We start from the raw sequence: 60,948 nt of genomic DNA on the forward strand, positions 1-60,948 counted from the left end.
ACCATTGTCACGCAATGCAATAGCCAACACAAACCCGCTCAGACAAACAGCAAAGAGCTCAACACCACTGAAGGCCACACCAAAGCACACAGACAACTTTTTAGGGATTCTATGACAACCACAATATGACATTAACCTTGTCTTTAAACATGACACTACCATCATCAAGCGATCCAAGACACCAATATTGCCAAAGCACAGACCAGGACCGTAGCAGCAGTATGATAAAATATGCTTTCACTCACCAAAGCTGTGGGCTCACTTGAAGAGAAAGGCAGCACGGCGGTTCTTCCTCTGGGCGAACTTTTCGATTACTTTGGGAACAAAGTCCTGTAGCTCCTGAATCAATGGACAGCATGCGTAAAGTCGCGGCTGTCCCATGGTATATCGAGTGAAGGTTTTTATCCTCTTTAAGGTGGAAAAGTTCCTCTCTGACTCAGATGTCGTCATAGGAGTTGTTATGATGATTTTCAGCAGGCTGGTGGTCTCAGTAAATGCCTCTTCTAGGTTGTTCTCATGGATGGATGTTAACAGAGACAGGGCCGTCTTGCCAGTATGAAGCTCAGCGTGGCGGTACGAGTGATTAGCTCTGACTTCAACTTTTCCTCGTTTTCTATAGGCCACAGTTTCACAGCACAGTCAAACTCAGAGATAGGGAATGACAGAACAAATTGTGGGAAGAGTGAGCTGTCAACCAGCTTTGCAGGGATCAGGTGGCCACTCTGTGAAAACCTCTCTTCCACTTGAGAGATGACGATGTCATATGCCTCCTTCCTCACCGGTGCTGTGTTGGTTACTTGTTGGCCTGGCTCGTCTGTTCCATCATGAGCGATGGCAGCCAATTCATCCGTTTTCTGCCGCAAATCCTGGACAGTGCACTCCCAATAGCAGGTACATCAATGCTCCATTTTTGCAAAGTGTTGAGTGTTGAGTGTTGCACCTGGCGGCCTTGGAATGCGTTTCGGTGTTGCCTCTGCAAGAGCCCGAAACGTTTTGGGACGCCAGAGAAAAAGGTTGCAAAAGCAGTCAAATCTGCAAAAAAACAACTTCATGACACTCATCTTTGCAGAACAAAGTTGCTGTAAGGTCAGGTTCAGCTGATGGGCGTAGCAGTGAACAAACTGGGCATGTGGGTATGTCTCTTTCATTAGCGTCTGTACCTCACGGACGTTCCCACTCATTACAGCCGCACCATCATATGTCTGAGCAATCAGCTTGTCTCCCAGCTTCAGTGGTTCCAGCACACCCTTGATAATATTGGCCGAGTCCAGTTTTATCTCTGACTTCAACAAACTCCAAAAACCTCTATGTCACTCTATTGTCAGGCAACATGTAGCGCAGCACAATCACCATTTGTGATTTACAAGAGACATCAGTTGTTTTGTCTGCCTGTATGGCGATAAATGATCTCGCCCACTTGCTTGGCTTTCTCCTCCCTGTACACTTCATACATACAGTCTAACAATTCGTTTTGTACAGTGCTGGATGTCCCTTTGAATATGGGCTGAGCGCCATCGTGGCCCTGCAGTGCTATTTCACATTTTCCACACAGTTTAATACATGTTATGATCCGACCGAGCACGTACCTGTTTTCCTCCCTGTTTGTTATGCAGCTCGATGGAGCGCTTGTATGCAGTGTCAATTTGGGCTGCGACGTTGACCTTTCCAACTAAGCCCAATTTTACAGCATTGTCCAGATGACTCCCACTGCTCTCATGTTTAACACACCTCTCAGAAAGATGTTTTAAATCTTTGTAACCGGTCTTGGACCAGGTGCCATCTCCACCAAACAGCAGACAGGGAAAACAGAAGAGTACGTTCTTTTCTATGCTAGCCGTTAGCCGCCACTTCTTCTAAAACCACTCAACGTTAAATCCACGGTTACCTTTGCCAGCGGTTTGAGTTATCACGATATCCCGTGGCTGGTGTGGACCCAGAGATTTAATTTAGTTTCTCCTCCAAATTCAGGCTTTAAAACCTGTTCTCGAGTAGATAATCCACTTTGTTCATTTTCATAGAAAGTTCGTTTCACTTAACGTTAGGTAGTTTAGCTGCTGTTAGCTATGAAAGGCTTCTTTGCTGCCTGTAATGTTGGCACCAGCCAATCAACTTTGAAATATGAAATGACGTTGTACACTTGGGGCTAGGGGCTTCGAGCCCCACTTGCCATCAAATGTATGTGGTCTACTGTGAATAATACAACACCCTGAGCATGCGCACTTGGATTTTCCCACGTACAGTACACCCGGCATTGATAGAGACGGGCTAGCCCCATTAATGCTATTTTAGGTCTAACGATCGGTCTTAAACAGCAAGGCAGAGGCAGAAAGATAAACATTAACTAAAATCTTAATCAAATGTATATGCAATTTAGGAAGATGCTATATCCATACATAATACATTTTAGCGAATAATAGGCGAATCTTTAAGAATGAATAACATTTGTCTGCAGTTCTTTCTGGTGACACCAGGTGGGGCTATGCTCGACCTGCCCCTAATGACCAGTCGCTTCTGGGGATATCTCCTCACAAGCTCGTAGAGCTGTTCCTCTACTCGTTTCCATGACAGCCAAACATCAAATGACAACCAAAACTAAAACAAGGCTGCAAAACATATCCATGGCAACGCACGAGCCTTCTACCTACCTATCCAATCACACTTGAGCGACAATATGTGACAGAGTTAGTGATGTTGGAACTTCATTTACACATTTTACTTGATCAAGACTTATTCAAAGAAGAGTTATCTTACTGTAATTTAGGGTCCTTAAATAAAGAGGATGTCAGACGAGAAAAACGTTAATCCGGGTTTATTGCTTTCATGCAAGGTGATACAGCAAGTTACAGTCCACAGAAAGCTAAGGCTTATCACATTGATGTTATGTCTTATAAGCACAAGATTTACATTCTTCCTGCCTAAACAAGGTTTGGCCAACCGGCCTACAGCTGTCATTGGTCAGCCTTATCAGTACAGATTTCAATTGGCCATTCTGCTCGTTCCCATCTTGGGAAGAGACAGGAAATTATAAATGGTGCCCTGCTCTGGTGCAATGAATATTACTCAATCGTCCTTGCCACATCCTAACCTAACACGGATGACACCACCAAAATAGATCCTGACCTTTGGAGTCACGGCCTGTACTGCAGAGGTAAAACCTACAACATTAGCGACATTAGAAAAATTTGTTGGTGCGCAACAGCCCTCGGCAACATCTTTTTTCACAAAAAAGTGTTGCACATGACGTAAAAAGTGTTGAGCGACGGTTCTCTTTCTAACCTCTAACAGTGTCCTCTGTTCCTTTCCCTGACGGGAGAGGATGCACCTTTGGGTGTGGACGCGCTGGCTCATCCGTGGCCAGACGCGCTGCTTTACGCGTATCCCCCGAGCAGCCTCATAATGCCAACTCTAGCCAGTGTGAGGGAGCAGAGGCTGTCTCTCATACTCATTGCGCCTTATTGGCCGGGGAAATTGTGGCTGGCGGCGATCACCCCACTCCTGTCCGGCCAGCCTTGGCCTCTTCCTTTACGCAGGGACCTGGTGTCTCAGGCGAACAGGGAAATTTCCCACCCCAGACCAGGCCAGACCTCCCGGCCCTGTGGGCTTGGCATGTGAAGGGTTAAGTATTCATATGGATGATTTCTCACCTTCTGTGATTAACATTCTCAGTACCAGGGCGCCTCCCACACATGAGTTGTATGACAACAAGTGGCATGTGTTTGTGAGGTGGTGTGCTGAGCAGTCAGTGCCTCCTACCCGCTGCTCTGCTTCCAAAGTCATCTGCTTTCTGCAGTTTTTGTTGGATAAGGGCAGTGCCTTCAGTACTGTTAAGGTATTCCTGGCTGCTATTTCTGCTTGTCACCGGGGTTTTGGGTCCTCCTCAGTGGGTGAGCACCCATGGGTCAGCTGGTTTGTGAGAGGTACGAGGCGTTCTCGCCCCGTGACTAAACCACTGGTCGCCTCCTGGGATCTGTCAGTGGTCTTGGAGGCGCTGTCTATGCAGCCTTTCGAGCCTCTGGGGGTTGTGGAGATTGTGGAGAAAATTCTCTCTTAAGACCGTGCTGCTCCTGGCTTTGTCTTCAGCGAAGCGTGAGTGAGCTAAATGCCTTGTCAGTGCATCCTTCTTGTATGCACTTTGCCTCTTGGTTGTCTAAGGTTTCTTTACAGCCTAACCCTGCCTTTGTGCCCAAAGTCGTTGATGACTCCTGCGTCTCCGCGCTGGAGCTTATGGCTTTCCATCCTCTGCCTTTTTCCTCCGACGAGGATAGGCGTCTCCACTGTCTGTGTCCGGTGCGCGTGTTGCACATTTATCTGGATAGAACCAGAGCGCTGAGGAAGAGCGACCATCTCTTTGTCTCTTGGGCTCCCCCTCGTTCAGGGTTACCCATTTCAAGTCAACATTTATGGCACTGGATTGTGGATGCCATCTCGATGGCTTATGAATGCAGAGGTTTTCGTCCCCTAGGGAGTCTGAGGGCTCATTCTACCAGGGGTGTGGCTACCTCATGGGCACTGTTCAGAGGTCTGTTAGTGGGTAATATCTGTGCTGTGGTGAGCTGGTCTACGCCACACACTTTTGTTAAGTTCTACCCGCTGGATGTGACAGCGCCTTCATTGGCCCACACCACAGTCCTGGTGGTAGGGTTCTCTTAGGACGGCTGAGTTTGACTCGGTGATGCGTCCGTGGTTATATTCTGCAATCCGGTAGTAGTATATATCTATCCCATAGGTGAGACACCGAAACGAATGTTAGAAAGAGAACTATAGGTTACTTTCATAACCCCGGTTCTCTGATAACATGAGTGAGGTGTCTCACCAAATTGCCCTGCTTGCATTCACGGGGCAAGAGCTTTGGCCAAGAAGGATGTTCCCACGCGTCACAAGTGGTTTTATACGGGTGAGGTTTTCCCCGCCCACACGTGACAGGTCTGACTAGGTCAGACGTTTTAAATATGACTTCCAGGTATATCATGGTTGAGACGATATCCCATAGGTGAGACACCTCACTCGTGTTATCAGAGAACCGGGGTTACGTAAGTAACCTATAGTTTTAAGTGTCGCTCGACGAAGCATAAATTTGGATTTAAGACTAAGGACATGACTCAGCGCTCACTAGGTGGTCAAACAGTAAGCCTGGAAGAGATGAAGAAAGCTGAAGCTGCCATAATCCATTACACCCATGCAATCTCAGTTCTTCCCAAAGGAAATGGAGAGGCTTGCAACAAAGGCGCCTAAAGTGAAAAAGGAAAGTGTACTTTACAAACTGGACCCAGTGCTGAAGGATGGGGTAGGGGGTCGGCTGAATAGGGCAGGTGAAGAAAGAAATTGTTCTGTCATAATCCCAAAGGGCTCTCATGTATTCACACTCCTTTTACAGCACGTACACAAGACAGCTGGGCACGGTGGAAGCAACCACATGCTGTCTGAACTTCACATAAGGTACTGGATCATTAATGCTAATTCATCAGCCAGGAAAATACTTTCTAGGTGTGTTGTGTGCAGACGATCCGGGTTGGAGAGCAGAAAATGGACAATTTACCTCAGGAGAGACTTCACTTTACTTTACTTTAACTTTTATTTGGACGGGACAGTGCACATTGATAAGACACCTCAAGCATGAGAACATGATTAAAAGCATAAAAGTGCCGGATTTAGCACAGGGCTAATTTACATCCGTAGTCCCCAAAAATACACACAAGTACACACAGATCAATACACACATAAATACACACATAAATACACAGGTCAATACACACATAAATACACACGGGTCAATACACACATAAAAAACATAAATACACAGAGGTCAACAACATGAGACATATTAACAACAAACATACACACAAGAAATTAAAAAAAAATCAATAATACAAATTAGCATGGCAACTAATAGTGTCCGCATTCTTGATTTGTTATTTGATTGATTTGTTGTTGTTTAGCAGCCATTTTTTTTGTTGGCCTCTAAAGGTACTGATGGTGGGGCTTTCCCTTATTGGGACCGGGAGGCTGTTCCATGTTAAGCAGCCTTTTACAGATAGTGTATTTTGTCCAAATGTGGTTCGCTTACGGTGGATATCACAGTCACCTCTGGTGCCTGACCTGATGTCACGACCCCTGTCCGTCTTTTTATGGATGAGTTCCTTGACCGGAAGGGGAATTGGATTTATAGATAAAACAGGTACTTTTTAAAATTTTCAGATTCTCAAAGTAAAAAAAAAAACGGGTTCTTTTCTAGTACTTTACAGTGGTGATAGGATGGTGCTTTCTTTAATCATAAATCTTGATGGCTCTGTAGTACAGCTGTTCTAGAGGTTTAACAACTGTGGTGCTTGCAAACGCCCAGTTTGTAAAACAGTATTCCAGGTGGGATAATATCAGACAGTGGAGATATGTCTTTGCCGTTTCGGCTGTTAAGAAGGGTCGGATTTGTTTAAAATTTTGTAAGTTGAAGGTAATTGTGTTCCTAACTTTTTTGATGTGCTTCTTGAAGGTGAGTTGCGGGTCCAAGATGACTCCGAGGTACTTAAGGTGTGAGGCAAGTTCCAGCTCCTCTCCTCGATGCTGACATGCCTCCATTCCCCAAAGCTGGAGTGGACTATTTTGGACTAATTGAAATGAAACAAGGAGGGATGCTTTTGAAAAGGTATGGTGTAATGTTCACCTGTTTGACAAGCAGAGCAATACACATTAAAGTAGCCAGGTATTTAGACACCAGCTCCTGTATCAATGCCTTGAGGTGCTTTATTTGCAGACGAGGGCTAGTGAAGTACATCAGATCCGACAATGGCAACAGCTTTGTAGAAGCAAAAAGAGAACTTCAGAGAAGTGTTCTCTGAAGTGGATCAGGATAAAGTCCAAATAACACTCAAGAAAATAGGCAAACAGTGGACCTTTAACCCACCAGGCGTATCCCATCATGGGGGCATATGGGAAAGGATCCATAAGTCAAGTGCTCTGTTCTGTTCTGAAACAGCAAACCATGGACGAGGAGAGTCTCCACACAGTCCTGTGTGAAGTGGAGGCTGTTTTAAACAGTCATCCTCTAACTACCGTTTCAAATGACCCACAGGATTTACAGCCACTAACACCTAATGATCTTTTACTCCTCAAAGCTAAATCCATATTCCCACCTGGAGTGTTTGACAAAAGGAGGACAGCTGGAGGCAGGTGCAATACCTGGCCAACCTCTTCTGGACCCGTATCTCATCTACTCTCCAAATGCTCCCTCCGGCTCAAGACCCAGCGTCTCCCCAGCTCCACCTACACCCTTCCTCAAACCTCCTAAGCCCCATCTCCACCACTCCTTCCCACCACCCTCTCGTTCCTCCCCGGGACCCCATCTCCCCGCACTCCCCTTCCCAGGACCTTCCCAGACGGATCTCCCCCCACGCCTTAGAGCCAGGAACTCACTTCTCGGACTCTCCCTGTCACCTCACCCCTGCCACTAGGGCTCTTCTTCTGCAGCACATACATAACACTCCCCTGTACATTTACACTCGCATCACACTTAAATGGTAAATGGACTGCACTTATATAGCGCTTCACCACCTTAGCGGCACTCAAAGCGCTTTACAATGGCCTCTCATTCACCCATTCACACACACATTCATACACCAATGGCGGTAGCTGTCATGCAAGGTGCTAACCTGCTCATTGGGAGCAATTTGGGGTTAGGTGTCTTGCTCAAGGACACTTCGACATGTGGACAGTTGGAGCTGGGATTCGAACCACTGTCCCTTCGATCACTAAACGACCCGCTCTACCAACTGAGCTACAGCCGCCCCACTTAGCTTTGCACCCAACCACTGCCACACACACGTAGTCTAGCACACACTCCATTCACATTCCTACCAGGCACCCACACACTCCCAATAGTTTTAGCTAACGTTAGGTAGGGTTTATGATTTTTATTAAATCGTTGAACTTGTATCCGGTGTCCTGTCTCTGCTTCTGGGGTCTCTGGCACATTTGGCTAGCAGGTATCGTGGGTCCTAACATCTACCTTGATTGCAAAGCACTAGTACGTACTATGAAGATTAAGACCCAAACCAACGTGATAAAAAGGCCAATTACCAAGGTGTGTCTGATGCTGGAAGGTGAAGAAGGAGATGTGAGAGAGGCCCTCACCTCTAAGATGACACAAGTGTTTGGTATTATACATTATGCTTATTCTGTACTATTAAGATTCATTAAATTATGCTCCTAATGTTCATTTAGTAATTGTTTCATTCACCAAATACAATTAGGGGCCTGTTATGTAGAGGCCATTTCAATGATAATGTATTATATTGATTTACTTTGTATTTCCTCCACAGGTCAGAAGTTCTCTAAACAGGGAGAGGACCAAGCAATGTGGGTGGCTGACTAGGAGCACACCCCTTATGAAACTAAAATATATTGCAATATATTGGAAAATATAATGTAGTATATCAAACAATACATTTTCACATACGTATAGGACACTAGTGGTTATATTTTCAAATATACTGCAATATATGAAAAGCACCAATTCCTTGTTTATTATTCTTATATTATGTACAGTATGTATCATATTATTCTGTATATTTCCTCCATATAATATACATACTATGATTGACAGTGAATATACGAGGGGAATGCACTTTTTTTGCATAAGGGACAGCTTTTGACCTTGTAGTTGCATGGAGTTACATAGCTTCCTTCTTTAGCTATTTCTGTTATGGCTCGCCCGTCCTTGCCTCCACAACCGCACCTCTCTACCTCCATGTGCTCTCGGCGCGCTGTGCGTTATCCTGGGCGCTGCCAAGGGTCCTTTCCATGGCGCTCGAACTCGCCCGGGTTTCCGCCTCCCACCACCGGGACTGGGGCGCGTTCCCGCTCCCCCTTACCTGACTCAGACCCAGAGGTCCCTAGCACCTCAGCGCGCGCACGCCGCGCCTGACGGCGCTGATTGCTGGTGACGAGCAACGGCTCGGCTCTGCGCACCTCTGTCCCAAATCACTCATCACCGCACCTGTTCCCCATCCTGCAATTACCTTCAGCCTCCTACTGTACAAGAACCCGGTCTACACTCCAGCCATCGCCATTTTGCCTGTGATCATTATCACTTACCCACCTTTGTCCTCCTCGTCTCTCCAGAACCGCGGACCTCCTCTGCAGCACCGTGCCAGCCCACACCAACTCCACCTCCAACCCTCTACGGCTCTCGAGTGCAAGGACAATTATTTTATTTATTTAGTGGCAGTGTTTGTGGCACCTATTTTTCCACCCCCGTTGTTTTTGTGGCAAACCTTTTTGTGGCTCCCCTCCTTTGTTCTATTAAACCGCCTGCTGGGCTTAGCCCGTTCTCCTGTCTCCCGAGTTGGTCTATTGGGTCCTAGGCAAACAAACCCTGACAAATTTCAGTTTCTATAGAGTATCTACTTTGTCTTTATTTTTTGAAATTCAGTTTGGACCTCACTTTTTGCAATCAAAAAGCAAGCGTCAGGAGATTCTCCAGTCAACACCAATTGAGACAAACCTACGATAAATGGTCAATTCATTGGGTTTAAGTGGACTAAACCGTTTGGGGGAGAACACACTGTCTCTCCAAATCAACATAATATATATTAAACTAAAATGCAACCTGAATGTGTCTCCTTTATCATGTCGTGTGAGTTAAAGTAGAGAAACAGTTGGTTGAGGTTGACTGGCTACATGAGAAGGATGGATAGAGGCAGAGACGGAGAGAAACACACTGACAACAAGGGTTGAATCAGAGAGGGATGATTAGTGTTGATGGAGGTGGAGGGAGAAAGAGAGAGAGGAGAGAGAGCTTGAATGAGAGGGGGAGTGAGAGGGGGGAGGGAGTGAAGGAAGAGAGGGAGTGAGGGGAGAGAGAGTGGGAAAGTAATGAGGGGAGAGAGGAGAGGGTGAGGGGAGAGAGAGGGGGGAGGGAGTGAGGGGAGAGAGGGGGGTGAAGGGAGAGAGGTGAGTTGGTGATGAGAGGCGAGGGAGTGAGTGGGGTTGGGGGAAGGTAGTTAGGGGGAGGGAGTGAGTGGGGTTGGGGGAAGGTAGTTAGGGGGAGAGAGGGCGTGAGGTGTGGGGGGGCAGGGGGGTATAGTGTGAGGCATAATGGGCAGATCAGTCATAGCAAATCCCATTTCACAGGGCCCAGACAAGTAGGTAGAAAGTCATACTCTAAACAAGCAGCATTAGAAGGGAAAATTATAATGCTGCATGCGGTTTCTCACTGCACACATTTAAACCATAAATATCCTATTCCGGTATCAGCTGGAGTGTGTGGGCAGGTGTTTACAGAGCCACAGGAGCGCCACAGACGCCAGGGCTCTGAGAGGGAGGACATTCATTTGTTCTGCAGATGTATGTGTTTCCGTTTATTTTGGATCCCTATTATCGGTCGCAGAACAGCAGCTAATCTTCCTGGGATCGACCAATGAATAATAATTTCATCCATAGAATGTTTTGTTATGTTTTCCGCCAGAGGATTTCTGAGATCATACATGCTGACCTGTCTAAGCTTGCCAGTCTGTCTTGCACAGTAAACACATAGTGTCAATTAATAAAATTAGTTTGCAGTTGTAACCTTTTGTAACAATGTTAGTGATCATTGTGCAGTTTCTGTGTGAGAAACTGTAAGGTCCCTAAGGGTAAACCAAGTTTATTTATAAAAGGCAATTTAAACTCTCTGATGTACAAGCTTTTTTACTTGATGTGTACAGTATAATAGTGATCTGTATATTGTCTCACAAATGGTCGATGTTGATTTAGCTTTTGGGGTTACTTTAAATCCACCATCTTGGCTATATGCGACCATTTAGAAAATGTAGGATAAGTGGTAAAGACAATCCTTGGTTTAGTGATTCTTATTCTTATTCTTATAGTGATGACTCTTATTCACCATAGAGATGCTGCCTGGGCAAAAGCAAAGAAATCAAATATTCCCTTAGATTGCTCTAAATGAATCAAAAATTTGAAATGTGACTACTATCTTAACACGATAAATGAAAGCCTTTTGGAAACTAGTTAAATCCTCTTCAGGTTCAAACAGTCTTCCTGATCTTTTAAGGGTGAATCAAGATGAAATCAAGGTTAAAACAGATATTGCAGATAGCTTTAATAATCATTTTATTTCTACTGGCTCAATCTTTGACTCTAGTAATGTACGGATGCATGTCGCAGAAGGAGAGCCTGACCCTGCTCCATGTGACCCTGATCAGCTGTTCACCTTTGCCCTCTCACTTTCATAAAGCCCTAATGAGCCTAGATGTGGGGAATTATTGCAGACCCCAGTACCTCTATTTTTAATCTTTGTCTCTGCTCCAATTAAATAGACAGAAATCGGCCATGGTATTCCCCTTGTTAAAGAGCAGAGACCCTTCTGACTCAAATTATCGCTGTATATTTCCAGAATATCAGTAATGACCAAAGTATTTGAATCCCTTGTAAATCAGCAGCTGAACAAGTTTTTAACTGATAGGAATATTCTCAATGAGTCTCAGTCCAGTTTCAGATCAGGCCACATATGCTATTATGAAATCTCTAGACTGTAAAAAACACTGTGCTGCATTGTTTGTTCATCTGTCTTAAGCATTACTGTAAGATAAATATGCTTCTCTATCGCCCTAGTACTGCTGTTTGTGTTGTTTTTTTTATGTATGATGTATCTCATGTACTTAATTGTATGCAGTTGATTTTATGTGTGCAACTATCTGTGTGCCGTCTTGGCCAGGACTCCTTGGAAGAAGAGATTGTGTATCTCAATGGGACATTTCCTGGATAAATAAAGGGTAAATAACTAAATAAAAGAAAGAAAGGTGGATTAATGAATGAAGAGGGGAACTGAATGATAGCAGCCTGTGAGAAGATTAAGCTGCAGGGTCATCTTTTGTTAACATTACTCCTTGTCATGGTGGGAAATGAACCCGCTGATACTGTGCCATTATGTCACAAAGGACCTCAAGCACTACAGAGGCAATACACAGGCTTTTCAAGTACGATTTGCTTCATCTATCAGAACACCCACTCTCCTCTTATACCTCTGTAAGGAAATGAGTGCTGGCTGGACCAAATTATCTGCTTAAAGTAGCTTTTTCAATTATTTCTATTTTCTACTGTTCAACTTCAACTGTTCAACTCCTTTTCTACTTCATACTGTCACTCCTTTACACATTCATCCTGTCATGTAATTCTTCTTTTTCAATAATGGAAAGTATTTTCTCAAGGTCATCCATAAACCCTGGACACGAGTCCTGAGAATTGGTGACCTTCCAGTGTGTGTGTGCATGTATGTGCAGGGCCGGATTGGGACGATAAATCTAACCGGGATTTTAAAAAACCTGGCGGCCCAACAATATTATTATGCATATGCATGTAGGCCTAACTTTACATTAAGTTCTACTCGCAATCAGACAGGCAAGGCGGCATGAAAACATGGTTTACTTTAGCTACTTGCAATAATAACTGCCACAGCGCTCACGAAAAAACACACAGCTGAATGATCCACTTCCAACAACACAACTATCACACATATTTAGCCTACTTTTGCAATAATAATTGCTACGGTGGGCTGCGCACAAAAAACCATATTGAGCTGAATGATCCACTTCCAACAACACAAAACACACACAGCCTACTTTTGCTACTTGCAATAACTGCCACAGCGGGGAGCACACGAAAACCCATATTGAGCTGAATGATCCACTTACAACACAAAACTAAACACACATATATTTAGCCTACTTGGGCAGCGCACGAAAAAAACACCTTAAACTGAATGTTACGCCCCCTGGAGGGCGTGGTGTACCAGTGGAGGTGGAGTGGGCACAAAGTGGAGGAGGAGACCAGTTTAAGGAATAACAAAAATGGGTGTTTATTTAACAAAGCCAAAATAGACCACAGGGAGCAGAGGGAACTAAGAGCGGTGTCAAATAAAAAGAAAACATCCCTACCTAAACCTACCTAGCTTACCTACCTGACCCAAACAAAAAGACTTCCCTATACCTTCCCTACCTAATAGCCAGCTGAGTGAAGACCAGCATGACTATAAAAGGACAAGGGGTTGACACACACTCCTAAACTGGTGTATTAAACAGGGGAGTCACCTACGGGCTGAGAAGTGTAAACCCCGGGGTGGCTAGCCTATTCCTCCCCACTCACCTGGGTCATTAACTGAAACTTTGGCTATGCTACAAACATTGTGCTGAACAAACAAAAAGGCTATACAGTGTATAAAGACAACTAAGAAAATACAATAAACAAAACTAGTATGGCTACAACCGAGGACAACAAAGAGGCAACATAACTAAGGTTAACAAAACATGTAACACAAAGTCAACTGAACATACAAACCAGTAGCACACACAGCAAAGTGGCACAAAGGCAAATGAATGAGTTTGAGTAGGGTTTATATAGTGGGTTGATTGGACGGCCGCAGCTGCAGGGAGTTAGTGACTGATGACCAGGCAACCGGGCCACGCCCACAGCACCTGGATGATTGAAAGGGGAGTGGGAGACAGCAGGGGGAGACAAAACAGACACATACGACACACAAGCCACAGCCAGACCACTGGCTGTAACACTGAATTATACACTTCCAACAACACAAAACTACAATAAGAATGTGTCCTACCTTACGATGTCAGCAGGCATTGCATGAGGTCACTTCTCTCTGCAAGCTTGTCAATGACAGCATCATGGACCAAAGTCATCAAAATGTCCTTTTCTGTGGAAATCAAGATAAAGGCCTCCAGGTGGTCTTGGGACAGTGTGCTCTTCAGTCTACTTTTTATGAACTTCAGGGTGGAAATGCTCTTCTAGCAGGCCACTTGAGTGACGGACAAAGTCAAGATGAATTTGTAGGTGAGACCAATGACGTGGTACGCATCAGTGAATAAGTTGTACTTGAGTAGAGCTTGGTAACAACAGAAGGTGCAGTTTTTGCATGATGTGCAGCTTTTATGGATCAGATCCAGCTCCTTTTCCCCACTCTCTGTCTCAGTTTCAGAGTGTCCTCACAGTGTGTGTGTCTCCTAGAGTGGCCCAGTGAGAGGCTCGACTGGTCAACTCTCCCTGTAGATTCTCAATAGTGGCTCGGCTGACAATTGATATCAATCTCTTGCTTAATTCACCAAGTGATGATGCATCCAGTCCGTTACTCTGTATTTCGGGGAAATGCCTGGGATCGAGACAGGCAAAATCTGAGTAAAGTCGGCATCTGAGTAAAAAAACGGCGATGGATGCTAGCAGTGATTGTGTCAAAGATTACATTGTGTGTGCATCTTTTTACTTTTCTCAATACAATCATTCAAATGTTGGTTCAGGCACATATCATATTTGCTAAGCAGCAGAATTAACTCTAGAAAGATGCCGTGGTCTGCTGTGATGTCCTCAAGTGTATAAGCAGCCTCAGAGTTTCCCCTATAGCTGAGTCCTTGTTTCCCGATCACTTTAACAATTTCAATGACTCTTTCCAACACCTGCCTTCTCTTTTTCACTTGCTCCCGACGAGCTGACATTTGTGTGTCTTTAAGCAAACCGGCTATCCCTGACCACAAGAGGAATGCATCAACCCCCGTGTGCACTGCTTATTTCATGTTCCTCTATTGTTAAATGTTCCTTTCCAATCCTTCATCCCATTCACAAATGTGCTGTCAGTGTCATGCCTGGAGAAGGCCAAACACACAGAGCAATAGAGGGCATGCAGGCCCGTAGCCAGCCTTGTTGTTTTTCAAAAAGTGGACCTTATCGCAGTTTTTAATTTGATCGTCGGGAGGGGGGGTGGCGGTTGTTGGGTGAGTTGTTGACGGGGGGGGGGGGGGGGGGGGGGGGGGGGGGCTAGGCCGTGAAAAGAGAGAAAACGAGCTGCTGTGTGATACCGATTCGGTTACCTGCTCTGGCTGATCTGACACGGCCAACACCGCGGCGCCGGTGTCAGCCTGCTGTGCTGGGCCTGGGGTAACTGGCTGGGGGGCAGTAACTGACGGAGGTAGGCCTACCTCGTTGTTGCTACTTGTTGTCGGCCCAGAAGGCCCTTCCTCTTGCCCTCGATCTGCTAGCATCATGCTAGTCTCTTCATCCTCACCAGTGCTAGTAGCAGCAACAGCAGCTGGATTTGGGGCCGCAGGGCTAACATTAAATAAATCGGTAATTTTTGCGCATTTAGCTTCATTTGATTCTAATGCCTTCTGTCACGACTCAGCCACCGCCCGCTTCGTCTGACACACCTGACGACGAGCAGCCTGGCACGTCCCAGGCCACGCAGCGGGAGCTGCGCTTCCACCAGCCACCACCGCGAGTCAGGAGCGCTCCTGCTGCACAGCTGTCTGGCATCAACAATCAACCCATTGCAGCCAGGATAAGAAGCCGGGCAACCCAACAGCCATTGCCAGATCGTTGACCAGCCAACCTAGTGGATACACGTCTCTAGCTCTCTGCCTCGTGTTTTTGAACCTTGCCTTACCCTTTTTTCCTTCGTCCTGGTTTGACATCCCCACCACTGCCTGAACCAACGCCTGTCTGGATAGCCATTCTCCTGCCTGATCATCGCCTGTCTGACTGCCTTGTTCCTGCCAAGCCCTCACCTGTCTGAGTACCTCTCTCCTGCCTGATCATCGCCTGTCTGACTGCCTCGACCCTAATAGCTTTCATTTTTTTAAGCCGAAGCTTTTCCGCCCCTCCTTTACGGTTTCTTGGATCCATTTTTGTGCGGGAAGGTTGATGACAGCAGTTAGTTACTCTCAAATTGTTATGATTGGTTACCTGGGCTACCGATGGCTTTTTTTGTAAATTAATTTAAAATATCCTATGGGCTGCGTGGGGCTGCCTTGAGGGGCCAGAACACTTACAAATGTCGGCCGGTAGGATTTTGGAAGAGAAAAAAAATATATAATATATATATTTTTTTTCCTCCCCTAATCCTACTGGCCTACCGGCCCACCAGGAAAACTCCCAATGTTCCCGATGGCCAATCCGGCCCTGTGTGTGTGATACAAACTCTCCCAGAGAAGAAGAGCAACCGTTCGGCCTCTGTGCAGGTCCTTTTGAAGAGCTGGTCAGGATTGGCTGGATTATCTCTGCATGATGATGTCGTTCTACAGAATGTTGCAGTCGAAATAATCTTTCTTCTCCTGGGATACTCTGACCCCTATCCTCCCCCACAACTCAGCTGAGCAAGCCACATTCAAAAAGAGAGAGAGAAAGGGAAAGAGAGAGCGAGCGAGAAAGAGAGGGAGTGGGAGAAGGGAGGGAAAGGACAATCCTCTCTCCCCACACAGAGCTACTGTATTGAATGATTTGATTAACATTACAATGCTGGAGACAGTTGAATTGGTTAAACTAACTCCTCAGTGTGAATGCCGCCCACCAGCGCCATCAGAATTGCTAGCTTTTCGGTGCCGTAGCTGGCTAAAGCGGTGTTTATGTACTGTAAGGCTGTCATGCGTGTTGACAAGTCAAAGGACCCGAGATCGAACCCAGCGTGGGCAAGTGAGGATGGAAGCGATACTGACGAGTGACGCAGTGACACCTGTGACATAGGATGTCTGGTTGAGAGCGAACATTTTACTGGTCAATTGGTTTTCTGTATAGTATGTTGCTTTTTTTCATCCATCAAACGTGTCTTCATCATGACATTTCGATGTGCAGAGGGTAATAGTTCTATATATACAGATATCATTTCTCACTAATACAATCATGACATATTCATTATCTCCTGTCTATTTCCTACTCACTATCACTTCACTTCATATTCTCACTTTGAGATTTCCCTTGCATGTATGTGAAGCAACGTTCCCTCACTGGTTCCTGAGTGTGTCACTTGAGTGGGTTGGGTAACAGCGGGAATATAGCTTCCGATGACACAGAATGTGGTGCATGGCATTTTAATGTACACCTGTGTCATACCGTATCATAGACAAACAGAACCTGGCAGAGGGAGGATAGCATTTTAGATTCCATGTCTTCTGTATTCTATTCCCCCTGTCAGAGCTGCCTGCCATACGAGTTGTCAGATGGGGTGTAAACTGATTCAGAAATGAGGATACAGCGTACGGTTCCTGGAGGGGGGACAACTTCCCATTATACCAGCAGGCAGGCAGGGGAGGAGGGAGAGGAATCGCCATGAAAATCCATTCCTCATGATGCTGTGTGATGTAGATTACTGTACAACAGCTGTCACGACCAAAGCTAAAGGTGGTCTTTATGAAAAATAATTGGTCTTTTGAGGTTTTACACTCTACTGGGACATCTACTTCTATTTCACGAGCCTACGGTATGTGAAACCTACAGGTCAGCATTGAAATTATTCATGTTTATTTTTTGTTAGTATTTGCTCTGATTTCTCTCCTGCTGTTCTCCCAGCCTGAAGTTCTCCATCGTAGCAGGTAGTGTGAGTGACTCATCGGCCCTCTGCCTTGATTTATTTGGCCCAGCGTAGCTAGAGATGAATACCAAAAACTGCCAAATACCAAAGCTCGCTCTTGTAGCATTCTAGGGTTAGACCTATGACTTTGACTAGGTATAATTTATCATTATACCGCAGTTATCACAAATATGAAGGAAAATGGATTTAATACATTAAATCAACTCGTATATGGGGCACCACCCTGTTCTATACAGGGAAACAGATCAAACCTGTATCAATAGTCTAATTTATCTATCAATCTCAGTCTGCAGGAGGAGGTCTTGACTCAATCAAGTGACCTAAGATCATGTGATGATGCTCGGATGTGGTCAAAAGTTTATAATATTTATTGAAGTTATACTAATCAATTATCAAAATAATATTATAACACAATTTAATAATAATAATAATAATAATAACTATTTCATATAGCGCCTTTCATGAGACCCAAGGTCGCTTTACAAACATATCAGGAAATCAACAATCGACAAAGAAAGCACAGATAACAAATCAAACAGAACAGTAAAAGGGACATTGAGAATAAACTAATGGAGACTGGGTGTGTGTAGAGTGGGATCAAAAATTGAAGGCAACATTAAAGGAGTAGTAAAGGGGAAATGCATGTTTAGCCCTGTTTTAAGGTTACTTATGATCATATACAATGGCTCAGATCAAAAACGTTGACAAAACTAGCTCTTTTGAGAAAGTCTGATAATTGCTCTACCACCGTTTTTGGCCATACAATGGATGTGGGTGGGCACCTTGAAAAATCTTTCAAAAAAATGTTAAACTCTCGATTTCAAAGACAAGAAACTCACTGAGGTGTTAGTTGGCTTTCTTACATATAATTCGCCATAAAGTAAGATTCTAGTTCATCTGGAAAGGCTTGTTTAAATAGCATAGAACTAGAAACTACATTTCCTGGAGAAAATGTGAGGTGGGCTAGCTGCTGCAGCTGTATGTAACAGCTACTGCTAGAACTTCTACGGACCTGGCAATCTCCATGCACCCACCGGCAAAGACCGTGTGTCTCTAGCCCACTCAATGGCTGAATTGTGGGGTCTGTGGCGTGGACAGTTGCGTGGTGGCGAGACTCCGCCCCCTCAGGTCAGAGCTGGTCAGGGACAGTATACCCCTCTACGGGCCACCTACCCGCCCGCACCGGTGAAGACCATGTGTCTCTAGCCCACTCAGGGGCTGAGTTGTGGGGCCTGTGGCATGGATAGTGGCGTGGTGGTGAGACTCCACCCCCTCATGTCGGAGCCAGTCGGGGACAGTGTACCCCTCTCCGGGCCACCTAACTGACTCCACCGGTGAAGACCGTGTGTCTCTAGCCCACTCGGGCTGAATTGTGGGGCCTGTGGCGTGGATAGTGGCGTGCTGGTTAGGCTCCACCCCTTGGGTCACAGCTAGTCGGGGACAGTACAGTGACCTCCGGGCATTTCCATGCATCCACCATCGAGGACTGTGTGTCTCTAGCCCACTCAGGGGCTAAAAAATGGGTTCTGTGGCGTGAATAGTGGCGTGGTGGTGAGGCTCCGCCCCTTTTGGTCATAGCCAGTCAGGGACGGTGTACTCCTCTCCGTGCCACCCACCGGCCCCCACCAGTGAAGATCATGTGTCTCTATTCCACTTAGGCTGAGTTCTGTGCTACAACATTAGTTATAAAAGGGTGCCTGTACCTTTAAGAGAGCAATCTAACAATAAATACATATATAATTGTATACATTTATATCAAATGTAATGTTTTTATTTACACATTACTGCATGCATTTATTCATTCATTTATTTATTTTTGTGCATATTTATTCATTCATTTATTTATTGGTCATTTGTTGAGTCATTTATTTATTAATGTATTTATTTTTAATTTTGACAGGTTTGGTCCTCCATATGTTTGCATAGACGGGCACCGATTGGTGACTTGATCACCCAGTGACCCCTGCTCCCATCGTAAAACGGGGGAACCAATGTTCCCTTAGGGGTCTGGAATCATCAATTATCCCGGTTATGGTGTCAACATGATATTACATTTCCCTACATGCATAATCAACTGATTCATGATTTTAGCTACAGACTGATACCAAACATGGCTTGGTTGACTTAGCAGCATATAATCAGTTATTTATAACACACAGTAACACTTAGTTACTACTTTAACAACTTTATTCCCAGGGCTTATTCACGTGGTGGCTGCATCACATGGTTGGGATAAAGCAATTTAACTTTATTGAAGAAAGAAGACAAAGAAAGACATTCCTTTGCCTCACTTGTGTGAGTGGTCTGGATTGGAATGTGGCTTGGCCTGGGTTACTGGTCGCGGGGGATGGGGGGAGACAGGATGTGTTCTGAGGGTCTCTTATCAGGATCCCCAACATTCCAACAGGAGATGGTCTCACAATGGGGTCTGTAGAACTGTTTGTCATGTCCCACTCCACTCCATTCTACAGTAGTCTGAATTTTAAAGAGTGAGTTTGAATTAGAAAAAAACAATAAATGTTGATACTGTCCTAAAGGGACGATGCCAATTTCCAGGCACTTACTTGACAATGATTTATTAAAATAGTTTCTCTACTGGGAGAAACAGATAATCTGGCTCAAAGGAGAGGGGCAATGAGTAGGGGAGAGAGAGAGAGAAAGTGTGGAAGAGAGAGCGAGCAAGAGAGAGAGAACATGTGGAAGAGAGAGATTGGATAAAGAGAGAGAGTGTGCGAGGTGGATAGAGAGAGCAAGAGAACTTAAGCACATTAGTAAATGAACAGTCATGATCAATGTTCCATATTAGTCTTCCTCTCTCCTTCAACCGGCACAGCGTCAGCTGTATCATCCAGGTAGTTTTCCCACACAGGGACCTTTATTAAAGACACAACACCATTCATCGCTGAGATCAAAAGCCAAGATGGCTTCAGAAACATTGCAGCTGAAAAATAATTCTGTATACAGTAGGACCCCACTTATCCAAACCCAACGGGACCGAAGGTCGTTCGTATCTCTGAAATGTCCGGATGACTGAAACATATGTTAAAATGCACCAAATTCAATAAGTGGTATACTTGTTTCATATAGACTCATAAAAGACCGATAAATACCCTTAATTACTTGTGAAAATGCATCAAAATTGCAATCAAATAGCCAACTAAACTCATACAGCCTAGCCTATAATAGGCCTACAGTAGCCTAGAATAAAATAAACGAATTTCCTCTTGAGTGCATGCTTTGATCAAATACAGTACGTTATTCTCAAATGAGGCCTACGCTGCATCGATAGGCTACTGTATTCGCAGAACAAAATGGTATAGCCTAAAAGCAACCCAACATTAGAACAATTAGAGCAAATTATAATAAATAAATAAATGAAATGACAGACAAGTTGTCGTGTCTAAGGCTATTACAGCCTAAACAACCGATGTAGGCTAACGTGGCCTAGGCTGTAGGCTATTATTTAACAAATACAGTAGGCCTAGTAGGCTAATCTACATGCTTACAACACGTCTGTGTTCCTGAAGTCCATTAACTGGGAACGAAAAATGACTCGATACTCTGCTTCAGGTTGCTGACGCTTTCTGGGTACCAAGGAATGCAGCTCTCGCAGCAGACTCGTTTGCGTTTTGCACTCGACATTAAAGTAACAAAGAAATTAAATGTGACAGTAGGCTACAGCCTACAGGCAACATGTAGGTCTACATACAGTTCTGTTTTTATTCACAGTAGGATACAGTACGTGTTTATTATGATAGATTGAAATGCAAGTAGGCCTACAGTACTGTAATGAAAATCCCACCAGTAACCAGATAGCAGGCTCAAAAAAAAAAAGAAAAAATGTTTAAGCCTGTTCGGTAGACCGGGAGGTTCGGATCTCTGAAGTTCGGATGAGTGGGGTCCTACTGTACTCTTGTTGTACCGCCGTCGTATTAAGCATCCCACCGAGGTTGAGTCAAACTGCCACTCAACATCCCCATTAAACTTCTGAGGGACGAGACGCCTCTGTGACCTGCACTTGACCCCCGCAACATGGGAGAAGAGCGGTCGGCCTCAGAGGTGCTGCAAGTTGATCGGCCGATTGGCTGTCGTGACCTGAGGTCAATCGACTCCCACCAGTGCTGCATCTCATTGGTTATCTGCAGAGGTCTGAGGTGAGAGATGTCATCATCCACTCTGAGTCAAGCTCTATATGGGTACACGATGCCACCAGTAGCTCCAATTGGCTTCAATTTTCTCTGACATCTTGGAGAAAAAGACCAAACTTCCTTTTCCTGTGTTCACTCACGGCATGGGGAAGATTCTCCCATTGCCTTGCTATGGATTTTACAGTATATCTGCAACCTGTGTCCCTGAAATGCACCACAGGAGAGCAGCTACATGAAAAGCATTCAAGGGCCATATCAAATATTATTTTATGAATTATTCACAGTGAAAAACAACTAGGTGTCTGAGAAAACTGTTCACATGAAGTTGACCTGATCATGGATGCTCATTCACAGTTCGCTCAGGAATTAGTCAGTACTCACAGTAATAAAGGGTTAGTTGTAGTAAATCAATACCCCCTTACAGTAAGGCTATATAAATTATTGCGGTGCTTCCAGGCAAAAGCATCTATATACACTGGTGATTGAATCTACTGGTGCTTGTCACTGTTGCCAAGGAATCCAGCAGTGCAAATTCAGCAGATGTGACACTGTCAGAGAGAGAGAGAGTGGGGGAGAGAGAGAGATAAAAGAGGGAGATAGATCTGCTTATCTGCCCTTTTCATTATCCTTGTGTTTGTAGACAGCTAGGCTCTGGGCTCTGAAGAAAGAACAATGGCCTTATTTAGGATGCCTGCTTGTGCATCTCTTCCCCCTGTGTGCCATGATTAAAGACTCCTTAACTCTGAAAGACTCTCTCCCTCTCTTTCTCTCTCTCTCTCCGCTCAACCCAGTTCCCAATTCCTTTTCGGTGTCCGTCACCTGCAGTTCATGTCCGCTGGGGCCCGGACTGGAAAAAATACATAAAAAATTCAAAGCAGCTAGACGAGTGGGAACATCAAACGCACATAAAGGAATGGCCCCAGCAACGGAACCCAGATTATGTTCCCCGCAACGTGTCGAGGGCTGTCTGGGATAAGACGCTGTAACTGCTATTGATGGCTCAAAGAGAAATTTCTGTCGGCATACTCTAGACTTCACAAAGTCAGCTCAGCTCAAAGTCCGGGTGGATTCTCTGAATGAGCTAACGCTTGGAATGTAGATTACTATAATGCCACTGCCAGTTCCTTGACAGCCCCTGTACTATCTGTGCAGTACCACTCCCAGTCTCTCTCTTACTTTGCCACCCCCCTCCTCTCCTCTTCTCGATCCCACCCCTTCATTCCTCACTCTCTCCATCCATCACTCTCTCCATCCCTCACCCCCCCCCCTCTCCTCTTCCTGTTCAGTAGTTCCCAAAAATATTAAAATATGTTCTGGTGGTTTGTTTGCAAACTTGAGCACCAACAATTCAGATATACAGGTATTGTTTATAGACAGCCCTCAATGTCTGTCTGTCTGTCTGTCTGTCTGTCTGTCTGTCTGTCTGTCTGTCTGTCTGTCTGTCTGTCTGTCTGTCTGTCTGCCTGCCTTCTGTGTGATGTCGTGGCTGGTCTCTTCTATCTCTGGGGGCCCACCGGGCCCACTCAGGCCTGTAGGGAGATCTGAGCAGCAGCCCTGCTGAGCCCTGTGTGCTCGGAAGAGTAGAGGATTAGAGTCTCAGGAGGACTGCCTAGCTGGGACAGACAGTCTGAGGCAGAACAGAGACATTCTTAGTATTCTGTGTTTGTGTGTGTGTGTGTGTGTGTGGTTTTATACCAACCGTATTTTCCTCGTCATATACAGATATACTTGACTCAACACTCAAGTTTTGCACATATAAACATGTGTGCAAATGCCGTAATACCCGCAAATAAATGTGCAAGTTCTATGAACGGTGTGCATGGAGTATTGCGTGCACACACTATCCAATTAGTACTTTTGGACGAAATTAATATTTAATAAGGGGTGTGCCTACGTGCAAAATATGGGAGGAGAAAATGCAAATACATAACAGTAGCACACACTCAGTGACTTATCAAGCCTGAAAGCAAGTTTGTATTTGAAGGCTGCTACGTCACAGCGGGGCGACAAGTGCTGTCCCAATTCATTCAGCCTACGAAGAGTCCTCCGAATGCAGCCCACAAATGCCGCCTACTTTTGACAAATTTGAAGGATACAACCGATGGATCCTTCGCAGCCTGCTTTAGCGGCCTCCCTCCCAGAAGTCTGTCCGTGTCTCTTTCGCGTGGACACGAAATGGTTGCATTATTTTAACAATTAAGACCAAGAAAAAAATTAAAATTAAGTTATGTTGATGATAGATGTGCTGGGGTTGAGCTCCGGCTGATGACATTTGGGAATGTCGGGATAACCCCGACCCAATTTAACCCCTGTGTGTGAGTGAGTTAGATGTGTGTGAGGGAGTTAGATGTGTGTGAGGTGGTTAGATGTGTTTGAGGGAGTTAGATGTGTGTGAGGGAGTTAGATGTGTGTGAGGTGGTTAGATGTGTTTGAGGGGGTTAGATGTGTTTGAGTGAGTTAGATGTGTTTGAGGAGATTAGATGTGTTTGAGGGGGTAAGATGTGTTTGAGGGAGTTAGATGTGTTTGAGGAGATTAGATGTGTGTGAAGTACCCTCCCCCCCCCCCCCCCCCCCCACACACACATCTAAATGTTTTTGAGGGAGTTACCTGCCACACACATCTAAACAGGGCCGTGCTGGCCATCTGTAGGTTCTGGAGAATCACAGAACGGCCGCCGGTGATAACGGCCGCCGGCCTCCAGGTGGCCGCTAGCACCCCCACCCCACCCCCACCCCCCTGTCGACAAACTGAAAACAAAAACAGTGGATGTGAGGTTCCCCAGCACCAGGTGTTGTCTTGCAGTTGCTCTGCTGCAAGTATGAGGTCAAGAGTGCCTCAACAATGGCCTGAAGTGCTCAAACCTGTGCAACCTGTCAAGGAGTGGATGCATTGGATTTCTTGTGGCCTACAAAATCTCACAATCTACTTTTGAGCAGTTTGGAGTTGATTCATCTAATTATAAACATGGATAATAACCACCCATTGACTGTCATTCAGTTGGTAAAATACATGTCCTCATAAAGCCTCAGCAAGCAAGTTGTAAGACAAGTCAAGACAATATCCACCACTTTCAGTATTCTCGTTGGTGTTATTTGATCCCATTCTCACAGTGAGCCTTGGCCTGTGGGCAGGTATTTTGACAAGGACTAGCAGGTTTGACATTTAGGCTATAGTACATTCCGTGATTATTCGTACCCTATACTTTGTGTTTACAAGACAAGGACTTACCTCATCTGTCAATTAAATCATGTCAGGACTCAACAGAAAGCTGTGCTTCTGAAAACAAGTTGTGCGAGTGTAGGAGGCCCGGTGAAGGTCTGGGAAGAACACGGTGTGGTTTTATCAACTGTGCCAATTTGCAACCTTTTGGAGATATCCGTAGCCTTGTGAGACTATTCTGATTTCAATATCTGGGTCAGGCAGAATTATCTTTCATTCTGTGTCCGGAAACTGGTCCTCAAAGTGCCTATTTACATTCCTGTTCAATATGTTTTCCTGAGAAGTTTCTATAGTTTCTAGTGTTCTCTTTAGCATTTACTGACAACTGAAATTGGACTACAGAGCTACAAAGCAAACCCTGCCAATTAACAAGTGTGGTTTATTGTCTCTCAGAACATGATCTCTATGACCCTGTTTAGACTTGGTTTTAAATGCGTTTTGGACGATCATATCACAAGTGGACAGTGGTAAATACAAGTGTAAACGACCACCAAAACGCCTTGTGAAATGTTTCAAACCACTTGCTGAGGTGGTCAGGGACGCATTTGACCTCATATCTAATAGTCTAAACGCTAATGCGTCCTGATGTGAACCCTGACGAAGACGTAACAGGAAAACACATCATCAATGCAGGATAATGTTTCTCATTTTCGCCTTACCCTGCATTCTTTTGCAAGTCGCATATGAATTGTCCTATCAATCAAAACAGTTGGAATAGTCCTACTATGTACATTACTTCTTCAAACATATTTGGTTGCTTTCATGCACACCTTTTAAAATCTGCTCGAAGTCAAACCCACTGATTATTGATTTGTTTACCTGGAACAGCTGTGACACGCAGGCAGAAGTGAGTGAGTTACTATACTGTTTATGAACACAAGTGGTCAGCTGGACACATTTGCAGACACATGATAGACACAGGTATAAAAGTAGTCTGAGTCAACGGATGTAGCTTTTGACAATAAACCTACAACCTACTTCGTTGTCACACTGCCCAATCAGTGGCGAGACTGGCGACGCAAATTAATCTGATTCGGGCCGAGAGATTCTCTCGGCACCAATCAGATTCGATCCAGACTATTTTGCAAGAGCACCGTCACTGCGTCCGGGGCTGACTCCGCCAAAGACGACTGTGATTGGTTTAAAGAAATACTGCATTTTTTCCTATTGCAGAATGATAATATGTCCAGCCAGACCTGTCCCCGGCGCTGGCACAGCATAAACGAAGTGTGGAGATATGTCTGGCTATGCGAGACTAGTGTAAAAGCGATGTCTTGCTGTCCACTTGTGATCTGATTGTCCAAAACACATTTTAAAACCAAGTCTAAACAGGGTCTATGTCCTGTTTTATGCACTGTGTGTATATATAATGTGTGTTGCTTATGTGGCTAGCATTGTTTGGTCAAAATGTATGTTACTTATGTGGTTCTGCATGCTACTAACCCTGTTCTGGCTCCCTTCTCCCAAGTGCCTCTCCCTCTCATTTTCTACCCAGGTCCTATGGATGCCCCTCTGTCTCCTGCAGACCACCCTGGGTCCGGTAGAAATCCCTGTGATTGCTGTAGAGGTCCAGAGCGGCTACTAACCCCGTCTTCCTCCCTCCTCCCTAGTGTCTCTCCCTTTTATACTCTAAACAGGTCCTGTAGACGCCCCCTGTCTCCTGCAGGTCACCCTGTGTCCGGTAGAATTCCCCCTGACTGCTGTAAAGACCCAGTGCAGCTACTAACCCTGCCTTCCTCTCTCCTCCACAGTGTACTATACCCAGGTCCCGCAAAGTCCTCCCCTTCCCCCATGGCTCCCAGAAAGTCCTCCTAAGGCCCCCATGGCTCCTGGAGAGGCTCCGTGCCATCCTCGTGTCCAGCTCCATCCCACTATGTCACCAGCTGTCCCTGTCAATCATACATCATAAATCATTTTTTCTTGGCTCTCTGCTTCTTGTTTCCCTACTTCTGCTTAGCAGCTTCACCTAGTTTACTCTATATTCTCTAGGAGCCTGTCTGCTAAGTGATACACTTAAATATTATTGACTACAGGGATAGCGACTGTGACACATTATGACCTACACACCTATAATAGCTATAATATATAACTATTTATTGATCTACTCTACTAATATTTTCCAGGAGCTTGCTCGATCGTCTCATTGAGAGAGGTAAGGGAAGAATTTTTACAGCTCACCTCTTCGGCACCCGGGAAAACTAGTTTTTTGTTTTGCTGTGGAGAATGTAGGGCTGGGACCTTTGCCCATCCCCTCTCTGCTCTCTGTAAAGCACATTGTGTTGTCTCTGTTTATGAAATGCGCTATACAAATATTTGCTTTGATTTAAATGTGCTTGTCTCTGGAAATCATTCACAAGAATGTCTCAGAAAGAGGAAGACAGAATATTAGAAAATGAGCGTGTACACGTTCCAGCACGCGTGCACACACACACACACACACACACACACATAAACAGTCACAGCGGGAGTGACAAGGCGGTGCTTCCGCATGTACAGTGTCGTTCTAGAATGTGATAGGCTGTCACCCTCCTCAGGTGTAGCCTTACCAGCCTATATAAGCGGGCCAATAACCTCTTATTTTACAGAAGGCTGAAGCACCATCTATTCTTCAGAGCCGCAGCATCACATCACCTGTGGTATGTTCATCACCGAACTGTTGAAGCGTTTGCATTTTTTAGGTCATGATAACATCGCTAGCCTATGCTTTCAGAAGCATTATTGACACATGAACATAACGAAAGCATGGATGGAGAAACTTGTTTTAGTGCGTGACAGGCTAAATTCAAGTAGTAATGTGAGTGAACATGATCATCGGTTCTTCCTCCAGTATACAGCCTACAGAACTTCTCCGATTCCCAATGAGATAGGAGAGAGTAACCGGCTACCCAACACTTTTCATACAGCCTTTGAGTTCAGTCAATCAGCTTCTGTACGTTATGATAGAGTAGGATTGCATTAGGGTGCATTTTATTTTCAGTAGACCGGGAATACAATAAATACTTCATAGCACATCTTGCCGGGAAATCATTGGACAAATGCAAACAGTGGAGTATGAAATTAAGGAAGAGGAGTTAATGTCAATTATGATGTTGTTCATGTTGATAATTAATACTGGTGAATTATTTGCACCTGTTCCGCCTACACCTTAGATTTGTGCTTTTTGATGCTTTGTGCTGTTGGAAACGCACTGCAATTTGACAGTTTGATGATCTTTTCACTCAAATTAATGATTTATGCTCAACATCGCAGTGATGGTGATGATTAATGATGATTAGTAACCTGAAATTAGGAAGACTGCACCCACTTAGTAATTCTGCCCATGTCATATGTATGTATTATTAAAATAGTTAAAGATGCTACATGTAAGCTTTTCGTTGTTTATTCAGATATCTATAGACAACAACCCTGGAAATTAACATGACATTACAATAATTTAGCAGATGCTTACCAAAACTACTTAAGCTACAGTACAACGTTGTGTACTATTATTCACCAGAACTCATAAGGTCAGCCCTTTGTAAACAAGCATCTAAGATCCTAACCTTGTGCTAAATTAAAAGTGCAAGAATAAGTTAAAAGAAAAAAAAATCTGGCGAAACACGGAATTGAAGCTTTGTACAATCTGAGCCATACCCCCACCTTGCTTAAAGTAGTAGTAAAGGGAAAATGCATGTTTAGCCCTGTTTTAAGGTTACTTATGATCATATACAATGGTTCAGATCAAAACGTTGACAAAACTAGCACTTTTGAGAAAGTCTGATAATTGCTCTACCACCGTTTTGGTCATACAATGGATGTGGGTGGGTACCTTGAAAAAGCGTTCAAAAAAACATGTTAAACTCTCGATTTCAAAGACAAGAAGCTTTTTTTAATGATTTTTCAAGGTGCCCACCCAGTCTTCTATCCAATGCAATATCATCGGCAAGGAAATACTACAACGCTGCAACTTTAACCTGGTTAATTTGCTAATATACATGTAGAAAAATGAATAAGCAAAATAGCACCTTTTAATTTCTGCATGCATAATGCATAATAATGGAATTGAATGGTCTCATTTTTGAACAAACATTATATTACAGGGTGGCGGTGGCTCAGGAGGTAGAGCGGTCATCCAATTATCATAAGGTCGGAGGTTCGAATCCCGGCACCTCCTGTCCACATGTAGAAGTGTCCTTGAACCACAAGTTGCTCCCAATGAGCAGGCTAGTAAATAGCATGGAAACTGCTGCCATACAAATGTGTGTGTGAATTGGTGAATGAGAGGCTATTGCTATTATACTGTAAGTGCAGTCCATTTACCTACTGTACCATGTACATCATTTACCAATTAGCCTACAGTATGTTGATGTTGCTGCAATAAATCAACATTGTATTATAGTATTTCACTGTGCACTGGAACACACTGTAAAATGCACTGTAACAGGGCGTCTTTGATGAGAGCTTGCTCTCAAGGGCCCTCCCTGTATAAATAAAAGTTAATTAAAATGAAATAAAGTGATATTTAATACATGTAAAGGGGCTGTATGAAGCAATGTATAGCCTTATAAAATCTGATCATAATAATAGTACTAACAATATAGTACTATGTTACTATCCTAATAATAGTAACAATAATATTTTATACTACTACTACTACTTCTACTACTACTACTACTTATAATAATAATAATAATTTGAATAATAAAAATAGCAATAAAACTTGTTATTAGGGGCCAGGCAGCGTAGCTGCCGGAACCCTATTGTATTTGCCTATATTAATATTATTATTATTATTCTCCATCTTCCACTAAAGTCTAACTTCCCGTGGACAAAAAATCACCAAAATTTGCACATAGCTCCAGTACTATACCCAAAGTCCTCAACCTGCATTGTATGTCAATAAACCTGAAGGTGGCGCTACAGCAACAGTCTAAAGTTTAAAACTTTAAAAAAATCATAACAAATCAGCCATAGGTGCTATCACTGTAAAACCACCATGTCAATGTAGTCCCAAGTGTGACAAAACTTTCATATGCTCTGACCTTGCAGGAATTTTGAAGTCCACTCTGATTTCTTCATAAACTGTAAAACCTATCAAACCTATAGACTCCCACATTTTTTGTTCAATTGACACCAAAATTGATATACTGTATCTTCAGACTGTCTTTACCAAACGATCCTCACAGATTTTTGAAATATGAAAAATTGAGCCCACAGCACATCAAAAAGTTTTACTGTTAACAGTTCTGTATACAGTTCCTATTAATTCTCGCCAAATCAATGTCTGATCATCCTCATAAAAAGTGACAACATTGGCCACATATCCAAGATGTAGTTTGATTTTTTTCAGAATTTTATCTCAGAAATTGAATTTGTAAAAATATGTTTAATTCTGTCCTCTGAAACCAACACTTCATACAGAGAAAACTGCGTTACCCACAATCCAACGCAAGCTCCACGAATCGGAGACATCGCTGTTGGCAACCCTACCCAACCCCCGCCGAGGATTACAATGACTAAATCGATTGATTGGCAACTGACTGAGTATACAGCTGCTGAAGTTAATGTTCAATTATGAAGAAAAGCAAACAAAACCTGTAAAAATTAATAAACATATCTCATCCCACATTTTTCAATCAATTCACACCAAACTTGCTACACTGGATCTTCAGACTGTAATTCACAAACTCATTGACCAGATTGTTGAATTATCAAAATTGAGCTTACAATGCATCAAAATGTTTTACAAATGTTTTACGATACGATACGAATGTACAAAATGAACATTGGAATGTCAACTTTCTTGTTGTCCTCCTATTCTCTCGCTTATTGCTCCTAAACTTGTCGGAAATTGCCTGGCCCCGCCTCATCGCTGCGTAGCAGCTTTAATATTATATTGTTGTTGCTATACATGAAGTGAGACTACTTACTACTTTCTACATGCCATGTATGATCTCTTTCCTTACACAGACCACCACTTGCAGCAACAATGCCTCCTCCTGGTGTGTGTATGAATATCATGCAAGAGCGTCACAAGAAAGATGGTGTTGGGAGCCTTGCCAACCCCCTGAAACTCTCTGATCAAGACTTTAACCAGCTGGAGCAATACTGTGTCGTTAGGAGGGTGAGGTTTGTCGATCAGATGTTTACCCCAGACCATAACTCCATTGGCGAAGGGCTACTGTCCCCCTCTGACATGGCAAGAGTGGAGTGGAAGAGGCCATATGTAAGTTGAAAGTGTCCGGTCTTGTGCACACACTCATAATGTTTCAATAACCTCCTTATTACTTATTCCAACTGAGATGTCCAAATTAGTTCTGGGAATGACGTCACTGCTGAAATAGGCAACCAGCTGTCTTCCTTCTGGCAGCATTGGCACCACAGTAAAAGTGCAAGAATAAGTCTGGATGCTCTTCATACTCATGTACAGTAATTGTAAAAACCCTAAATAGGAGGCATAGTATTTCCAAATGATTCAGTTACGGTAGCAAAACTTTCCCAATAAACTACAAGAAATTGGTCTCATTTTTCACTCCCTCCATGTCAGGATATTGTTCAGAATCCCGCTTTTATCGTTGATGGACTTTCAAGATTTGACTTTGGGCAAGGAATAGTTGGTAGGTGAATGAGACTTATCTTGAAAGACAATATACATTACTATTCCCTTACATTGTACCACTCACATTCCATGTGCTATTTTTAGGAAACTGCTGGTTTCTTGCCTCCATTGGGGCACTGACTTTCCAGAAGCACATCTTTGAACAAGTTGTGCCTCTTAACCAATCATTTGACGGGGATTACTGTGGAATATTCCACTTCAAGGTAAAATCTCATCCAATTATCTTTACAAAACTTCCAAATACAAATGTACTGCATCATGTGCCATTAAGAGCTGTTGATTTATAAATGCATTTTCAATTAATTATATATACTGTACTAAGCAAAGCTATCAATATCTATACAACAATACATAAGCAAAAATATCAATGAAAGAGTTTCTGGATTCTTAATGTACTGCACATTATCTATATGTACTGCACACTCTCAAGATGTCTGTCCTCTCTCTCTACCTTTCAGTTCTGGAGGTTCGGACAGTGGGTGGATGTTACGATCGATGACAAGCTACCAACAATTGACGGCAGGCTTATTTTTGTTCATTCGAACACCCCTAATGAGTTTTGGCCTCCCTTGATAGAGAAAGCCTACGCCAAGTACGTGAGCAAAGAATTTTGGTTATGTAATAAGAAACTATTTTAACTGCTTGATCAGGATGACATGTAAAATAGACAGACTAGCCACCAGTACCTGTGAAGCAACACGATTCTACAAACAGTACAACACATTCAATTTTCATTTACTGTACATGTTTCTCACTGCACTTCATGTAGCAGTAGGTGATCTAGAAGGCTGTAGGCTATTAGGAGTGGTGAGACGGGAGGGAGAGGATTGGTGGGCATAGTCCAAAACACATTGACCTTTGGAGCAAGTGACTGTTCTAGTCCTAGCCTTAAACATTCAGCATGCCTAAACCTAACCTAATCATTTGGTAAACAATATTGATCAATTTCTATAACATATGGTACTTTCTTTTCAATTCATGTGCTAAACCAGCTAAAACATTTTACTGCAACATTTTGTTTTAATTTGGCATTCCACTCCCAGCAGCTGACAAACATGTATATTGACATGCTATGACCCATTTCTTGAATTGTGGTCTGTCACATACCTAATGTGAGGTAGTGTTGGTATAACGTGAGTCCTCCTTCACAGGGTGTGTGGCTCCTATGCAGACATGAATGCAGGGACCACTTCCGAGGCTTTGGTGGATTTCACTGGCGGGGTCCACATTTGTTTCAAGCTTGCAGATGCACCCCCAAACCTGTGGGATCTGATGTCTAGAGCTGCCTTATCCAAATCGCTGATGGGGTGTGGCACACCTCAAGGGGTGAAATAACCTAATGTGGATGCTCATAACACCGCAAATTCTTTCCTACCAAACAGCACAAACTGCAGAAAAACACAGTTTGCCATAAGCTTACACATATCGTATCTAAGCATGCATCGGAAGTTTATTTTGCACAAATACAAAGCAGATTAAAACCTGATCTGTATTAGTGTTCTATTTTTATTTTGTGTTTTTTATGACTTCCATGACTTCCATTACTGTGTCCAATGTAGGAAACAGCAGCCAACACAGTAGCACCCAACGGATTAGTGAGAGGGCATGCATACACTGTTACAGGTGTCACAAAGGTAAAGTATGTTTTGAATGGATAACAATGGCAGCTAGGTTTAAGCCTTAAGGCCCATTCATACTCTTTGCAAGCTACGCTCACGCAAGCTACGCAGGGCTACGCGAGGTGACGTGGACCCGCCTTGCGTAGCAATGTGTCAAGACAAAAATTGTAACTTTACACAAGCACACATAGCGAGTGTTATTTCACGTGAACTGATAGGGGCGCTAAGGAGGATGAAACTGTTTCCACTGTCAAAGACAATGAAAAATGTCTGTGGAAGGTGGAAAAGCTGGAAAGAAAAGAATCAGTTTATGATGTGCAGATGTTCGTGTCATGCACTTGGTTAAAGTCTACTGTGGGAGTATATGTTGACAAACTACTTTTGAGGCTTCAGGCTTCAAGCAGGTTTCAACGAGGCAGGCTGTGATTTATAACTTAGTGGCATCTAGCAGTGAGGTTGCAGATTGCACCCAACTGATTAGATTGATTTTGATATACTCCTCAGATCATGAGCCAAGGAAAACCGGTCCGTCTGGTCCGTCTGTGGAACCCCTGGTGCAAGGGAGAGTGGAAGGGAGACTGGAGTGATAAGTAAGAACTCTTCCTGATCCAAAGCCCTTCTCTTTAGATACCTTACCACCACCACACCCATTTATTAAAGGACAATGCTTGTTTTTGACAACCTAGACCTTATTTACAACATATTATAAGACGTTTGACTCACCGAGATCACTTTGGTGTAGTTCGGAGGCATGTAGAAGAAATGTAAAATCCAGCGCGAGCCAGTATATGCATGTAATGACGGTGGTGGGGGCACCGAGAATGCAGTTTCTAAAAATCTATTTTCTGCCGCGAAACGGTTGTTTTCATCAATCTGTCTTTATGAATCGCTAGTTGTGCTTACATAGAGCGTAGGCCTGTCGTGGTTTTTCACATGCCTCTGTAATATGATCTTTAGAAACATCTTTAGACACGAAATAGCTTCCTCACTTGCTCCAGCACGCATGCGCACAGCGTGCTGGAGCAACGATGGGGGGGAAGCTATTTCGTTTCGAAAGACGTTTCTAAAGATCATATTACAGAGGCATGTGAACAACCACAACAGGCCTACGCGATATGTAAGCACAACTAGCGATTCATAAAGACAGATTGATGAAAACAACCGTTTCGCGGCAGAAAATAGATTTTTAGAAACTGCATTCTCGGTGCCCCCACCACCGCCATTACATGGATATACTGGCTTGCGCTGGATTTTAAATTTCTTCTACATACCTCCGAACTACACCAAAGTGATCTCGGTGAGTCAAACGTCTTATAATATGTCGTAAATAAGTTCCAGGTTGTCAAAAACGAGCATTGTCCTTTAAACAGACCTGAAACACCAGTTTTGAGAATTCGTTGTACATTACACCTTGTATGTGTGACAAATAAACATAATTGAATCTGTAAGTAGTTTTCTTTTTAAAATGAGAGCTCTGCTGTAGAAGTGGTCTTTAACTTAATTCGGAAGTCAAGGGCTTTTATTATAAGAAAAACATAACATAAAATTGAAATGTAAAATAAAAAGTCCCAAACCCACAATAGTAAGAAATATGTTTTAATGTGATGTTGCAATGTGATTCCTTTTTCATACTATTTTGTGCCCTTGCAAGCTCTCTTTACCAGGTGACGTCAATAAGTCTGTGAGGGTTCAGAGCTTGAGGGTTTAGGGGGGACAGGGTTTGGGCCTTAGACTCTATTCTCCTTAAGGCCTACAGTACTCTTCTTTCCAACAGTCTGAATTAACTCAAGGTTTCTATTTTCCTATCAGCTCCCCCCTGTGGCAAACTGTGAGTCCTGACGATCGAACAACATGTCTCACAGTGGATGATGATGGAGAATTCTGGTAAGCAACATTTTAAGTTTACAATATTGAACATATATGCTCACATGAAACATATTTTCTGTCTAACACATGTTTGAAACAGCTTGTGCAGAAAGCCTGTCCATTCAGTAATGTTTGCCATGGGCTCAAATATTGCTGTGGAAGGGAACAGGTGCACTTTGAGGAACTCCTGAACCCGACTAATCCACCCTCTACGATCGAGGAGGAGCCGGAAGATGATGGGGGGTCATCAATTTCCTTGGAGGAGGTCACTGAGGTAGTCAAACAAATCCACAGTGGCAAAGCCCCAGGGACTGATGAGATCCGTCCAGAAATGCTGAAGGCGCTGGGTGTTGAGGGGCTGTCTTGGTTGACACGCCTCTTTAACATTGCGTGGAAGTCTGGGTCAGTGCCAAAGGAGTGGCAGACTGGGGTGGTGGTCCCAATATTATAAAAAGGGGACCAGAGGGTGTGTGCCAATTATAGAGGCATCACATTACTCAACCTCCCAGGGAAAGTGTACTCCAAGGTGCTGGAAAGGAGGGTCCGGCCGATAGTCGAACCTGGAGCAATGCGGATTTCGTCCTGGTCGTGGAACCACCAACCAGCTCTTCACTCTCGCGAGGATCTTGGAGAGGGCTTGGGAGTTTGCCCAACCTGTCTACATGTGTTTTGTGGACTTGGAGAAGGCTTACGACCTCCTTGTGGAGGGTTATGCGGGAGTATGGGGTGAGGTGATCCCTACTTAGGGCCATCCAATCCCTGTACACCCAGAGTGAGAGCTGTGTCCGGGTCCTCGGCAGTAAGTCGTCTTCCTTTCCGGTGGGGGTTGGCCTCCGCCAGGGCTGCGCTTTGTCACCAATCCTGTTTGTGATTTTCTTAGACAGGATATCGAGGCGTAGCCGTGGGGAGGTGGGTTTGCAGTTCGGTGAGCTGGGGATTGCGTCGCTGCTATTTGCAGATGATGTGGTCCTGATGGCATCATCTGCCTGCGATCTCCAGCACTCTCTGGACTCTCTGGATTTCCATGCCATGGAAATAATGCTGAGGTTTTGGGAAGTACATGAAACTATTGAAGACAACTCCATATATATTCTTTCAATTACTGTCTTTGTAGGATGACAATTGACGATTTCTGCAGCAACTTCTCGGATGTGGATATCTGTTGTTTGTGTCCTGACTTCCTGACTGATGGAAATTCTTGTCACTGGAAATCCTCCTTCCATGATGGCAGATGGGTTGCAGGAATCACTGCTGGTGGATGCATGAATTCTCCAGGTACATACAGTAGCCTAATAGATATCATTGATTATATAACATCTGTATTTGACTTAAACTCAGTAATTAATTTGGTGGTATTGGTAAGTATCCAATGATGTCCTTGCACTGCAGTAAATTTTTTGCAGTGGAATTTTGTGTTTCCTGACATTGATTCAGCCATTTTGTCTTGCCATGCAGACAGTTTCTGGACAAACCCTCAATATCGGGTCAACATTGAAGGGTTGGATGAGGATTGTGCTGAAGAACAGGGGGACAACATGCTGGTGTCTCTGATGCAAAAGCCCGACAAGAGAAACAGACGCTTGGTTAAAAATCTCTACATTGGATTCTCCATTTTCAAGGTGTGTGTGAGATTTATCTCTCTGATCATGGTGGATAAGGTGACACGCTCTTACTATAGAGGCTTATCATGTCAAATCAAAATCAAATCAAACTTTATTTGTATAGCACATTTCATACACAGAGGCAACACAATGCGCTTTACAGAGAGCAATGGGGGATGGACATAGATCCTTTCCCATCATTTCCAGAGGGAAGCAAAACAACAGTTCACCCAGGATCCGAAAAAGTGAGCTGTAAAAATTATATCCTCACCTCCCTCAACAAGACGATTGAGCAAGCTCCTGGAAAATGTTTGTCTATTGGCTAAGAACATATACAGAGCACTAAACATGGTCTAAATACTTAATAGGAGAGCCATGCCTATCAGTAAAGTAGATAAATAGTTACAGAGATGTTGCCTACATGGTAGGCCATTATGTGTTAGCTATCCCTGTTTACCATAATGGAATATTTTAGTGTATCAATTAGCAGACAGGCTCCTAGATAATATAGAGTAAACTAGGTGAAGCCGCTGATGAAATGGTTGAAATGTCTTTAGGTTAATCTGATCCTGTCTAAATCTGTTTCTAATTATGTGTGGCTCCTGTGTGGCTGTCAGGGTTCCTGGAAGGGAAGGTTGAAGCACGGGACAGCTTTTGATTGTCGCTCAAATCCCGTGTTGGAGAGATTCATTTTTGGATACATCTGAATGAAGGGACACTGAACTGTGTGGTATTTGGCACATTGGGTGCCGTCTTTTATTGAAACAAAATACAACGCAGAAGACAACGAAAGTCAACACCATTAAGCAGAAGTAGGGAAACAAAAAGCAGAGAGCCAAGAAAAAAAGGGGGGGTGGGGGTGACTTGATAGGGACAGCTGGTGACACAGTGGGATGGAGCTGGACACAAGGATGGCAAGGAGTCTCTCCAGGAGCCATGGGGGCCTTAGGAGGACTTTCTGGGAGCCATGGGGGAAGGGGAGGACTTTGCGGGACCTGGGTATAGTACACTGTGTAGGAGAGAGGAAGGCAGGGTTAGTAGCTGCACTGGGTCTTTACAGCAGTCAGGGGGAATTCCACCGGACACAGGGTGACCTGCAGGAGACAGAGGGGCATCCATAGGACCTGGGTAGAACATGAGAGGGAGAGGCACTTGGGAGAAGGGAGCCAGAACAGGGTTAGTAGGATGCAGAGCCACTGAATAAGCACACAATTTCACCAGACAATGCCAGTCGCTAGGAAACACACATCTAGACATACACACAGTTCATAAAAGGATAAACACCAAGGATGTACACAGAGGATTCACTAGCAGGCTGGAGTCTGCATCTCCGTGTCTCTAGGGCCTGGCTAATGATTGTAGGCGAGATTGAATAGGTAAGGTTTAAGATCTCACTTAAAAATGTCCAGTTTCAGCCCTTCTTAGGTTCTCTGGCAAGGTGTTCCAGAGGTTGGGGGCATAGAAACTGAAAGCTGCCTCTCTGTGTCTCTTGGTCCTGGTTTTTGGAACTGTTAGGAGTTCAGTACCTGAGGACCTGAGTGGTCTACTGGGTATGCACCTGACAAGCATGTCTGAAATGTATTCAGGTGTGCGACTGTGGAGAGATTTAAAGACTAGTAAAATATTTTTTAAGTATATTCTAAAACTGACAGGTAACAAGTGTAGTGATTTTAAGACTGGTGTGATGTATGCCCTTGGTCTAGTCTTAGTAAGGACTTGCACTGCAGCATTCTGTATCATTCGTAGTTTAGAAACAGCTTTCTTTGGTAGGCCAGACAGTAGAGCATTGCAGTAGTCCAGCCTGCTTGGTGAAAGCATGCGTTCGTTTTTCAGTCTCAGCCTTAGAGAGAAACGGTTGTACCTTGGCAATGTTTCTTAAGTGGTAAAAATATGACTTAGTACTAGTAAAATTAAGAGAAATTAGTAAATTAAGATCTGAGTCAAGTATGACACCTAGATGTGACATCAAAAAGCATGTGCAGACATGACCACCGCTGGAAGACGAGCAAATGTGTGTGCAGAGGAGCAGAATCACTTGGTGACCGGAGTAGGGAAATGCCCTTCTGTCATAAACAGCCAGGCGCCTGCTTGCGTGAGAATTGACACTTCCACATCCAGTCTGAACCCGTTTTTGGAATTTTTGGTGTTCTGTCACTGAATATGGTGTTCTGTCAACTTCATAGAAAATTCTCTGCGGTGAAAGAAAGAAAAAAAAGTTAGAATTTGTTCCAAGTTGGGCTCCAAATTGGGCTAATTTGCCTGGACTATTATCGGTCCAGCCATATACTAGGTTTTAACCTGGTCTTGTTTATTTCCTTCCAGGTGCCTGAACAAGTAAGTAACATTTATATGATCAATTGTTTTGCTTCACATGATTTGACTGATATCACTTACACAACATTGCGGGACTTTAAAATGTCTACAGTATGTCTAAATTATGTGCATACTTATAAAAATTACTTTCACAGTACAAGCGGCAGAGAGGAAAGTTCCCAGCCACCTTCTTTACAACCAATGCACCTGTGGGTCAGACCAAGAACTACATGAATGCTCGTGAGGTTATGGGGCTCTTCAAACTCGAGCCTGGTGAATATCTGATTGTGCCAGCCACCTTCAATCCAAATGAGACAGCTTCCTTCATCTTGACCATCATCTCCATGGCAGAGACCCACATTCAGTAAGCACATTCCTTTCTTACCAATTAAGCCTCTATACTTTTAACTTTATACAGGTACGTCAATTAAGAAAAATTTCTAATTTGCAATGACAAACCCGGGCAATAAAAGGGGCCGCGACCCCCAAAATAATGCTGGCAGAGAGATTTCAACAACCTGACGAGCACAAACGCTCACGCACACACCAATATAGGCCCTACTACATGTAGCATACAGCCCCCCTTCAAATCTATTAACAGCCTTATATCTGCACATTAAACAGCACAGTTGCTTATGTACCCTATAGAAAATGAAATATTGTGCTGTTATTTTGAAAAATTGAAAGTCTATTGTCCAATCAGAATTGAGTATTTCAGAGAGCCGTGTAATAAAATACAATAATAATGATAATAATAATAATAATAATAATAATAATATACAATCGATTTGGTCTATCTTTTTCAAATACTGGAAAAGTTATTGATCTAAGGCAGCCCCCAGCTGGTATAGATCGCATACTGACAATTATCAGCCGTACTACAGTAGCTAGCAAGCAAGGGAATTAGCTGGGTAGCTAGCTGTCTAGCAATAGAAAATTAAGTTAAAAATGTAACCCGGCGCACATGTGCAGAACGGATCGGGTAGCCAGTACGGGCCGGCGGGCCTCTCCTCCTCCTCTCTCTCTGGCTCCTCCTCCTCCTCTCGCTCTCTCTGGCTCATCCTCCTCTCTCCTCCTCCTCTCTCTCTGGCTCCTCCTCCTCTCTCTCAATTAAATTCAATGGGCTTTATTGGCATGAAAGAACAAATGTTCATATTGCCAAAGCAACAGTGGAATTACAGAAATATACATATACATTAAAGTCTTATACATAAAAAGCTAAATAAATATAATTAACTCAAGAAAAAAAGGAAAGAAAAAGTACTTCCTCCCACAAAAGCTCCAGTACATCCAGAACAGTGCTGCCAGGATCCTGATGGGAGTGTGGAAATACCATATCACCCCTATCCTGGCATCTTTGCACTGGCTACAAATCAACAACTCAAATCAACAACTCGCCCGACAAGAAAATTAAAGGGGAAGGGGATAAATCTCACTCCAAGTTTTTGGTCAAAATTGGCAGCCCTGTATATTGAGTACTTTTTAGTATATTGTGGGTTGTCTATTGAGATAACAGATAATGGAAATTACGAGGAACAATCTAAACTTATGGAACATGTTATCAGAACACACAAACACCCACTACAGCATCCGTAGTAAATAAATGAAAATAGGGTATTTTTAGCATTAGGTCTTCCAGTACCTTACCACTCGATAGGGGCGGTGTCTGATATTAGACCACATTTTGATGAGAGATTATTTCCGCTCGGCGGGGTCTATACAAGGGGCCAGGAAGCGATTTACTTCCTGAAACATTTTGATCAGCCGAGAGCTGTGTTCGGAATCGCTCCCTATTCACTATATAGTGCACTATATAGGGCGTCAGCCATTTTGTTTGTAGTGTCCGAATTCTCCACGGAATTTTCGTTCCCTATATAGTCCACTATTTATTACCCACAAGTCACCTTGATTTCCAGGGTACAGTGCATGTACCCTACATTTTCTCCGGTATACCACAATGCAATGCAGTTGAGTTGTCTCGCGAAGAGGGCTTCGAACGGAGGATGGCGGCGGCAACTTTCGTGTATGAACTGAAGGAACTCTAGCTTGCGGAGCTAAATCGTAAAAATGTAATGTTTGTAAACATGTTACTTGATCGTGCGCTTCATAGCTAGCTAGGTAGCGCGGCTATAGCCAACGTTACATCTTGCAATTAACAGACAGGACCAATGTAGAAAAACCACACATGCACATGATAAGAATTTAAATTTCAACACTTTATTTGGGATTTAACATTCAAAATGAACACACAAAAGCAAATCCGATACTACCTGAGTGAGTACATCTCAACCTGCAGCGTGAATGCTCCCTGTTAGACTTGTTTGTTTACACGATACTGGGCGCATCCGCTTGCATCACACGAATGACCGACGCATTTTTGTGACGTTCGGTGTAGTGTCCGAATACTCCTTAAACCATTCCCTAGAGTGTTCACTACATAGTGAACCCTATATAGGGAATAGGGAGTGAGGGAACGAGGGAGCGATTCCGAACACAGCTGAGATCATGCCGAATTGACCCCTTTTGACATGCGAAGTTGTGCTTTTCTCAGACCCCGCCGCGTTCACGAACAGTTTGCACGTTCCTGTGGATTTCCAATGCGCATTCACAGCTCTCCCCCGCTCTGTTAGTGTGTCTGAATTAGCATTAAGAACTAACTGGCTGCATCACATTGTGGCCGGCCCAGAGAGCTCCTGTTGCGGGTACAAGCACAGGGCTAATAGCTCAGTTTGTGGTGCTATTTTCCATTCGCTGAGTACGGTTATGATAATAATAATAATAATATTAAGAAGAAGAAAAATGAATATGTTATAGATATGGGTTTGTGTTAGGATTCATCAAGGGCGAATGGAAAATAGCACCACAAACTCCCCTATTAGCCGCGTTCCTGTACCGCAACAGGAGCATTCTGTTCCGGCTGCTCCTCTGCTATGGCTACGGTTTCTGGAGCTCTGTAGCCTGGCTGTACGATCGCGAACTAGTGAACAGACTAAATACCACATACGAGCAAATATGACCTGCTCCGCTATAATGAAACTGGTAAAACTAAGATGCCTGGATAAAGAAATAATTTTTCGAAACTATATATTTGACAGAATCGTGATTTGATGGCAGGTACTTAACAACGCTAATGCAGGGACATGCAATACAGCGGGGAGAGCGGTGAACGCGCATTAAACATCCACATGAATGTGTAAACTTCGTGGACGCGGCCGGGTCAACAAATCACGTGGTTAAAAAGCACAACTGCGCATGCCTGTGACGCAAAAAAACACAACTGCGCATGTCAAAAAGGGTCGGTGGACGTTTCAAAAATCACTCTCAAGAACGAGGCGTCAACGTAGTCACCGCATCCAGTTCTATTAATACATCCATGGGTCTATATTTGGTCTGTATTTCAAACCGAAGGGCTCATCCCATGGATGTATCCATAAGCCCTTCTATTAATACATCCATGCCTACACCCTACGTGTCTTCCCTTCGTAGTGAGCATAGTAGAGTGTCAAAATAACGCTCGTATGGAATGCCCTTCAAAGTCATTTTCAGGGCTGTTCAGGGATGTCGCATGTGTCAACAGCCTGTCACAAGCTATGTGGCTAACCATAACCATTGATAATAAATACTGTAAATCCTATCTTAACAGAAGCCAAGCTTTCGGAATGGGAAATTGATGTGTCCTGATCCCAAACTGTTAAGCCTAAAACGGCGGGGTCGTCAGAGAATTTCACGAAGTAAATTAATGTGCTTCGATCACCTGTTTAAGCAGCTGAGTTTGACACAGCTGTAGGCGATTGGCTATTGCTAGTATTCCCGTCCGATTCCCGATGTCCCATTCATATCTCAGCCAAACACAACGTTACGATAATTGCTGTTTTGCTGCGAGTTTGAGTTCGTCTCCGTTTCTGCGCGAGAAACAGATTTTATGGAAGCTGCTGTCGTGAGCTAACTGGCTATCACGGTCTTATACAGCTTCACAGCCTGCTAGCATACAGCACTAAGGTTGACAAAACCTTGCACATCATTAGAATTCCAGCCATTTATATGGGATTTATCATTCAACTAAACATGGAACCTGAATACTACCTGATATTTCAACCGGCTCCCATCATCGGGTTGTTACATGATTTTGGGAGCGACGTGAAGTTGGTTTGATTTTGGATATTCCAGTTGGATATTCGAGGTGAACTTCACCGACTCTTTAACGCTTATTTCGCCGACTGTACCCTACCGAAAGCCGGGGTTGAGAGCGGTACCGCAACGGTCCTCAAGACCAGCTTCTAAGCCAGGGGTGTCAAACTCTGGCCCGCGGGCCAAATTTGGCCCGCAGTGTAATTATATTTGGCCCGCGAGGCAATACCAAATGACTACTAGAGCTGGCCCGCCAGTATTATACAGCGCATTCACCGCTAATACTACAAATCCCATAATGCTCTGCTGTTGTTTTGGCGCGTCAATCAAGACAGGACCCAGAAACGCCCTCTCTTCTGTGACAGTAGGCTTGTCATAGCAATCTCATACTACAACTGTAACCGTGTTACCCCTTCTTAAAAATGGCGAAAAGAAAGGCAGAAAACAGAAGCTTTACGTTATGTAACGTCTCACTGTGATAGAGACACCGTTTTATATGACTTTTTTTCAAATCTCAGTAGCTCTGGTACCACGTGACTCAAAAACACCAAGATAGACTCAAATTGTTCAGGGACAATTGCTGCACGAGATACACCTTTACTTTTCTCCAATTTAATCTTGCATTATTTTATATACATTTTTATCTTCAATTTTTTACATTTTCTTTTCAATAGCTATGGGACCACATGAACTAAACACCCCAAAATAGGCTCATATTGTTCAGGGACCTTGTCTGAATGAGGTACACCTTTTATTTTCTCCAATTTCTTCTCACATTACTTTATATGAATTTTAATTGTCATTTTTAGACCTTTTCTTTTAAATTGCTCTGGGACCACGTGACCAAAACACCCCAAAAAAGGCTCATATTGTTCAGGGACATTGTCTGCACGAGATATACCTTTTATTTTGTCCGATTTCATCTCAAATGATTTTATATGAATTTTTATTATAATTTTTAGACCTTTTCTTTTTAATAGCTCAGGAACCACATGACCTAAACACCCCAAAATAGGCTCATATTGTTCAGGGACATTGGCTTCATGAGATGCACCTTTTATTTTGTCCAAATTATTTTGTCCAATTTCTTCACATTATTTTATATGAATTTTAATTGTCATTTTTAGACCTTTTCTTTTCAAAAGCTCAGGAACCACATGACCAAAACACCCCAAAATAGGCTCATATTGTTCAGGGCCATTGGCTTCATGAGATACACATTTTATTTTGTCCAATTTCTTCTCACATTATTTTATATGAATTTTAATTGTCTTTTTTCGACCTTTTCTTTTCAATAGCTCTGGGACCACGTGACCAAAACACCCAAACATAGGCTCATATATTTCAGGAACTTTGTCTGTGCGAGATACATCTTTTATTTTGTCCAATTTCATCTCACATTATTTGAAATGAATTTTAATTGTCATTTTTAGACCTTTTCTTTTCATTAGCTCAGGAACCACGTGACCAAAACACCCCAAAATAGGCTCATATTGTTCAGGGACATTGGCTTCATGACATACACCTTTTATTTTGTCAATTTTCACGGTTCAATAGTTTATGTACTTTTATGTACAATTTTACACCTTTACATATACAAATGCTTTGCTGTGAGCTGCAACTTCAGGAACTACACAAACTAGGTGATGCAGATCTTCTTCCATGATGGTGTAAACCATAAAAATCATATACAATATTTAGAGATGTAATTTAACAAACCAAAAGGTGTATCTCGTGTAGCCATTGTCCCTGAACAAAATTAGACTAATTTTGGATCTTCTGGTCATGTGGTCCCAGAGTTATTGATAATATAAGGTGTAAAAATGACCATAAAAATCATATAAAATATTAAGAGATGTAAATGAACAAACCAAAAGGTGTATCTCGTGCAGCCATTGTCCCTGAACAAAATTAGACTAAATTTAGGTATTCTGGTCATGTGGTCCCAGAGCTATTGAAAATATAAGGTGTAAAAATGACCATAAAAATCATATAAAATATTAAGAGATGTAATTGAACAAACCAAAAGGTGTATCTCGTGCAGGCATTGTCCCTGAACAAAATTATACTAATTTTGGATCTTCTGGTCATGTGGTCCCAGAGTTATTGAAAATATAAGGTGTAAAAATTACCATACAAATCATATAAAATATTTTGAGTTGTAATTGGACAGAATAAAAGGTGTATCTCGTGCAACCATGGTCCCTGAGCAAAATGAGACCATTGTGGGGAATAAACGAATATCAAGCGCGAATATCCAACTGGAATATCTAAAATCAAACTAACTTCACCTCGCCGATTTAGGGCGCATCTGCTTGCGTCCATGAATATCGTACGCAATGACGTTCCAGTGTCCGAAAACTGTTAAATCATTCCCTACAGAGTATGTAGTTCACTATGGGTAAGACTACAGTACAATACATTTAGCTACATTTCAATCGATCGGGTCTACAAACCATCTGCTACGCTTCCTTAAAAGTGACAGCAAAAAAGAGGAAGTGTTTTGCTACAGTAACTCTGGTTCTTGTCGAGGGGCAAAATCTCCTAAGTCCCAGTAGCAGCTTCAATAATGTGTTGCCTTTGTCTTGCTTATTGACTATGTCAGCTACACAATATACAATACGATGTACAATATACACAATATAATACAAATAATATAGCCAACCAGTTAACTAGTCACACAGTTACTGCCAGTCGAATTGAGTTTGCTGCTCAACGACGTCTCCTGGCGGCTATTGTGCTACATGGAACAAGGAGGCGGTCTGGAGTGGTCCGAACGGAACTCTAAAACTGTGCCGCCGCTGTGGTTGCTGCTCTCCGCTCAACATGCGGCGCGAACGCATACTTTTCATGACTGTAATAATCAATAAAATAGGCTACTTAAACTTGCAAAATAAATATTGCAGAGAAGATGTGAGGATCTCAACAGCTCAGCTGCCATTCTGCACCATGGCGTGTGTGGGGGATTATTGCCTCCAAAAAACAATTGATTTTAAATTGAAAATGATTCATAGCAGAAAAGAGGAATTAGTCAGAATGTGTAATATTATAGTTTTCATGAATATTTTCTTAAAAAATATATTTTCCCCCAGTGAAACCTCTGGTGATCTTGACGATGCTGAAGTTATCAAGGTATCCAAGGCAATGTGTGCTTGTAATATTTTCATATTTCACTTTATTTTTATTTTTATTTGTCTCTTTGGGAATGCTAAACATGTTTAATTTGCAGCCCAAACCCACAGAACGTGGAGACGATGTCAAGAGGAAAACTCTGTTCCGTCAGTACTCTGACCAGGCAAGTGTGTTTAGTAATTTAGTTGTAATTTGTCTTGTATTGGGACTGTTCACTCTGATAATGAATATATTTAATATAATAAATAATGATAACATACAATATGTACTGGTACTATAAGAAAACTGGTATCAAGACATTTCTAATTTGACAAGACTACATTTATTTGTGATATCAGCTGTCTCTTGACATCAAGTATTGAGATTACTTCCAATTGAAAATTTAAAAAAAATTAAAACCATTTGTACATGTTATTTTCTCTGAGAAGTATGAGGAGGTGGATGCTGAGAGACTTCAGGTGATTCTGAATGAAAATATCCTTCAAGGTATGTCAACTCGTGTGGCACACGTTCATTCAACTAAGGGAAGTGTGAATGGAGGTTACCTTTACTGCATAGGTCACTGCACATCAGATTTGATGCACAATCTGAATTTGATTTACTGTAAGTTAACTTAAATAAATAACATGTATTTCATTTTTTGGGGTAAGGGTTATGAAATGATAAAATGATAACCACATGAGAGTAATACAGATGTGAATAATGTAATACAGTATAAAAATATATACTACAGAATCTACATAATGTACCATGTACTACACTGAATCCTTTGACTTAGCTGCACACAGTCAGATATTTCACAAATGCAGGAACAGACACCGCATCTGCTTCTCGTTGCCATGACGCAAGCAAAAAACTGCACATTGCATCTTTGCTGAACAATTTGTTTTCTGGATTTCCAGAATTTAAAGAAAGTGCTTAGAGGCCTTCTACTCTTCACACAAAGTTTAGAGCTCCGGGAGTGAAAGACCATGCACATAAAATGAACAAAACATTTAATATATTCATATTCATTAAGAAAATATCACGTTTCCACTCCTTCATTACCACAAAGGAACATTAGCACTTGTTTCTCGTGATTTTATGATATCAAATCCAGTGTGTATAGAAACTGTGGGCATTGTGTTATCTACTCCACTACAATGTTGTATGTTGATATGTGTATCTATTATCATTTTATTTTGTTTATATAATCCACATTTTCACATTTCACATAGATGATATAGGTAATGGGGGCTTTAGCCTGGATTCCTGCCGAAGCATGGTGGCCCTGATGGATGTATCCTATTATGTGCAACTGTTGTGAAATGACTCTAAATGATTTATGGCAGTACTTAATATGATTATTCTTAGTCCCTTGAAATCGTAACATCTGTTAATGAGCACATGTCTATGTAGGATCTACTTGTTAAATGATATTTGTGAGTAAAGAGAAAATAGTTTTACTTTTTCACCAGAGTATAGTGTTAATAGCCTGCTTACCAGAACAAATGGAAAGTATTAACTGTATAGTGAGGAAAATGTATGCAAATACATTGTATATAATGTTCTGCTTTAGTGACCAGACCACCTTAACATTAATTTCTAAAAGACATCCGTCACTGGAAAACTCAACGGTGCTGAATTCCTACGACTGGTGAGGAAAGTCAACATGTTCAAGGTAAATGGACCAGCAAGCCTTCATCATAATCCATGAGACTGCAGTTGTGGCTTTCTCCATTGAACACTTACTCCTCAAGTTATAATAATAATTTGTATGCTGATGGAGCCATTTTTAAGCGTGCATAGTTAACACTTGTGCGATGTATTATGTAAAGCATTAACTATAAAAAAAATGCAATTGTAACCATTGTGTAATATAATGCCTTGCCAAACATTATTCAGGAGAGACCGTGTCTCTAATCAAATATGAAATGTTGTATGAGGAAGTACCAAAGGGTCCTGAGTTTGATTCCAACAAAGTGTTTGTTGTTGTATATTTAACAATAGGGGGTGCAACAGAACACAATTTTAGGGAAAGTCATTGAATGGCGGACTTCAATGTTTTATTAAAATATAGTTATGTGCAAATGGAAACCCACAATCATCCAATGGACGTCTTTGGCAGTTCTAGTGTTAAAGGGCAATGCTCGTTTTTGACAACCTGGACCTTATTTACGACATATTATAAGAAGTTTGACTCACCGAGATCACTTTGGTGTAGTTCGGAGGCCTGTAGAAGAAATTTAAAATCCAGCGCGAGCCAGTATATCCATGTAATGACGGTGATCGGGGCACCGAGAATGCAGTTTCTCAAAATCTATTTTCGGCCGCTAAACGGTTGTTTTCATCAATCAGATTGGATGAATCGACAGTTGAGATTCCTCAACGCGAGGCATTGTTTCGGTTTTCAAATACGGGGTCTTTAGCCTCTGTAATATGATCTTTACACGCCTTTCCCCACTTGCTCCAGCACGCATGCGCACAGGCCAGCGCGCAGACTGGCTATTCTCCGGCTCACATTCTCTGCGCTACGATCGTTGTTGGTGCCGAGAATATTGTCGTCGTCATTCGTCAGCAACAATCCGATCGTAGCGCAGAGAATGTGAGCCGGAGAATAGCCAGTCTGCGCGCTGGCCTGTGCGCATGCGTGCTGGAGCAAGTGGGGAAAGGCGTGTAAAGATCATATTACAGAGGCTAAAGACCCCGTATTTGAAAACCGAAACAATGCCTCGCGTTGAGGAATCTCAACTGTCGATTCATCCAATCTGATTGATGAAAACAACCGTTTAGCGGCCGAAAATAGATTTTGAGAAACTGCATTCTCGGTGCCCTGATCACCGTCATTACATGGATATACTGGCTCGCGCTGGATTTTAAATTTCTTCTACAGGCCTCCGAACTACACAAAAGTGATCTCGGTGAGTCAAACTTCTTATAATATGTCGTAAATAAGGTCCAGGTTGTCAAAAACTAGCATTGCCCTTTAAGACCTTACCCCGATTTTGGAAATCAGATAAAGGCGTTCACAAGACCATTTCAATAATCGCATTATTACCATTATCGGGTTATGATCGGCGTATAGTGTACCCGGTCATGTGAACGCACTCACTGTCAAGCCGCTCTGTATGCACAAGATAGTTAATGTCCGGATATTATTGGCAATAATGAGTGATCTTTACTCATGGCGACTGTCAATTTTGTATGGATCCACACCTCCGATCAAGCTTCTTTTTTCTTTGTATCGTTTTGAAGCCATAGCCTACTGCACTCAGCTAGCTGGTGCCCCATCTTCAAATTCCGGGGTTTACGAGTACCAGTTGAATGCATTCCAGAAACAAAATGCAAAACCCTCACTTTCACCACATCTTTACTATAACAAATATATTTACAATGCTGTTATTTTGTGCATTTGACTTAACAGACACCACGTCTTGACCCGACGTCAGTTACTGAGATAGATAGGCTACTGTAGATATATGTGTTCGTAATAATTAAATTACATCCAGATGGAGAAAAAATGTGTTTGAGAACAAGGTTATAACAATTAAACATTATTTGTATAGCACCTTTCATACAGATACATTCAGCTCAAAGTGCTTTACAACAGAGCATTTAAATTAAAGAATGTGAAATTTAATGATGCTTCATTCGTAGACTATAGGAGAAAAACACTGAGCCCAGCCTGCTAAATCTGCTCAAAGACGCCACCTGGCGGTGGTGCATCACTAAAACGAAATAACACCCGTCTGAAATCCCACGAGATTTCCAATGGGATTTCCCTGCCAAATACGGCAAAGGTGAAATGCTGCAGCATGGGACATTTCTGATCTGTAGTGCTTTTTGTTGGAGTAAATACTGGGCTAGTGCACTTACAGCTGTTTTCAAATGTGCTTTGTTACATTGTAGTGGTACATTTTAGTAATTTACCACTTGGTTTTATATAAGGAAAAGGCCTAGTTAATAAAGTGTTAAAGGACAATGCTCGTTTTTGACAACCTGGACCTTATTTACGACATATTATAAGACGTTTGACTCACCGAGATAACTTTGGTGTAGTTCGGAGGCATGTAGAAGAAATTTAAAATCCAGCGCGAGCCAGTATATCCATGTAATGGCGGTGGTGGGGGCACCGAGAATGCAGTTTCTAAAAATCTATTTTCTGCCGCGAAACGGTTGTTTTCATCTATCTGTCTTTATGAGAGAGGCCTGTTGTGGTTGTTCACATGCCTCTGTAATATGATCTTTAGAAACGTCTTTTGAATCTAAATAGCTTCCCCACTTGCTCCAGCACGCATGCACGCAATCGTTGCTCCAGCACGCTGTGTGCATGCGTGCTGGAGCAAGTGAGGAAGCTATTTCGTGTCTTAAGATGTTTCTAAAGATCATATTACAGAGGCATGCGAAAAACCACGACAGGCCTACGCTCTATGTAAGCACAACTAGCGATTCATAAAGACAGATTGATGAAAACAACCGTTTCGCGGCAGAAAATAGATTTTTAGAAACTGCATTCTCGGTGCCCCCACCACCGCCATTACATGGATATATTGGCTCGCGCTGGATTTTAAATTTCTTCTACATGCCTCCGAACTATACCAAAGTGATCTCGGTGAGTCAAACGTCTTATAATATGTCGTAAATAAGGTCCAGGTTGTCAAAAACGAGCATTGTCCTTTAACATAGCAAACGACTATCTAAAGTGAAGAATCATGCAGTCCTAACACTCGGGATAATAACATATCCGACAGCTGATGTCAAATTGCTTTCCTCCCTTAATATTATTAGCTGTGACCAGCAGCTCTAGAGCTCGTTCCGTCGGTTGATTGGTTGGTTGGTTGGTCAGTCGGTTGGGTGGTTGGTCCAGAAAAATGTGTGCTGCACATGTGCGCAGCTGTTGTGAATTTGTGCTCATGCATTTCAATGAGTATGTTTTACCGGACCTGTTCTTATTCTCCTGCAGGAAATCTTCTTCGCCACAGATGTGTCCCACACAGGAACTCTGTCTTTGAGAGAGCTGAGGAATGCAGTCATGGCTTCAGGTAACTCTGATGAGTCAATGATGAAAAAGAAACAGACATCTGAGTCTGGCAGGGGCTAAGCTAAAAATTGACGAACTATAAGAATGAAAAAAGCTTGCACACTGCAGGGCTCCTTTTCAATGCTTTATTGCACCACAAAGTGCTAGTGACATTTAGGACCTAGGAAGATTAGCCCCTGTCACATCAGGAATGAACATGACAGGTAGATAAATACAAAGGCTTCAGGATGATCTTGTAAAAAAACGGACAGAATGCAGGTAAATAATTACCATCTGTATACAAATGTATAAGGAGCGTGCAACATTATGGCCAAAGCCCTATACAATAGAAGGTGCATATACATTAAGTGTATGTAAGGGTGTACCCAAAGCAGAAACAAAAAAACAATATACATATTATATACAAATTCATAAACAATAGAAGGAGGAATACACTTGAATAGGGTGTAGCACACCACCATCAGGCTTGGATACGGTCATCAGGTATGGAATAATACTATAAAGGTGCCTCTTTAACGTCCTGTAGGTGCAAAGAGGAAAGCCAGCAAGCAGCAGACCAGAGAGAGAGAGAGAGAGAGAGAGAGAGAGAGACCGGGACAGTGAGAATAAGTCACAGAAAGGGGCAGTTATCCATTTCCTCATTGAGGCCCCTAGGTGACATGGTGTTCAGGCCCCTGGGTGACATGGTGTTCAGAGTGTAGATCCAGAAGACCTCAATTTTTAACAATAAAGACTTATGGGCGAATTCACAAAGAATGGATTGCGGCCGCTAATAGCACCATGAACTGCGTGTCATTTGCGCCATGCGCTATGTGCTCCGTCTTAACAACCTATTCACTGCACCAACCAATGCACCAAAATGCACCAAAATCTTGGGTTTTAGCATGTCCAAATTCCAGCTAAAGTGGTCCTGAGTGTATTGTACTTTGCAAGCACCAGAACCGCACTGTCCATTTGGGAATGAAGAAAATGTTCCTAAATGGACGGCCCAATTTTTGACACTTCCTATCAAAGTGGAGCTTTGAAACTTGGAGCGAGGGGGTTTAAGCATGCCCCGATTCCAACTACAGTGGTTTCAAGTTGATTCAAGTAACAGAAATGCAAAATGGGACACTTCCTTTTGAAGTGGAGCTTTGCAACTTTGTATCTGTTTTTTTAGCACAACCTGAGACCAACTAAATTGGTCCCTTATTGATTGGACCATGATTTTTTTTTAGAAAGGTTATAGCAGGTCCAAACCAAGACGAGGTCATCTCCTGTTACCTGTCAGATCCTGTTAACTGTCAAATCAGAACCTAAAAACAACTTTTTTGGGGGACCAATGACTGAATTATTTGTTTTGCACTGTTGTTGTAGGGCCGGCCTTGTTCTCTGTGTGAAATCCGGGGTTCCCAGGGCTCATTTAACATAACATGATCCCAGTTGGAAGAACGACACCTCTTCCGATGCAATCCGACCATAGGAATCCGATCTGGACACTAAGAGACCCATTTGGCATCAAAGAATCCCAAACGGACTAAAGGTTCCAATTTGGACAGAGCCGGACCATCAGAACCAACCCAGATGTCAACTGGACAAACGAGAAACAATTAGCCTCAAACAGTCCCAAATGGACTAGAGATACCCTTGTGTACGTGGGCAGCAGAAAGGAGAAAACTGCATTAAAACCCATTGATCGGCCATTCCTTATCCTCTGCTGCCCCCCGGTGCATTTTGCACGTCGGCACAACAACGTTGCAAAAATGTTCCCTAAAGGTCCCATTCAAGTGTTCCCAAATGGCCACCCCAAATACATTGGAGTTCATTTTGTCCACTTGAGTATACAAGTGATACAGAAGTGGATGTCCATTTGGGAACATTTCCCTAAGTATCCAAAGCACATACTTTTCTCCCACACATTTGCAATGAATGTTACAGCATAAACACTTTATCAAAACAACTTTCTTACCCAGTAACCAGGGATTGTCATCCATGTCTTGCATCATTCCGTAGGCTACAGACCGCTCTTCCTAAAAATGACTAGCTGTCGTGCACCGACCCTGGGAATTTGGCAACCACATTCGTTATTATATTACTGCCGTTGCACACTACCTGGGTGTTGATTGAATGCGTTTGCTTCCTATTTCTAAAAACATGTTCATTTTCCCATGGTGGTACAATTGGTATGTGAGTGCAGTCAATAGCGCCTACAGCATTTGGGATGCCGGCAACGTTAAAGAACTGCTTTGTATCCGCAATTTTCCATCTGTTTTGCGGAAATTTGATGTCTCGCCACTCTGCTAATAATTGCTGGTACAACATCCCCATACAGCCTTGCTGATGGATGGTTGTGATAGTCCAGAGGCACCTGCTATAGGTGTCTGGAAGGAGCCAGACGCAAGAACCTGGAGTGTTGACAGCAGTTTGACAATGCCAGGTATTGCATGGGATCTCTGGGTGGCAGGCTCAATATCATCCTTGATTTCATATAGAGCAAGAATTGCATGAGTTGGCAACCTGTCGGGTATCTCCGGATGATTTCGGTCTCGCTTAAATCAAAAAGTGATATTCTCCTTTGAAATATTCTCTCACGAGCACACCTGGCATTATGATGCCTTCGTCTAGCTACAATAACTGCTGCCATTGGAAACGCTGGCCATGACACCCGTTATATAGCCTATACGCTTCAGTTACCACCAACTCTCTGAAGACGCAAATAATTTCACTATAACCGTGTGGCAATTAGCCCCGATCTTTGTGAATTGGACTGTAGTGAGGCTCATTTGCATAGAAATTTGCACATTTCCCGCCCATATTACCTCATTTAAATATCCGCAAACAGCACAAGCGCACAAAAACGCTATGATGATGGCAACGCAGTTAGCACAGTATTTCACCCTTTGCGAGTGCTTTGTGAACAGCATGGTTTATTTTGGGGTAATTTGCACAGGTATAGCGGCAGAAAAAACAGCGCAATCCCTTTGTGAATTCGCCCCTTAATGTCTCCCCCCCTTCGTGAAAGTTGGACGTGTTCAATTCCAACCTAGCTGAGAGAGGCCACTGTATTTCATGCGGCTGAAGTGCATCGTCACCCGGGTCTTTTGATCATGGTTTCTGGGATCTGTGCTCTGAAATTCTCTTGGTGTTTTCCCTATGTAAGCCAGTCCACATGGGCATTTGAGCATGTACATTAAATTGTTGGTTTTGCAGGAGATAAAGCCTTTGATGTTGAATGCTTTGCCCGTATGTGGATGGTAAAATTGTCTGGTTTTACAGGTGAAATGACACTGCTGACAGTTCCCACATTTGTAATTTCCAGGTTCAACAGGAGTCAGAAATGTGGAGGTTGGTGGTGGGTTAGGAGGATAGTCAGCCTTAAACCAACATATTTCTGAGGTTTGGTGGTCTCTTAAAGACAACCCGTGGTGGTTGGGCCAGGTGTTGTTTCAGAGCAGAATCTGTGGCTATGATATGCCAGTGTTTGTTAAGAACAGAATACATTTCTTTGGCAAGAAGTGAGTATGGAATGGGACAGGTCAACCTGTTGTCACTGGTTGTAGTCTTGGTTTTGTTCAGACACTCCATCTGTGTTTCTTGGGAGAAGCATTGTGTAGCTTGAGTAGCCCATTCCCTCTTATACCCTCTTTGTAGGAATCTGTTCCAGATCAGTGGGTTGTTGTTGGGTTGTTCTGTTCCAGAGCTACATATGTGGCATATGTTACTGAGTTGTGAGATGGGGAGGCTTCTCTTGTTAATGATCATAATGTCCAAAAAATTCATTTGGGATGGACTGTGTGCCATTGTGAATTTGAGATGTGGATTCTGTGCATTCATGAAGTGATGGAACTCAATCAGTTTAGTTTCGGTAGAGGTGGTTTTACATGAACAAGTTTGCGTTAGAATTATTTTTTCTCGTTACACATTATGAACATGCCTTTAACCCAGGCCTGTGTCTCCTCCTCAGGGCTGAAGGTGAGTGATGAAATGCTGAACCTGATGGCTGTGCGCTATGGTGCCTCCTCTGGAAACATAACCCTGGACTGTTTCATCAGCCTCGTCCTACGCATGGACTGCATGGGGAGTAAGTCCACAACAACCAAAGATACTAACTTTTTGTTTAGAGGGGACATTTTCCTTCACATCTTGTTTCTATATTCTTGTGTTCTCTGAATATGTGCCCCAAATTCTAATCATGAAATCCATGTTCCTCTAACAGAAATATTCAGACAGCTCTCTGATGGACAGACTATGTCTCTTCGGGAGTCTGAGGTAATACTTCATAACTTAATTCATTTTGCTGACTAGGCGTAAGTGTTTACTTTGTTTTAAACTTTTTCATGTTTATCCTTTTAAAGGGGTAGTGTGCTATTTTGGACATTTAGCCTGTCTACCATGAACCTGAAACATAGAGACCATAATTTCATTGAGCGTTTCAGTATTGAGCTAACAGAGGCTCTCACTGGGCTACAATGGAAGTCAATGGGGCATATGTAAACGTCCGCTTTCACCAGTATGCCGCAGAGTTCCCAGTACGCCTCGTCCATGTTGTTGGTGTTAATTGGTGGGAGGCACCTCATGGATCTATGGGTAAGGGAGGTCCACGAGTTTAGGCATGGTTAACAGTGATAGTCTAACCACTGTAACTTCTGTACCTACAGGTCCTTGGGTCAGCCTGTATATCATAATCTCAGTGTAAATTCAAGTGTTAAGAATATACAACAAAACACACAGTTTGTTCGGGAATACACAGCTTGTTCGGAAATAATAACCACCAAGACAATCCTTGAAAAGACTCACTTAAAAGAAAGGACCAATGCTGTGCCACAGCATGCAACATTTAAGTCAAGAAACATCTACCTCGGGGCGACTGGTTGCCCCGTCACTCCGAGGCCCCTGCGGTCGATTGATCAAAGAAATTACCTGAATTAATTTCCAAGTTATTCAAGTCAATTCAAAGTGTATTATACAGCAATATCACCAAAGGTATAATGATCATGTTATCTTACATAAGTCATTTATGTGTAATTTCTGCTGGTTAAATTGAAGTGTGTTGTTGTAGCTTAACTTCAGCTCCCCAGCAATAACAGAGCCCCATGCACCAGTCAGGTACTGCAGGCCGGAGAGCCCCATGCAGAAATTAGACATACAGTAAATTACTTGGAAATTAAGATGGCATGACCAGCATAGTTTTGGTGGCTATAATACACTTTGACTTGACTTGAAGTACTTTCCTGGAAATGTATCTATTATAAGAAATTACTAGGAAATGTCAATCCCTTAAAATTGTGTTACCGTAATTTCTTATGTTATTAGAGTTATAGAGTTATTAACAACCTGTATGTTTAACCTATTTTTCCCTATTCTTTTCAGTGGATGTATATCTCAATGTATACATGAAATGCTGATCACTGGATAATCTGGATCCAAGATGAAAAGAATACGTCACCTTGAGTGGGAAGACTGGAAACAATGCCATTAGGCCTATATCAAGATTTTTAGCTCAATCAGTATGCATAGTGATTAATAGCTACATTATTTTAAATGTATTATTAGCTACATTATTTGAGAATAAATAGATGTTTGTGGTATGGCCATGCTTCACTTTCATGGAACTCTTCAGTTTTCAGAGCCTGTGCTGTAAAAAAACAAAAACAGTAAAAAGAGGAGATAAGCTATTGGCTAATTAGCTACTCTGAGTAAATTAACAGATAGTACATATGCCAGTGGTTCACTGTAGTAATTCAGTCATTACTTTACTTCAAACACATGTAATGACTGTTAAATAGGTACAAAGAACACATGTTAAATAGGTACAAAGAACACAAACAATATGGTCCTTTTTTGGTATACAATAAAATAAATATGCACTTTAAGTGACAGAATGTTAGTACAGTTTTTTGCTTCCTTCTGGAATATGTATGGGTGGGACCTATGCCCACCTCCCTTGTTCTTTGTAAAGAACATTGTGTTGCCTCTGTGTATGAAATGCGCTATACAAATAAAGCTTTGATTAATTGATTTTATACAGTACAAGCATGTCATCATCCCCAAAAAATTGGTATTTCGAATTAGGCGTCGGCTTTAATGGGTTTTATTTTTCAGCTCATGCTTTGAGGCACTTCATGTTAAAATGATATATCTTACTTGATTTCTTCACTTTTATAACCTTATTTTCAACTTCTTTATATTGTGTTTTATCTTCCATCTTACAGGTATTTTCCTTGTTTTTATACGAAGCACTCTGCATGTAATCTCTTTGCTGTAAAGCACTTTGAGCTGCATTTCTGTATGAACTATGCTATACAAATAAAGTATATTATTAATATTATTAATAATCTTATTATTATTGTTAGTATTATTATTATTATCATCATCATTATCATTGCAAATAAATGCTGTTACCGCAAACCACAATGGAAGGCTTGCTAGGTAGCATTTCCAGATTCACCTTGGAGGGCAAGGACAGGAGTCGTCTACATAAGAAAAAAACATTTATGTCATCCTTGTGTATGTGATGGTCTGCTTGGTGTCTTTGTGTTGTTTTTGCCTCATGTTCACTCGCCAAAGCTACAACAATGATTGATAGAAATGTAATTAGTGTCTCAACAAGCAGACAGACATGTTTTCAAATGTAAATACAATAGGTTGACCAAATCACCAAGACAAACGAGACAAACATGTCATCTACACTATGAGCCATAATGTGTCAAAAGGGTAGAGAACAATGACACTACTCTAAACCACAGCAATGAATAACAGCACAACAGAGAGATGGACACAAACAGAGCTTCCCCAGTTCAGCTAACCTTCCCCCCAGCCCTTCTTCATGAGGCTTTCTGGTGGGTACTTGCACTGGATAAGGCTGGCCCGGCCAGAGCAACCAGCACGCTGGTGACCCTCCAAACCACGGATGCGCTCCCGAGACAATCTCATCCATCGGCGATTACTGTAGCACCCCGGCCAGACCAGGTAAGGGTCTGACATGTACCGTCTACCTGTTTATTTTCCCCCGTATGCCAGAAGCCCTATGCTGCCAGCACCTTAGGTTCCTGCTTATCCCTTTAGGTTTTCAGTTAGTCTGTGATGCCATCGCCCGTGAGACCAACAGCTCCAGCAGTATTGCCCTCCACGAGCCCCCCGCTTACCCCTCTGCCATCAAGCTCTGCAGATGCTGGTATGCGGAATTTTATGAACTACTTCATGTTGCATGCAGGGATATACTTTGAATTAAATTTCCATTATATGACAGTACAATTACTTACAGCCACATCTGTGCTAATATCCAGATTTCCAGAGAATGGTGTATCAGCAGCTTTCCAGCTTGACCAGCATGCTCAATGAGGTCATGCAGAGTCAGAGGGAGCTGGCGCAGAGACTATCCGGGGAGTCTGATTGGGTTGCACATGGCTATGCTTAATGTGACAGACCGTAGGTACACCTCATCCTTGCCTTGCACACCTTTGCACATTACAAGCACCACACACTTTAGATGTTAATATGAATAGTATACATATCTGTTTTGCATTGTACAGTAATTATTTGTATGCCTAATAAAAATGTTTAAAACTCTTAATGGTGTTCAGTCTCATTATAGTTTGTACCATAATTATGCTTGCTGCATTGACATCTGCAACGTGCAAATAAAGACGTGCAGACCAAGTCATATAAACGTGTAGACCACTTCTCAGCCAAGTACTTCTACAACGTTACTTCCTGCCCACGTCAGCACAACATGCTCAATTCAGGCAACATATCCACGACGTGACGTTGTGACGTCGCGGCGACTCATCGACAGATACTGCGTTCACGTGCACGGTCACGTCAATTCACCATGTGGAGCGGATGATGCGACACCTATAGAGCACGTTGCTACAGCGTACCCGCAACCGGATTGTGTTAGAAGGGAACCACTTTCACCACACAAAAATAACAACCAATTACACCCAATGCTCAATGTGCCCCAAAAGGAACACACCAGTACAACTAACAGGGCAAAGCTCTGGGCAGACCAGGTTGTCTGCCAGCTGTAAAGCTGGACCACAGTATGGCAGCTGAAATGAACTACATTTAGCAGTCAGAACAATTATTTTGCCTCAGGAAATAACACATATGCACAGCATCCCATAAATCATTTTTATTCAGTGTCAGGTATGCTCTGTTTTAGAGATATTACTTTGATTTCAGACAGAGTGTAACTTGGTAAAGGATAACAATCTAAACACTGATCCGTGTCTAAACACAACTTAGGCCTACCGTTACTTGGATGCATGTCATATAGTCCAGCCTCTGATAAGTATACTGAAACATGAGGCATTAAAAAGTACACATGCTTTTACACTTAAGGCATAGGAAGAGGCCCTATTTGTACAGGGTGCCCTTAAAATAAATCTCAGGTCCTGTAAGAGACAAAAACAATGACATTAAGAGAACTTGCTTCAACAGCTTGAAACACTGACCAAGACATGCTCATCTTCAGGGAGAACACGTTGGCCACGGAGGAGTATCTCAAACTGGTGGGACAGCAGTACCAGCACGACGCACTAGGTGGGAGCAGAGAGAGAAGAAACACTGTATCACTGTACAAAGTTGCATGATAAGGGCATGAGTCCTTCACCTTTAAGACTATGTTTGAAGAAGTTGATAGTTGTTTGCCAAACTCTCCGCACACATCTTTTGAAGTATGAGACTACACCCAATGCTCAATGGAGAGGGAGAAAGATGGGGGAGAGAGACATGGGTTTGAGGGGGAGGATGGGGGGGGGTGGAGGGAGATGGGGGACGAAGGGGGAGGCATGGGGGGTGGAGATAGATGGGGGGATGTAGAGAGATGGGGTTGAGGGGGAGGATGGGGGGGTGTAGAGAGATGGGGTTGAGGGGGAGGGAGAGAACGATGGGGAGAGAGAGAGAGATGGGGAGGGAGAGAGAAATGGGGAGGGAGAGAGAGATGGGGAGGGAGAGAGAAATGGGAGGGCCTGGGTTAATTCCACAGAAAGAGAGGTTGTTGGCAACAACACAAGGTACAGTTTGCAGGATTTGCACATGATCTATTAATAATTTATTATTAGTTATCTAGATATAACTGTTATAAACTGAAGTCATTAAGAGAGGTTATGGTTCCAAAGTCTCCGCCCAGTCACTCCCTGTCTCAATGGCTTACCCCTGTAGCCTATGAAATAAATACTTGCATCAACTGCACTAAATGAAAGATAGGCCAAATGTAATTTATATGGAGCAGAAAAGCAGGTATGCATAGTTGCTGCAGTTGTGGGTGATAGCAGAGGTTTCCACCCATAGCAAATAGCTACATTAATGTAACACATGGGAAAGTACTTGTCAGTCTACTGAGGCTAGCTGTAATGGAGGGCTATTTACCATGCCTCATTGTCGTTGGTAAAGGAAACACATTTTTCAGTCAACACACTCCTACACATAAGACACTCCTATTCTATCTGAAAGATGCCAGCATCGGTGACGAACCATGTCTTTTGATAATCCCCCACCCTCGCAAGATTCATTGAAACACATTTACCTTGCTCCTATCAAAACTAGAAATGACCTTCGCCCATCAATGCGTTTGGTGGCTCTCTGCTCGCTGGTGTGTACGAGCAGGACATGTCTGGTGTTGCTGTATTCGTTAGGTCCAGATCTTTCTGCCAGTCCCAGTTCGGTGCACTCTGGGCTCCGCCCCTGCACTTATTTACTTACTCTCCATTGGTCCTTGGCAGCATGGTAAATGGACTGCACTTATATAGCGCTTTTCCACCTTAGCGGCACTCAAAGTGCTTTACAATGGTCTCTTTACAATGGTGCTTTACAATGCTTGTCCCCCTGGCGCTGGGCAGAGGCTGCCAGGAAACGCCTCCGGCTGGCCATCCTTTAGCCCAAATCAACATGGGTTTCCTGGACATCCAGAATCCAACTGAGCTGGGCATCAGACTTCGCTCCGCTGGGCTGGACGCCCTCCACCA

At 43.0% G+C, this 60,948-nt stretch overlaps 1 protein-coding gene across 1 annotated transcript; it reads left to right on the forward strand.

Moving 5' to 3' along the window:
• Positions 1-30,692: 30,692 nt before the first annotated feature.
• LOC311319522 (calpain-1 catalytic subunit-like) lies at positions 30,693-56,377 on the forward strand (the record flags this gene model as incomplete). The annotated part of the gene is made up of 21 exons (XM_084451080.1): positions 30,693-30,929; positions 31,251-31,320; positions 31,407-31,525; positions 31,781-31,914; positions 32,474-32,648; positions 32,882-32,956; positions 33,446-33,531; positions 34,751-34,825; positions 35,922-36,082; positions 36,263-36,426; positions 38,731-38,742; positions 38,877-39,085; positions 45,942-45,981; positions 46,079-46,141; positions 46,407-46,467; positions 47,199-47,260; positions 47,573-47,641; positions 50,924-51,002; positions 54,945-55,061; positions 55,197-55,249; positions 56,351-56,377. 21 exons carry the CDS (start codon positions 30,693-30,695, stop codon positions 56,375-56,377), a joined length of 2,088 nt encoding a protein of 695 aa, XP_084307206.1.
• Positions 56,378-60,948: the final 4,571 nt, after the last annotated feature.

This window comes from Borostomias antarcticus (genome assembly GCF_949987555.1).
Source record: "Borostomias antarcticus genome assembly, chromosome: 16".
Classification (NCBI taxonomy): domain Eukaryota; kingdom Metazoa; phylum Chordata; class Actinopteri; order Stomiiformes; family Stomiidae; genus Borostomias; species Borostomias antarcticus.